Source organism: Chanodichthys erythropterus, chromosome 15 (genome assembly GCF_024489055.1).
Source record: "Chanodichthys erythropterus isolate Z2021 chromosome 15, ASM2448905v1, whole genome shotgun sequence".
NCBI classification, from domain to species: Eukaryota; Metazoa; Chordata; class Actinopteri; order Cypriniformes; family Xenocyprididae; genus Chanodichthys; species Chanodichthys erythropterus.
In genome coordinates this window covers 13,207,611-13,279,699 of record NC_090235.1, presented here as the reverse complement: position 1 = coordinate 13,279,699, position 72,089 = coordinate 13,207,611, and the positions used below count along the sequence as shown (strand labels likewise).

At 36.2% G+C, this 72,089-nt stretch overlaps 3 protein-coding genes and 2 long non-coding RNA genes across 12 annotated transcripts in view; all 5 read left to right on the top strand.

The window, feature by feature from the left end:
* The window catches only part of LOC137037236 (RNA-binding motif, single-stranded-interacting protein 3-like), a 42,989-nt gene extending 39,567 nt beyond the window's left edge, over positions 1 to 3,422 (top strand). For 3 of the 4 annotated variants that reach the window (XM_067411057.1, XM_067411060.1, XM_067411058.1), the window contains exons 14-15: positions 194 to 283; positions 423 to 1,010. In XM_067411057.1, coding sequence (XP_067267158.1) covers positions 194 to 283; positions 423 to 584 — 252 coding nt within the window. In that variant the 3' untranslated portion in view covers positions 585 to 1,010. Of the gene's footprint in view, positions 1 to 193; positions 284 to 422; positions 1,011 to 2,181 lie in introns of those variants that run through there. The other variant, XM_067411059.1, reaches the window with a different exon arrangement.
* A 3,235-nt stretch (positions 3,423 to 6,657) lies between these two features.
* On the top strand, positions 6,658 to 8,154 carry LOC137002111 (uncharacterized). Its single transcript, XR_010891777.1, has 3 exons — positions 6,658 to 7,679; positions 7,769 to 7,803; positions 8,019 to 8,154. It is a non-coding gene; the product is annotated as an uncharacterized lncRNA (long non-coding RNA).
* Positions 8,155 to 14,492: 6,338 nt separating this feature from the next.
* Positions 14,493 to 15,641, top strand: LOC137002112 (uncharacterized). The gene is made up of 3 exons (XR_010891778.1): positions 14,493 to 14,528; positions 14,808 to 14,922; positions 15,320 to 15,641. It is a non-coding gene; the product is annotated as an uncharacterized lncRNA (long non-coding RNA).
* A 7,849-nt stretch (positions 15,642 to 23,490) lies between these two features.
* On the top strand, positions 23,491 to 42,730 carry tgfbr2a (transforming growth factor beta receptor 2a). The gene is made up of 9 exons (XM_067411425.1): positions 23,491 to 23,668; positions 26,962 to 27,112; positions 29,127 to 29,344; positions 29,499 to 29,652; positions 32,874 to 33,061; positions 36,800 to 37,578; positions 39,265 to 39,406; positions 39,559 to 39,683; positions 41,699 to 42,730. Exons 1-9 carry the CDS (start codon positions 23,611 to 23,613, stop codon positions 41,867 to 41,869), a joined length of 1,986 nt encoding a protein of 661 aa, XP_067267526.1. The 5' UTR covers positions 23,491 to 23,610; the 3' UTR covers positions 41,870 to 42,730.
* Positions 42,731 to 49,058: 6,328 nt separating this feature from the next.
* LOC137001960 (nuclear body protein SP140-like protein) lies at positions 49,059 to 59,115 on the top strand. Of its 5 annotated transcripts, none has more exons than XM_067361338.1 (15): positions 49,059 to 49,189; positions 49,373 to 49,546; positions 51,247 to 51,421; positions 51,546 to 51,743; positions 51,828 to 51,947; positions 52,031 to 52,164; positions 53,835 to 53,891; positions 53,978 to 54,200; positions 54,311 to 54,450; positions 54,543 to 54,611; positions 55,364 to 55,491; positions 55,588 to 55,696; positions 55,820 to 55,894; positions 56,078 to 56,221; positions 58,736 to 59,115. In XM_067361338.1, the coding sequence occupies exons 2-15, from the start codon at positions 49,385 to 49,387 to the stop codon at positions 58,898 to 58,900; spliced, it is 1,899 nt and encodes a 632-aa protein (XP_067217439.1). In that variant the 5' UTR covers positions 49,059 to 49,189; positions 49,373 to 49,384; the 3' UTR covers positions 58,901 to 59,115. The 5 variants fall into 5 exon arrangements, with proteins under 5 accessions (XP_067217439.1, XP_067217441.1, XP_067217440.1 ...); XM_067361340.1 differs by having other exon boundaries at positions 58,182 to 58,876; XM_067361339.1 differs by having other exon boundaries at positions 58,174 to 58,876.
* The last annotated feature ends 12,974 nt before the right edge of the window (positions 59,116 to 72,089 follow it).

Here is a 72,089-nt window from a genome sequence, read left to right as displayed (position 1 = left end):
CCCTTTAACTCCACTCATTAGCACTGCTCTCTGATCCATCCTTTATACACACACACACACACACACACACACACACACACACACACACACACACACACACACAGGAAGGACAGCTTAATCTGAAGCTCTCGATCAGTCAGCGCCCTCTGCAGGACATCAGGAGAACTGCACGTGTTTTCTGTGTGTGTTTCAGTACATGACGGCTCCAGCTGCTGTGGCTCCTATGCAAGGAACATTCATCCATCAGTTAACACCGCTCCCTCCGTCAGCACTTCCTGTAGAGGTAAATCACATGCTTTTCATTAGCAGTGTGTGTTAAATATAGAACTAAAAGAGATCCAGACCCTTCTTCTCAATTTTCAGAAAAATAACCAATTGATTTTCCTGTGCATTTCCTGAATGATGTCACTTCCTGCCCTCAGGGTGTAGTATCAGAAGCTCCTCCGCAGACGGTGGTTCCCTCATCACAGGATGTCCACGTAGCACAGCAACAGATCACCGTGGAAACCAGTGACCATATTCAGCCCTGCTCCTACCAGTCCAAGTGCGCACTAGATTCTGTTCACTGCACACTACATAGTTAACATCAACCTACAGTCAACTTACTGAACATAGACAAAACCAGCTGTGAACTCCAAATGAACACTTACAACCTGATGACTTTTGATATTTTTTTAATGGACTAAACTAAAGTAGTTAGTTTCTAAACTGAAATTAACATTATATTTTATTATTTTTTATATTTGTAGAATTTTTCTAAATGATCAAAATTAAAATAAAATAGTCAACGTTAGTCTAATCATTAATGTAGATATACAAATATACTATAAAATTAATTGAAAATACTGACTTGAAATGTAAAAAACTGCCAGTATATGTAGAAATTAACATATTATATTTTTATTATATGATCAGCACTTAAATATAATTGTTAACATTAGTTAACGCATCCTTTAATGCATTAGGAATCATTAATCTAGATATAAAAATATACTATTAAAATGATTAAATATACAGACTTAATTAAATAAAAATTAATATTATATATTAATAAATTAATTTAATGTACCTTACAGCCTAATTACCTTAAAGGCCTTTTATATTTGTAATGTGCATTAATTTATTTTATTTTTACATTTTTAAGATTTAATTAATTTAATTTAAGATTTAATAACATGTTTATGATTTAATTTAAGTGTTTTATTTGATTTGTTTTTATTTTTTAATTATTTGTTTTAATTTGACATTTTTATGATTTCATTTTAGTGTATTTTGATTATTTTGATTAGATTTTTATGATTTAATTTTAGTGTATTTCGATTATTTTTATTAGATTTTTATGATTTCATTGTAAGTGTTCTATTTGATTTATTTTAAAAATTATTTTAAAAAATATTTTAAAATTATTATTTTTAATTATTTAAAAAATATTTTTTTTACGTTTTCAAGATTTAAATAATTTTAGTGTATTTAGTTAATTTCCATTCATTTTAATAATTAATTTGTATTATTTTATTACATTTTTATGATTTAATATTAAGTGTTTTATTTTGATTTGTTTTTATTTTAATTTTACATTTTCAAGATTTCATAAATTTTACTGTTGAAATACAGTGTGATGAATGTTTAATGAAATTAATGCATCATTTAATGCATTGGAAATCATTCTATGTATAAGATATACTATTAAATTAATTAATACATATGCAAACTTGAAATGTAAAAATGTGCTAGTACAGCTAGAAATTAATATTAAAATATTAACAATTTAAATAAATGCTGTAATGGTTTTTATAATGCACTGATGTATTGCAATATATTAATAAAAAGTGTAAACATAAACATATTTAGTTTATGAAACCGTATGATAGTTTTTATTATTTTTTTCCTCCTCCTTTTCTATTTTAAATTCTGATTTACTGTAAAGCACTTTGGATCAACTACAACTGTGTTGAATTTGTGCTGTATAAATAAAATTTGACTTGACCTGTTCATAATACATAATGCATTAAGGAGTTTAAATTAGTTCATTTATTCTCATTTGCCTGATGTTTTGTGCTTTGATGTTTACACTGGCTTTGCAGGCGAATGCATGGGAAATTCATATTACATTTTCATTTTGACATTCAGTTTTGAGCGCTGTAGATGCATTGATCATGTCTGTGCCTCTGTTGTTGTCAGATAGCGTCCTGAAGAGCTGAATGTTGGTCGTCTCTCTCTTCTGATGGAGGATCAGACGCTCTGCACTGAAAACATGGACTCATGATGGACTTCAGGTGACCTCAGCACCAAACACACAGACTGGACTCATTTCCTCCTGGACTAAAGCCGCTGAAGGACTTTAGGAGGTGATGAGGATTATTTCATGATTTTCTTTTATGTCTGTCGGACTGGAGTGTGGATAGATGCGGATACGATGTAGAATTATAAGAAGAAACACGGACCGTCTTCCTCAGATATTAAGCTATCACATCTTCATCTTCTGTTGATTTTCTTCTGTCAAATGTTGGAATTCACAAAAACATCTCTTGCCTTAATTTGAATCCATCTCAAGATGCTGTATTTGTGTGTGTAAATCATGGCAGAACTGAATCCTCGTATCACATTTTCTTCATTTGAAGGATAATGAGGTCATTATAATTTTCCTGACTGGATTGCATTTTTACTTACATTACCTTTCACAAAGAGCAAAACAAGTACAGCAGTTTGCTGCAGTTTATGAACATGCTTTTTTAATTTGTGATCATTTTACACTTTAGATTTGACATTTTTAATCAACGTTAATGTTTTAGCCTGCTTTGCTTGACGCATTTCATATAATAATTAGGATAAAAGGATTAAAAGCGTGAAGGAACGGACGCAGGTAGTGTGAATCCGTCTGAAGCAATAGCAGAAGTAGTCGCAGTAGTTTTGTGTCGTTGTGAAAGAACGGCGGTCGTTTCTAAACCAAAGATGAAGAAACTTCTCAAGCAGTTTGGCTCTTTCGCTCTGAATATGTCGATGATGATGATGATGATGATGATGATGATGATGTTTCTAGAGCTGCTATTGTTGTTTTTTATTATTATGGTTTTTATTTGAATATTTTTATTGTGGTAAACAAATGATTATTGTTTTATATAATTTATGTACAATCATGAGCGCATTTGAGCAGTAAATGAGACATGTGATCAGACGGTGTTCATGTTGCTTCTTCTTCTTCTTCTTCTTCATTAACCCTCGCTGAAACATCTCGACCCAGAGCTGGTGATGCAGCGTCTCTCTTTAGTCGACTCGAGCTCGTTCAGACTCGGTTCGTCTTCCCACAGGACCATCACTGAACACTGCCTTCCATTAAGAGCCGCTGTCAGTGAACAACATCCCTGCATGTGTTAGCAGGAGGACACCAACTGTAGTTAGACTGACGGGAACATGAGAAACATCTTAGGGATTCTCAAACTTCTGTCAGACGACCCCATTTAAACTAAATGACTTAAAGTCCCTTTAAATAATAGATTTGAATAATTTAACAACACATTATAATGTTTATGGTTCTCTGGTGACGTTTAACGGTCACACATAAGGTTTGTTTTGATTTGTTTGTTTTTAAATTATTGTATTTGATCATTTTATGATTTAATACATTTTTACTATTTTCTTTTGATTTAAAAAATATTTTAATTTAATTTTACATTTTTATGATTTTATTAATTATTACTAAGTGTTTGATTTGGATTGCTTTTATTTTTTAATTATACATTTTTATTATTTAATTTTTAGTAAGTGTTTTGTGTAAGTATTTTGATTTGTTTTTATTTTAAAATTAATTATTTTAATTTTACAGTTTTATGATTTTGTTTTTAGGGTTTTTGATTTGTTTTATTTTAAAATTGATTTATTTTAATTTTACATTTATATGACTTAATTTTTATTGTTTATTTTGATTTGTTTTTTAAAATTGATTTAATTTCACATTTATATGATTTAATTACGTTTTAGTGTTTATTTCAATTATTTTCATTTTAAAAATTCTATTTGTTTTATAATTTCATTTTAGTGTTTTATTTTGATTTGTTTTATTTTAAAATGATTGATTTATTTTAATTTGACTTAATTTTTAGTGTTTATTTCAATTATATTTATTTTAATTAGTTATTTTAATTTTAGTTTTATAATTTCGTTTTTATGTTTTATTTTGATTTATTTTAATTTCATATTTATATGATTTAATAAATTTTTAGTGTTTATTTCAATTATATTTATTTTACAGTTATTTATTTTAATTTTACATTATTTTATTTTATTAATTTTTAGTGTTTATTTTAATTATTTTTACTTTAAAATTATTTATTTTAATTTTATATTGTATGATTTAATTTTTATTGTTTGTTTCAATTTTCTATTTTAAAATTTATTTATTTTAATTTTACATTTATATGATTGAATTTTTATTGTTTATGTCAATTTCTTATTTTAAAATGGATTTTTTTAAATTTTACATTTATATGATTTTATTTTTTGTGTTTATTTTGATTTGTTTTTATTTTAAAATTATTCATTTTAATTTTACATTTATATGGTTGAATTTTTATTGTTTATGTCAATTTTTTATTTTAAATTTGATTTATTTAAATTTTACATTTATATGATTTAATTTTTAGTGTTTATTTTGATTTGTTTTTATTTTAAAATTGATTTATTTTAACTTTAAGTTTACGACTTAATTTTTAGTGTTTAGTTCGATTATTTTAAAATTAATTTTTAAATGTTTAAGTGTTTTGTTTTGATATGTTTTTATGATGTAATTTTAGGTAGGGTTTTATTTTGACTTTTTTTTTTCATAATTAAGTCATTATTAACTTCATCAACACTCTCAAAAAAGATGTGTTAATTAATAACACATTTTGTGTCATTTTGTGTACATAATTGACACAAATTGTGTAAATATAACACATTAGTGTGTAGAAAATAAGCAGGAATAACACATGGTTGAGTTAAAAGTAACACAAAATTTGTTGTCCTTAACTAGACACACAGGTGTGTTAAGATATAACACAAGTTGTGTTGTTTTTAACACATCTGTTTTAAGAGTGAACTCTCAGACCCCCCCATGACCTTCTGTGTCTTATCACACACTCAGAAGTATGCACTCTCCCCACATCGGTCAAGTCCACACTTGCAGACTGCAGTAGGAGAGGAATGTGATTTGTGCTGCAGCCACACGTGAAGTTTTGTTCTACAAGAAAACCATTGTCACAGCGTTTGATGCCTCAGGGCTGCGAACAGAGCAATATCTGCTGAAGTTTTCTCAGAGTTTTCTGGTTCTGCAGGATCTTCACATAAGGTGACCTCCACCAAACCCATGCTGATGAGAAACAGCTCCCGACTCACCTCGTGCCCTTCTCCAGGTTCCCGCCGGGTCGAGCAGGTGTTGAGCGCTCCAACACGCTGACTGATTCATTCGGAGCGACGTTTGCCCGCCTCAGCGCTCGTGTCCTTTACCAAACGCAAACGCACACTCGCCATCTGCGGCGTCGTACAGCTTTTCTGATGATGAGCGATTCACCTGCTGCTGAGAACCACAGCGATTTTATTCTCTCAGTGACACTGAACATTAAACAAAGTTAAACGAATGTCAGGACGTCATTCGAGTCTGAACTGACACCATCCGTTCTTCAGCTCATCTTCTGCATCTACAGTCATTTTCTTCACATTTTCTAAACAGCGGCTTAGTTTATGTGATTATTTTTTCATATGCCACCACCTTAGAATTTGAATCATTTAAAATAAAATATTACATTTTTTAGTAAATTTTCTATTTTCTTTATTTAGTTTATTTATTTTTATTTACTTCAAATAAAATATTTCATATTTTAGTCATTTTTATAAATATATACATTTATACCTTTTTATAATTTTAGTATTATAAAAATAATACTATAGTAAAATATATAGTATTAGTGTTTTATTTTATAGTTTTTATTTTAAAATATATTTTTTTTATTTAACATTTGTATGATTTAATTCATTTTAGTGTGTTATTTTAATTGTTTTTATTGTAAAATAATTTTAGTTTTACATTTTCATGGTTTTTGTTTAGTACATTTTATTTTAAAATTATTTTAATTTAAAATTTTTATTTAATTTTTAGTAAGTGTTTTATGTCAACTGTTTATTGTACTTTTTTCTTTTACATTTTTATGGTTTTAATTTATTCAGATTTTTTTTATTTTATTATTATTATAATTTTACATTTTTATTTAATTTTTAAGTGTTTTATTGTAACTTTCTTTATTGAATTTTTTTTTTTTTTTTACATTTTTATGGTTTAATTTTTAGTAAGATTTTTTTTATTTTATTATTATTTTAATTTCAAATTTTTATGTTTTATTTTTAGTAAGATATTTTAATTTTACATTTTTATGTTTTAATTTTAGTGTTTTATTTTTAGTAAGATTTTTTATTTTATTATTATTTTAAATTTACTTTTATGTTTTAATTTTAGTTTTATTTTGATTGTTTTTTATTTATTCTAATTTTACATTTTCATTATTTAATTATCATCTTTTAAAGCTAATAATTTACACTTATAATTAATTAAATTTTTAGTGTTTTATTATTATTATTTATTTATTTATTTTAATTTAACATTTTATTATTTAATTATTAGCTTTTAAAGCTAATAAAAATTTAAAGTTTTTAAAAACAGTCCAAAGTGTGACAGATTCATCTCTGTGGTTTGAGACGCAGATGTTTGCTGTGATTAATTGCAAAGTGAATGAGTGTGAAATCCGTCGCTTGCATAACCGTAGTCGAAGCGCAACGTCGATCAGACGCGGTTCTTCTGGAGTTCAACACATACACATCAATGCGGGGAGAAACACAAATACACACAAGTTTTAGGGGGGGTTTAAGCAGAAAATCTCGAGCAGGACCCAGATGATTCATTCTGCTCTGTTATTTTCAGGGCGAGAGAATAATTATGAGAGTGAAACAACTATGTTGAATGACAATGGTCAAATCGATTTATTGTAAAACTAGAAAACCTACAATTTGAGCTGTTCAAAAGCTTTTCATAGTCAAGACGTTACAGTTGTGTCAAAAAATAAACCTACACTGAGAAATACTGACTATAGTTAAACAGTGTGACAACTTGCCCCGGTCTCTTTCAGACCTGTATGAGGTGCGTGTGTGCATCTGATTAGATTAAATTACAAATTTAAAGATTTATTAAAGTTTATCAAACTTAATGATGTGGACACAAACTAAAATGATGTCATTATGTCTCATGGACCCAAAAAGCGGTCTGCTATTTGGTTTAGACGGTTCATGTCTGTGTTTCTGTACGTGTTTGGTTACAAGGCCAAATGTTTGGAAATGTCCCTCACAAATAGATTCAAACATGTTTTGGCTCTTTTGAAGGACTCAAATCAGCTGAATCATGTTTGTTTTCTCCTCAAACTTCACTTTCAACACTGGATCTGTTGGTTTATTTTTTCAAACCCAAGAAACGTCTTTTGTTTTGCTGGTCTTTATGAGGGATTGTCTGTGCGTCTTTGAGCAGTGTGTGTTGTGAAAGAGCTCTGCAAATAAAATAAACCTGTCTGGACGTAATGAACGTCAGACGCCCTCTTGTTTGACTTGTTTTCTGGATCACAGACGGTTCTGATCTCGACTGTTGTGTAACTCGTATGACAGATGTAAATACTTATCCAGGCCATTTGAATGTGTGTAAAATGATTTTAATGCATATGTACAGTGTGTGTGTTTAAATTCTGTCTCATTTCAGATCATTTGGATCTTCAGATACACAGAAATGAGACTGTAAGTACCAGACCAGAACTGTTGTTGTTTACTAAAACCATAGAAACTGTGTGAGTGTGTTTAAGGGAACTGATGAAAAACTGCTCAGTTTTCTGTAAAACATCTGTTTTTACATGATCTGATATCGAAACTGAATTATTGTGTGTGTGTGTCAATAGTTGCGCAACATTGTTCTCATAGTTGTACTGATTGTCATCATGTGTTGTCTCTCACAGAGCCTGATTCCTGAAAACAGCTGAGAGATTGAGAATCATGGATAAATCGTGAGCTTGTGCACAAGAAGATGTGTCTCTCAGAGGCTCTTTAATACGTTTCAAAGAAGAAGTCACAGAATGCAAAGAATAACCATCCATTTTAAATGATGAAAATTTCAAATATCCTAAAAAATAGGATTAATAATTGAAAAAAATCCTTGTTTTTCAGTTAAAATATCATTGAGACAGGATAGATTGACTGCACAGGATATTTAAGAGAGATTGCATCATAAATATAAGTGTGTTTTGTCAGATTGCACTTTCAGATTCACTTGTTTTTAATAAAATCTGCCAGTGCAGCAAGATTAAATAGACTCCTATTAAATATGCAATGTATGGAAACATGTTTCTTATGCAGACAGATTCATCATGTTTCAAGGATTTTTATGATTTTACCTAAAAATAACAGACCAATTAGGAAGACAGTAGTTAAGAGCTGCTGTGGAAAAGATTCGAATCAGCAAAATCTGCTTTAAATCTCCTGATACAAGCAGGTTTGTGTGACGGGTTGGTTATAGGTGACGGGCTTGTTAAGGTTGCATCTGTGAGATGGTCACACTAAAACACTCTTTATTTAAAGCTGCTGTCCGTAACTTTCAACATTTACAAAAACTACATTATGAGAATGTACAACATGAATCCATTTTCCGAACCGTGTTTTTGTCTTATCCTGAATCACACTTATAATTATATAATTATAGACACTTAAAGGGTTAGTTCACCCAAAAATGAAAACGATGTCATTAATGACTCACCCTCATGTCGTTTCCAAACCCGTAAGACCTCCGTTCATCTTCAGAACACAGTTTAAGATATTTTAGATTTAGTCCGAGAGCTTTCTGTCCCTCCATTGAAAATGTATGTACGGTATACTGTCCATGTCCAGAAAGGTAATAAAAACATCATCAAAGTAGTCCATGTGACATCAGTGGGTTAGTTAGAAGTTTTTGAAGCATCGAAAATACATTTTGGTCCAAAAATGACAAAAACTACAACTTTATTCAGCATTGTGTTCTCTTCCGGAATCCTTTCCATTGAATTGATTCCATTGAACTGATTCCATTTAATTGATTCCATTGAACTGATTCAATTTAATCCTTTCATCTGTCAGCGTTGGTAATGCACTTTTACGTTGCTGTGGTTGTTTTTTTGCAATTAGGACATCTGCAACATTTAATACATTTAACGAAAATACATTTTTGTCCAAAATAACAAAAAGTACGACTTTATTCAGCATTGTCTTCTCTTCCGGGATCCTTTCCATTGAACTGATTCCACTGAACTGATTCAATTTAATCCTTTCATCTGTCGGTGTTGGTAATGCACTTTTACATTGCTGTGGTTGTTTTTGGCGATTAGGACATCTGCAACATTTTGAAGCATCGAAAATACATTTTGGTCCAAAAATAACAAAAACTACGACTTTATTCAGCATTGTCTTCTCTTCCGGAATCCTTTCCATTGAACTGATTCCATTGAACTGATTCCATTGAACTGATTCCATTTAATTGATTCCATTGAACTGATTCAATTTAATTGATTCAATTGAACTGATTCCATTGAACTGATTCAATTTAATCCTTTCATCTGTCAGCATTGGTAATGCACTTTTACGTTGCGGTGGTTGTTTTTGGCGATTAGGACATCTGCAACATTTTGAAGCATCGAAAATACATTTTGGTCCAAAAATAACAAAAACTACGACTTTATTCAGCATTGTCTTCTCTTCTGGAATCCTTTCCGTTGAATTGATTCCATTGAACTGATTCCATTGAACTGATTCCATTGAATTGATTCCAATTAATCCTTTAATCTGTTGGTGTTGGTAATGCACTTTTACGTTGCGGTGGTTGTTTTTGGCGATTAGGACATCCGCAACATTTTGAAGCATCGAAAATAGATTTTGGTCCAAAAATAACAAAAACTACGACTTTATTCAGCATTGTCTTCTCTTCCAGAATCCTTTCCATTGAATTGATTCCATTGAACTGATTCCATTTAATTGATTCCATTGAAAGTGTATGTACAGTATACTGTCCATGTCCAGAAAGGTAATAAAAACATCATCAAAGTAGTCCATGTGACATCAGTGGGTTAGTTAGAAGTTTTTGAAGCATCGAAAATACATTTTGGTCCAAAAATAACAAAAACTACAACTTTATTCAGCATTGTCTTCTCTTCCAGAATCCTTTCCATTGAACTGATTCCATTGAACTGATTCCATTGAACTGATTCCATTGAATTGATTCCATTGAACTGATTCAATTTAATCCTTTCATCTGTCAGCGTTGGTAATGCACTTTTACGTTGCTGTGGTTGTTTTTGGCGATTAGGACATCTGCAACATTTAATACATTTTACGAAAATACATTTTGGTCCAAAAATAAAAACTACGACTTTATTCAGCATTGTCTTCTCTTCCGGGTCTGTTGTCAATCCGCATTCACGACTTCTTGTTCTTCTTTCCTGTTTTACGGCGGTTGGCATCCAGCTTATTGGTGCATTACTGCCCCCTTCTGCTCCGGAGTGTGGTTCACGACTCCGCAGTGACGCTGCTGACGTAAGACGCTGCTGACGTGTTATCCGGTGCGCCCGAGCTTCGTTACGGTCTGAGGAAGATGCACGCTGTATTCAAGCTATTTTGGTATTGCTATATTTTTTAAAATGGTGCAGAAGTGTGCATGTCGCGGATGTCCTAATCGCCATAAACAACCACAGCGACGTAAAAGTGCATTACCAACGCCAACAGATGAAAGGATTCAAAGGAATCAATCATCTGACATAACAGTCAACAGCTTTCACGCACAGCTTTCAAAATAAAAGTCTTGATTCAGAAAAAAAAAAAATCTTTGATTGCACAGTCTGCGACCCAACAGTTGAGAAACACTGATTTACACGACAACAGCGTTTTGGGGGCATGAAAATGCAAAGTTTAGAAAATGGGTTTCTAAGTGCATGCTTTTGAAAATGATACATCTGTTTCTTTACAAAGTAACATCGCCAACTACTGGCCTGGCAGCAAAATACAGCATTTTTAGTTGTTTTCATGGATCCATGTGAACAGGGATCATTCTGACAATGTTGTCATTGAAAAAAAATTCCATTTTCTGTTTTTTTTGTTGCGTAAATATGGAAGCCCGTTTCCGCCACAAAAAAAAATGCCGCTAAAAAAAAAAAAAGCCACTAAAAAAAAAAGATTAATTGCAACTTTTTATCTCAGAATTGCGAGTTATAAAGTCAGAATTCTGAGATATAAAGTCGCAATTGCGTGATAAAAAGTCCGAATTCTGACTTTTTTTCTCGCAATTAACTGATGGTCAGTATCTCTGTCTGTGACAGTACATCCAACGATAGCCGTGCTGCCGTGAAGTCTGAAGCTGTTGGTGTATAAAATGTGCCACTTCAGCTTTGCCTGGTTTATTGCGCCTCCGCCACAGCTGATTCTTCTTCTTATTATGATTATTATTATTATATTGTTATTATTTTGTCAAATTCATTAGTGTATCCAAACATTCTATATGCATATTCCTGCATAATGCATATGTCTTTAAGTGTCCCCTCCATTAAAATCAATATTTCTTTATTGGTAAATCGGCGCTAAAATAAACCTTTATGATGTCCTCTATTTAATATATAATAATAACAAAGCAGCAATCCTGATGTTCAGTCGCAATGAAAGGAAACGCAAGCAAAGTAAGAACTGTGAGAAATAATGTTTCACACAGTAGTGATAAAAAGTCAGAATTCTGATATATAAAGTCGCAATTGCGAGAAATAAAGTCAGAATTCTGACTTTATTACTCGCAATTCTGAGATAAAAAGTCGCAATTAATCTTTTTTTTTTTTTTTGGTGGAAACAGGCTTCCATATGTAAATGTATGAATCTGTTAAATTTAAAAAAATAAATAAAAAAGCCAGCTGTGGTTGCCATAACTTTACCATAAAAACTAACAAAGAACATTTTAAGTTTGAGCTTAAATTTATGGTAAATGAACATTGTATATTTCATTAACTGAAATAATGTTAATATACCAAATTACAAAAATCTGTTTTTACCTTTATAATATAGGTTACTGACAACTACCCTATAATAACACATGTGATAAAGAGAAGAACATGATGAATCTAATGGTACGTTTACATGACAATGATGTGCTCAAAACTGAAAAAATGTTTAATGACTACATTGTCAAAATGATCCCCATTCACATGGATCCGCGAAAAGAATGCTGTATTCTGCTGCCAGGCCAGTAGTTGGCGACAGCATTTTCTAAACTTTGCATTTTCATGCTCCCAAAACGCTGTTGTCATGTAAATCAGTGTTTCTCAACTGGTGGGTTGCAGACTGTTCAATCAATGAAACAATGTTTTTTTTTCTCAATCGAGACTTTTATTTTGAAAGACGTGTGTGAAAGCTGTTGACACTTCTGTTAGACTCAATTTAAGTAAAGTGTGCCTGAGAAAAACGTCCTGATTCAGGGGCCATTCACACAACACTGTTTTCAACTAAACATTTTGACGGTTCATTTTCACGACAATGGCGTTGAAAATGCAAACTTTTTCAAGGATTCCAAGTGGAAGTTTTTTAAAACAAAACAATCATCTCTGTGTAAAACTACAAAATAAGAATTTGTGAAAAACGGTGCCATCGTGCACGTTTAGTCTATAGACGTCTGTGTTTCTTTACAAAGTGACATCGCCATCTACTGGCCTGGCAGCAAAATATAGCGTTTTTAATCATTTTTGCAGGTCTGTGTGAACAGGGATTTTTTTTTATATCATTGCCATCTATACATGAAAAACACAAAGGACATTGTTGGCGTTTAAACATACCCTCATTATCTGCGGTCAGAAGAGATGTTGACAGGCAATATGTCAGTGTCATTATTCTAACATTATTTATGTAAATTGTTACAAAATGAAAAGTCTCTCTCCTCAGAAAAACAAACTTTCCTGTCAGCCGTTATTCTGTGCTCGTATCGTGCTGTATTACATTAGTTAATAAGTCATGAAATTATTGAAAAGTATCAATAAATTATGTAACTGGTACGCCATGTGTTAGCTGGGTCATAAACACAGGGTCAGCTGATATGTATGTTTTATGAATCATATTCTTAGACAAGTGAATTTACTGAATGCTACCAGGAAAGCCAGGCAACTAAGTAACTTAAGTCAAAATATGTGCACATTCCTTATTAATCTTACGCCTAATATGATGAAAACGACTTGGTTAATGTTTCGTCTCTTCACATCGACAGTTCCGAATTACATTAGGCCTGCACGATAACCTATGTTTTCAAATAAAAATGGTGAAATTAGACAAAAGTTTATAAGTTTGCATCCCTGATTATTTCTAATTAAAGGGATAGTTCACCCAAAAATGAAAATTTGATGTTTATCTGCTTACCCCCAGTGCATCCAAGATGTAGGTGACTTTTTTTCTTCAGTCGAACGCAAATGATGATTTTTAACTGCAACCGCTGCCGTCTGTCAGTCAAATAATAGCAGTTGATGGGAACTTCAACTATAACAGTAAATAAAACTTGCTTAGACAAATCAAAATTAAAACCTGCGGCTCGTGATGACACATAAATGTCCTAAGACACGAAACGATTGGTTTGTGCGAGAAACCGAACATTATTTATATAATTTTTACCTCTAATACACCACTAAGTCCAACTTCGTTCAGCTTCCTGTTAGTGAGGTCAAAAAACGCGTTATGATGACGGAAGTGATGTCTCGCCCATATACTTCAATGAGCGCGAGACATTACTGCCGTTGTCAGAGCGCGATCAGACCTCACTAGCCGGAAGTTGAACGAAGTTGGACATAGTGGTGTATTAGAGGTAAAAAATGATATAAATACTGTTCGGTTTCTCGCACAAACCGATCGTTTCGTGTCTTAGGACATCAATGTGCCGTCACGAGCCACAGGGTTTAATTTGGATTTGTCTATGGAAGTTTTTTTGACTCTTATTGTTCAAGTTCCCAATCACTGCTATTATTTGACTGACAGACGGCAGCGGTTGCAGTTAAAAATCATAATTTGCGTTCGACTGAAGAAAAAAAGTCACCTACATCTTGGATGCCCTGGGGGTAAGCAGATAAACATCAAATTTTAATTTTGGGTGAACTATCCCTTTATCATTTCCATCATAACAGCTGTCAAATATTAAATGTTTGTATCATATCTACTTGCATCATATCTCGCACTTTTATGATCTGAAGTGTCGTGCTGAAATCCGCTCTTCTGAGAACATAAAGCTCGCCTACTTTGATCTGATTGGTCATCTCTAACATTTTGACACAGATGAGCACTGTTTGAGGCTGGCAGCTCAGACGAGAAGCTCGTAATCATTGTGCAATATCTGTGCAGCACCAAAGTAGAGTTAATATTAGGCAATTATTTCACAACCTTTACTATGTACTCCTCAGAAAACTACTGAGCTCCAAACCTCGGAGACCTCAATGGTGGGTACAGCCCTCTATTTAACAGTATTTTGCTGTAAAGTTACATGAAATGTCCCAATATATCTATTACAGTTGTTCACTGTATAGAATAAGGGAACTTAAACCAATTAACAGTTTTTTTAGCATAGCATTTTACAGTCTTCTAACTTTAAAATGATGATAATGATTTACAGTGTAGAGTGAAACCTGTGTGTTATAGTTGAAGCTATATTTATTTAGATCTGAACATACAGTAGTGCATGTTATAACATGCTGTACAAACACACTCTCTGTTTCTAGACATTCCATAAATGCAGTTCTGGTTTCCATGGCAGTAGACGTCAAAATACAGAAAATTTAGACAGAGAGACATAAATCAGCACAGAGAGAGAGAGAGAGACGCCACAGTCAGACGGTAAATAAACATTTATGTGTCAGTATTTGATCAAATGTTTATATAATAGTGTCAGTGAGAGGACACTGAAGATCAGAAACATACACAATTACACTCAATCAAACATTTAGACCTAAATGTATATATTTGAATTGCATATTAAAATTTCCCTTCGCTTGGATACACAGTTTAAACATAAACAAACTTAATGTGATGCATATTTATCTGTCATACATAAATAAAACAGATTTCTGTAAAAGTACTAATTAATACTGCAATAAACCAATGCAAAATCATGTCCTGTTAGTACACAAAACTGTACATATTATATTATATATCAGAAATATACACCAGTCAGGCATAACATTATGACCACCTTCCTAATATTGTGTTGGTCCCCCTTTTTCTGCCAAAACAGCCCTGACCTGTCGAGGCATGGACTCCTCTAGACCCCTGAAGGTGTGCTGTGGGATCTGCACCAAGATGTTCGCAGCATCCTTTAAGTCCTGTAAGTTGTGAGGTGGATCCTCCATGGATCGGACTTGTTTGTTCAGCACATCCCACAGATGCTCCATTGGATTGAGATCTAGGGAATTTGGAGGTCAAGTCAACACCTCAAACTCGTTGTTGTCAAACCATTCCTGAATCATTTTGGCTTTGTGGCAGGAGCATTATCCTGCTGAAAGAGGCCACAGCCGCCAGGGAATACCGTTTCCATGAAAGGGTGTACATGGTCTCAACAATGCTTAGGTAGGTGGTACGTGTCAAAGTAACAACTAGCCATCCCAATTTGGCCCTTGTTAAACTGGCTCAAATCCTTACGCTTTCCCATTTTTCCTGCTTCTAACACATCAACTTTGAGGACAAAATGTTCACTTGCTGCCCAATATATCCACCCACTAACAGGTGCCGTGATGAAGAAAGGGATCAGTGTTATTCACTTCACCTGTCAGTGCTCATAATGTCTGATAATGCATTATTACCACATGCCTGATCGGTGTGTGTGTTTGTGTATATATATATTTGTAACTGTGTTTGATGATTTTGTTGAAAATCACATTGAGATGCACGTGGTCTTGATCAGAGGTGTGGATGAGAGCCGTTTGTAGAGCTGATGTGTGACAAATAGTCTGCAGTAGTTTTTAACACTATTTTGAGTGTCAGTGATTCAGTAGTGATGTGGATGGCAGACAGTCTCAGCGCTGGAGTCTCAAAATCAACCACAGCGCCACTTTATTTAGGAAGTAAAACCTCAGCGAGGAGGATTGTGCTGATCCAACAGAAGTTAGCGGCAGGTCCGCTTATTACTAATCATTCTGTCATCAGGATCCAGATTTTTTTGTGGAAATTTTCATAATCAAAGACATAAGGAATGCAAACAAAGTCAAGTTTGCATTTATGCATTTTGCAGATGATTTTATCCAAAGTGACTTGCGTTGCATTAAGCAATGCAGCAAGGCAACACTTGCCAATTTCTTTTAGTTACATTTTAGATAAATGTTTTTAATAGTTTGTTTTAGTTAACAATAGCAGCACAATCTTCTAGTGCATGTTTGTCCTGCTCAAATAACTTCTGAATCATATAACATGCTTGTGTTGTGATTAAATGTGTGTGCGATGAAAGGTGTTTTTGATGACGTGTGCGAACTGGAGTCAGTGTGAAGAGGAGAATTTACTGCTCATAATCTGAATATCACGCAGGTTTATGTGCCATGAAACATGTTTTCTGCATTATGATCTGTTTTCATCATCTCTCACTTTAATGTCTATATTTCTACTTGCTTTTGAGTTTCTTCGATGTTCATCATCAGTAACTGGATGGATATAATTAAGAAAGATATTATTTATTTCACCCCAAAATCAAAAGAAATAAGAAAATATGTTGTTCAAAGTTCACTGTTGTTTATATGGAAGCCCAATTTTGCCACATGCTTTGGTAAATCACACTAAGTCATATTTATGAGATTAAAAGTCAAAATTATGACATACTAAATTTAAATTATGACATTAAAAATGCAAAATTATCCCACTCTAACCCCTGAATCTACATTGGAGCCCATTGTAACCTAATTTCCTATTTGTCAAGATGTGATCAAAGATATCACCCCTGAGTTTTCTGTTTGCCCAGATATGACTAAGAAGGTTGTCCCTGAATTTCCTGCTTGCCCTAATGTAGCCAAGGAGGCCAATCTATATTCCCTCATCATGGCCACAGAGACTGATCAAGGTCCCATCATCACGGCCGCAGAGGTCGATCTGATCCCCTGTGCTTTAACTCCCTTGTTGTGGCCTTGGAGACCAATCTAATTCCTGTATCCCAATTTCCCTTGACGCAGCCACGGAGTCTGCCAGGATCTCCTGCTGTCCATGTTCTTACGTTGTGTTTATAGTGACCGTTACTAGCATCTTCATCATGGCTACGGAATCCGCCATGAGGTTAGTTCTGTTCCCCAAGTTACTTTGATGCGGTCAAGTATGCCGCCATGGTCCTCTGAGCTACCTGTACCACCATGGTCCTCTGAGCTACCTGCACCGCCATGGTCCTTTGAGCTACCTTCACCACCATGGTCCTTTGAGCTACCTTCACCACCATGGTCCTTTGAGCTACCTTCACCACCATGGTCCTTTGAGCTACCTTCACCACCATGGTCCTTTGAGCTACCTGCACCGCCATGGTCCTTTGAGCTACCTTCACCACCATAGTCCTTTGAGCTACCTGCACCTTCGTGGTCCTCTGAGCTACCTGCACCTTCGTGCTCCTCTGAGCTACCTGCACCGCCATGGTCCTTTGAGCTACCTTCACCACCATAGTCCTTTGAGCTACCCTCACCACCATGGTCCTCTGAGCTACCTGCACCACCATGGTCCTTTGAGCTACCTTCACCACCATGGTCCTTTGAGCTACCTGCACCGCCATGGTCCTTTGAGCTACCTTCACCACCATGGTCCTTTGAGCTACCCTCACCACCATGGTCCTCTGAGCTACCTGCACCACCATGGTCCTTTGAGCTACCTTCACCACCATAGTCCTTTGAGCTACCCTCACCACCATGGTCCTCTGAGCTACCTGCACCACCATGGTCCTTTGAGCTACCTTCACCACCATGGTCCTCTGAGCTACCTGCACCACCATGGTCCTTTGAGCTACCTTCACCACCATGGTCCTTTGAGCTACCTTCACCACCATAGTCCTTTGAGCTACCCTCACCACCATGGTCCTCTGAGCTACCTGCACCTTCGTGGTCCCCTGAGCTACCTGCGCCTTCATGGTCCTCTGAGCTACCTGCACCGCCATGGTCCTTTGAGCTACCTTCACCACCATGGTCCCCTGAGCTACCTGCACCTTCATGGTCCCCTGAGCTACCTGCACCGCCATGGTCCTTTGAGCTACCTTCACCACCATGGTCCTTTGAGCTACCTTCACCACCATAGTCCTTTGAGCTACCCTCACCACCATGGTCCTCTGAGCTACCTGCACCTTCATGGTCCTCTGAGCTACCTGCACCGCCATGGTCCTTTGAGCTACCTTCACCACCATGGTCCCCTGAGCTACCTGCACCTTCATGGTCCCCTGAGCTACCTGCACCGCCATGGTCCTTTGAGCTACCTTCACCACCATGGTCCTTTGAGCTACCTTCACCACCATAGTCCTTTGAGCTACCCTCACCACCATGGTCCTCTGAGCTACCTGCACCTTCGTGGTCCCCTGAGCTACCTGCACTGCCATGGTCCTTTGAGCTACCTTCACCACCATGGTCCCCTGAGCTACCTGCACCTTCATGGTCCCCTGAGCTACCTGCACCGCCATGGTCCTTTGAGCTACCTTCACCACTATGGTCCCCTGAGCTACCTGCACCTTCATGGTCCCCTGAATTACCTGCACCTTCATGGTCCCCTGAGCTACCTGCACCTTCATGGTCCTCTGAGCTACCTTCACCACCATGGTCCCCTGAGCTACCTGCACCTTCATGGTCCCCTGAATTACCTGCACCTTCATGGTCCCCTGAGCTACCTGCACCACTATGGTCCCCTGAGCTACCTGCACCTTCATGGTCCCCTGAATTACCTGCACCTTCATGGCTCCCTGAATTACCTGCACCTTCATGGTCCCCCTGAATTACCTCAACCTTCATGGTCCCCTGAATTACCTGCACCTTCATGGTCCCTAGATTCCTAGGTTTCCAGTGCCATCCTAGAGGTTCCCTGACCTGGCCATATATCCCTATTCACCAGCCTGTCACTTGACACAGCTCCATGACAACTGCCCTCCCTCCCTTCTGTTTTGCATGAGGCCGTGGCTTCCGGAAGGGGGGAGTACTGTCAGGATCACCAGTCGCCATGCCTGTCACCTCAGTGCACCACATCTCCCACAATCCTCCTTGGTTACCACCTGCACTCACTTCACAATTACCAAACCTGTCTACATAAGCCAGCATCACGCACACAGAGGTTGTCTGGTCTCGTCTCTATCTAGGACTGCTATATCATCTACTACTTCAACTAGGACTGAATGGACCGTTATGCTTACTTACCTGAGTCTACTTACCTGTGTGATCTCCCCATGCTCCATTCATCAGTGTTCCCTCCTTCCTGAATCCCTGTTTCCTCCAGATGGTTACTACCTGTAAAGATAAGAGATATTGTTAATATCCAGTTCAACAGTGATTTAGAAGTGTGTGGTGCTACTTACGTCATCATTCTTCATCTGCTTTGGTTGTTGTTGTACATAATCCTCTATTACTGTATTTCACCTGCTTGAGTCAGTCACTTTTACTCACCTGTGCCATCGAATCTGTGTTCCCTGACAGTATGTCATATTTTTAACTTTTTAATCTCATAATGACTTAGTATGCCATAATTATGATTTACCAAAGCATTTTTCCATAATGTGAAATCACAGAGACCAGTGTGCACATATGTTTTTGAATACTGGCACGTCAGTCTACAAAACAGATGCTGAAGAAAAGCAGAAAACATGTTGATGTTATTTTACATGCTGGTAAACATCTAGTCTACTAAAAACAGATTATCTTTCAGAGATCTGATGTGATGAAACTCTCAGACTGTTAAATTTGTCACTGGATCACATCAAGTCTATGACAGACTGTGACTGTGTCACTGTCATCTCGCTGTTTAAGGAACTTTGGTCAGTCTGCAGACAGTCTGTGTGATTTATAGATGTCTGGAGACTAAAGACACTGCGTTTATAATGGCTAATGAAGCCTCTTATCGTAAAAAACAGTGACAGATTTACTGCACATGCTTCATAGCCGAAAACACAAGCATCTGTTCAGTAACACCTCAATAAGACACGTTTGGAGGAATCATCAGGACGACACAGACACTGAAATGTGCATTGCATGCAACTGTTCAAGTCTATAATCTTTGCATTGAAATATTTATATTTAAGAAGGCTGTAGCTTCACCAAAAGAACTCAGTCCAGTTTGAGTTCATAAACAAACCCAGCTGGTTTTAATCATGTTCTAGACACTGTTATTTATTATGTGGATGTGAATGTTTAACCAGTGCAAATTATGTAAAACAGAGCAGAAAAATGTGTTTTTTTTCTTTCTTGCAATCGGCTTCACTTCCAGTTAAAGGTGGCAAAAGAGTCAGACAGTGTCTAGACTAGCTAGCCCGACCATTCTCCGGCTCCTGAACGGCTCTTTCCATGGAATAATGCGTTTCGCAAGCACTGCACTGATTTCCAGGAAGAGAATTCAATAATTTAGTCCTGATGGACAGCATAAACAACATCCAAACGCTGCCAAACTCTACGCTTATGGCACACGATTTCTGCAACAATCTTTCTTAGTCAGTTTTATCTTGTTCAAACATCTAAACATCATCAAAACTAATTGCATTCATTTGAAAAGCAGAATTGCATGAGATATGAAGTGCAATATGCTTAAAACATGCACTGCATAAAGTGATTTTTGTCTTCTTTTTGCCTTGTTTTCCAGCACAAATATAAACATTCTTAAATCAAGATACAGCTTGAGATGCAAAATGATAAGAATTCAACAAGAAAAATAAACTTGTACTCCCTTTGAAATAAGTTTATTTTTCTTACCCTCATTTTAAGCATTCAAACTCATTTACACTCACTTGATATTGATCAATTTCTCAGTATACAAGATCTTATATTGTTTTTGTTGCGCACTATTTTCTTCATACGCAGATGCTTTGGTCTAGATTGTGGTTGCTCTGATGTCATTTCTTGTTTTGTTTTTCTCACTCTTGACGATGATGCTTCAGTGTCTGTGGCAAAACCTACTGTGCTACCTAGATAGCATTTTTTTGTTTAATTAGTGAGATTATAGCCTTTGACTGCTACAAAACTTCTACATACTTAAGCTCAGAATTGATGTCTAGTTAGGCAGCTCACAGAATGTGTTTCATGTATTACTAGGTAGGCGGTCTGCAAGGTTTTGAGATGCTCAAAAATGCTGTGTAGGTGTAGAGCTCACTATGTGAGACACATGCTCAAAAATGCAGTCTAAATAGGCAGATTTTGAGAACAAATGTCTAAAAAATGCTGTCTATGAATGAAACCTACTAAGACTATGATGCATTTGATGCTCAGAAATGTTGTCATGTGAGAAATGAGATTTTTAGACCATGGCACCTAAAAATAGCAACTCATTATAGGTTTCTATGTTGCCCAAAAATGTTTTTCATGTAGGAAACTCACTAGGTTTTGACATTATGATACCTAAAAATGTTTTCTATGTAGGCAACTCGCTGGGCTTTTAGACTACGAGGTCTAAATATGTTATCTTGGTAGGCTAGATAGGTAGGCCTAGGTAGGACGCCCAGAAATGTTTCTATGTAGAACACTCACTAGGTTTTGAGAATATGAGGCCTAAAAATACTATGTAGGAGACTCACTAGGTTTTGAGACAATATACCTAAAAATGTTGTCTAGGTAGGCAACTCACTAGGTTTTGAGTCTATGGCACCTAAAAATGTTTTTTTCTATGTAGGTAACTCAATAGGCTTTGAGACTGACGCCCAGAAATGTTTTCTATGTAGGACACTCACTCGGTTTTATGAGGCCTAAAAATTTTATGCAGGCAACTCACTAGGTTTTGAGACTATGATGCCTAAAAATGCTGTCTACATAGGCTACTTACTAGGTTTTTTGGACTATGACCACCAGAATATTGTCTATGTAGGAATTCAACAGGTTTTGTGACTGACACCTAAAAATGTTATGTAGGCAACGTAGGAAATTGACTAGATTTTGAGACTATGATGCCTAAAAATGCTGTTTACATAGGCTACTCACTAGATTTTTAGACTATGACACCCAAAATGTTTTCTATGTAGGAAACTCACTAGGTTTTGAGACTATGAAACCTAAAAATGTTTTCTATGTAGGCAACTCAATAGGCTTTGAGACTGACGCCCAGAAATGTTTTCTGTGTAGGACACTCACTCGGTTTTATGAGGCCTAAAAATGTTATGTAGGCAACTCACTAGGTTTTGAGACTATGATGCTTAAAAATGTTGTGTAGGTAGGAAACTCACTAGGTTTTGAGAATATGATGCCTAAAAATACTGTCTATGTAGGAGACTCACTAGGTTTTGAGACTACGATGCCAAAAAATGTTGTCTAGGTAGGCAATTCACTAGGTTTTGAGACTATGATGCCTAAAAATGCTGTCTACATAGGCTACTCACTAGGTTTTTAGACTATGACACCCAGAATGTTGTCTATGTAGGAAACTCACTAGGTTTTGAGACAATGATGCTTAAAAATGTTGTCTAGGTAGGAAACTCACTAGGTTTTGAGAATATGATGCCTAAAAATACTGTCTATGTAGGAGACTCACTAGGTTTTTAGACTATGACACCCAGAATGTTGTCTATGTAGGAAACTCACTAGGTTTTTAGACTACACGGCCTAAAAATGTTATGTATAGGCAACTCATTAGGTTTTGAGACTGTTGCACCTAAAAATGTTTTCTATGTAGGCAAATCAATAGGCTTTGAGACTGACACCCAGAAATGTTTTCTATGTAGGAAACTCACTATGCTTTTATGAGGCCTAAAAATGTTATGTAGGCAACTGGTTTTGAGGTTTTGATGCTTAAAAACATTGTGTATGTAGGAAACTCACTAGGTTTTGAGAATGACGACTAAAATGCAGTCTATATAGGTATCTCTAGGTTTTTATACTATGATGCCTAAAATACTGTCTATATAGGTATCTCACTAGGTTTTGAGACTATGACTGCCAGAATATTGTCTATGTAGGAATTCAACAGGTTTTGTGACTGACACCTATGTAGGAAATTCACTAGATTTTGAGACTATGATGCCTAAAAATGTTGTCTAAATAGGCTACTCACTAGGTTTTTATGACACCCAGAATGTTGTCTATGTAAGCAACTCACAAGGTTTGGAGACTATGATGCCCATAAATGCTGTCTATGTAGGGTGCTTACCAGCTTTCAAGATGCCTGAAAGTGTTGTCTAGTTAGTGAGCGCTGTGTGTATTTACACACAGGCAGAAGTAAGCGGTTTTGAGAAAGTAAAGCAGGAAAAGACACGCTTCCTCCTCCCTCAGTGTTTGTTCTTGAACATTTCCTGTCTGATTTGTGACTCATGTGCATCTCCGCGCGTTTCCTCAGTTGAGGGAGGAGAATGAGACCGATATAAGAGCGGCGAACCGGAGTCAAATGCGATCGCGTTGAGGTGTGATGGAGCGGTTCGGTTCAGTCGGCTTTGGACCGGTTCTTCTCGTGTGTCTGATGTCTGGTGAGTGAGTTTCCGCGCTTCAGTCGCGTTACTACAGCGCGACGCGACGCTCTGACGCTCTTCACTGATGACAGTAGCGTCGGTGCGTCTGTCAAACTCGGTGTTTATATTTTGTAAATAGATTGATTATTAGTTTCTTTTTCAGTGTCTGAAACTGTCAGACAACACGAGCCTGTCACATATTTCCTTGTGTGTGCGTGTGCATGTGCGTGTGCGCGTGTCTGTCTGCATGTGCGTTTGTTTGAAACTAACTAACCAATTCTGTTCCTGTTTTATTAGTTCTTTGTTTTCTTTATGCGTTGACATTTATAATGATACTAAATTCACATATGTTAATTATATAAAAAAAAATCATGGTAATGTTTTGATAGTGAATTGTTGTAGCAGTAAAACTACATTAATATGAGTTTAAACAGCAACAGTTTAACTACTGTGATGGTATCATGGTAAAGGTATTTGATTTTAAAGTGTGTTATAGTTAACTAAAACCATAAAATACATTTTCATTACTTAAAATGCAATATTATTAATTTATATTTTTGAACTGAGAAAAAAAAAACAACTTGATATGCTAATATAACTAAAACAAAAAATTAATACAAAAATAAAGACATATATATAATATATATATATATAATAAAACACCCAGTATTACTAAAACTTTAGAATTAACATGAAAATGAATAATAGTATCACAGTGACACTAAAATAACACTGATATGTACCATGCTACTGAATGTTAACCATATTTAGTAACCATGATAATATGTCACAGAATTATATTAATCATACTACTAATTATATTACATTAATAGTATCCAGATATTAACATATATTGACATTTATGAAAGCAGAAGATGCCACAACAGCAACTACTACACTAAATATTATGTATTAAAAAATAAAATAAAAATATATGGAACAAAATATATCCATTTAATGCACCTTTAGCTGTTGTAGATTTTTATTTAGATTGAATGAAGTGTTTCATACTGTTTCTGATCTTCAGAGCATCTGTAATGACATAAATCTGTGGTCGTGTTTAAGAGATCCTGACAATCCTAACTCCACTTTCTAAAGCGCCGTGTCCATTTACCCTGAAGAATGTGCTTGCGTTTATTTTCCTGGCAGACAGTTACTGAAGCCACTTCCAGCTGAATGTTGAGACAGTTACATCATGAGATCCTGAGAGGCTCAATGTTTAGCTTTAAATCAAAGCATCTGTTTGGAGTCAAATGAATGTCACTTTTCACTCCGCTGGTGTTTGTTTGGGTGATTTTTAGTTGATGTCTGAAGTCAGTTCTCCTCAAATCACATTAACTCTCAACATCATCTTCTAACAAACACCATACTTTTATCTGATCCACTGTATCTGATGCAGCGTTATTCACACATTTTAAGAGTCCAATTGCATTATGTGATCATAATGAAGTGTGTGTGTGTGTGTGTGTGTGTGTGTGTGTGTGCTTTTGTTTATATTACATTGTGGGGACCAAATGTCCCCATGATGTAATATAAACCTGAGTTCACCTACATCGTGGGGACCAGCCAGCGGTCCCCACAATGTAAATGGGTTTATAAATCATATAGAATGAGTTTTTGTGAAAAAGTAAAAGTTTGCACAGTTTCCTGTGAGGGTTAGGTTTAGGGGTAGGGGCAGGGTAGGGGGATAGAATGTACAGTTTGTTCAGTGTAAAATGCATTGAAGTCTATGGAAAGTCCCCACAATTCACAAAAACAAACATGTGTGTGTGTGTGTGTGTGTGTGTGTGTGTGTGTGTGAGTTTGTTTATATTACATCGTGGGGACCAGCCACCGGTCCCCACAATATAAATTAATTAATAAAAATACTAAATGATGTTTTTTGTGAGTAAATAAAGGTGTGCACAGTTTCCTGTGATGGTTAGGTTTAGGGTTAGGGGTAGGTTAGGGGGATAGAAAGTACGGTTTGTATAGTATAAAATGCATTGCGGCCTATGGAAAGTCCCCACAGTTCACAAAAACAAACGTGTGTGTGTGTGTGTGTGTGTGTGTGTGTGTGTGTGTGTGTAGGTGTGTGTGTGTGTGTGTGTGTGTGTGTGTGTGTGTGTGTGTGTGTGTGTGTGTGTGTGTGTGTGTGTGTGAGAGAGAGAATGAGGATGTGTGTGTGAACCCTTACGGAACAAAAATATATGGGAATATTCTGCAAAATATAATGCAATATATTGCATAATACATTTCCATATATGGGAAACTTGTGCTTATATTTTTCAATATACTGCAATATATGCATTGACCATGTATGGCTATATGTTGATGCATATAAAATATTTATAAATGAAGACAAAAATAGCATTCATAAAGTTTTATCCTTTATTGTGTACTTATATTGCACATACATGTTCCCATATAAATGTAAATGTATTGTACACACACATATATACACACATTCACAGAATGACTTACATTCAGTGGTTACAACAGACTTCTAGTTCCCAGCATGCTTTGCTTCTGACTGTTAAAGGAGAGTAAATGTTGAAATTAAGAGTTATTTCATGTGTTTCACTTAATATTGATATAGGCGGAGATCTGTTAGTGTTTAAAGTTGTATTATTTTGGAATGAATCACCAGGTTTTCTGGTATGTGTGAGAGTTTTTGGGGTCATCATTGTGTTGAGCCTGTGGTGAGGTTTATGATTGGCTGAACAACATTAAGACTATAATAACTTTATTTAAACCGTAACGGCTGTGCACGCTATAGCAGTGATAGTCTCTTTGGTAGAAACTTTCTAACTTGAAAATATGAAACATTTAAAATGTAAATAATTATAAAATATAAGAAACGTGTTACACAATATATTTTACCATATATGTGTTTATACTGCATGAGTAAATATATATTATGCATGCATTACCATATCTGATCACACATAAATCTATATAGATTATGAAGTATATTACTGAATATAAAATGACGTACGTTATGATATATTAGTAAATATATTATCGCAATTCCTTATGTATTATTCAATATATTGTAATATATTTACGCAATATATTTTTCTGTATATTTTCAAATATACTGTTAAATAATGTAATATATTGATCATTCATATATGTATAGGGAAATATATTTTCTTTTCTTATAGTCTTACAGTGAGTCGTTTAGTGTGTTTCTAGACTGGTCATAACCTTTTTTATTCAGTTATTATAAAAAGGTAGATTGATCTCATTTGAATCCAAAAGTAAGACAAATTAGCTCTCACTAATTACTCACCCCTGATCTTATCTTATCTCTGTTTGTCTCTTTGCAGGAGCATCAGCTCTGCTCCATACAGCCAATCTGCACAGTCAGTGCAAGTCATGTGACCCTCACCCGGCTGACTGCAGGTCGTATCAGTGCATCTCAAACTGCAGTGTATCAAAAGTCTGTCCGAGTCCACAGGACGTCTGCGCCGCCGTCTGGTATGACTGACTGCACACGTGAACATGAATCACTGACGTGTTCAAACACGAACTTTCAGACGTGATCGGAGCTCTTACTTCACACAGGAGAGCGAAGCTTAGTGAAATAATCAAGCCAAACATCTCAATCTGAAAATCATTCTTAAAGAGATAGTGCACAAAAAATGAAAACCCTGTCATTATTTACTCTCCCTCATTGGCCTTTTAGAGTGAACGATCTCTTTAATTCTCTGTTTCTTTGCAAATTCACATCAGGATTTGCTTGCTTGCTTTTTTAAAGCACCAGAATTTGTAAAGAATTAGAAAAATTAAAAATGTAATTAAACTGAAAGTCTTTTTGATCATGTAGATACTTAATGGATGCAAGCTCACCTGTGCACTGCTGCATTATGGGTGTTGTAGTTTGGTCTGTAGTGATTACAGGAAAAGAGAAAACACATTGTGAGCTTGTTTCACTTTCTGTGCAGCAGACGATACGGGAACTGAGACCAAAATACTAGAGTAAATCAGCTGACTGAACATTATTAAAGCTGTGTTTAAAAAGCGTGTTTACTGGCAATCATTAGTATCACTGTAAAATGTAATTAGTTGGGTTTACTTAAAAAACTTAAGGAAACCGATTGCCTTAAATTTAGCAAGTAAGTTAACTCATCATTTTGAATTGATAAAACTAGCTACCACACAGTACAGAGTACTTAGAAATCTTGAGTATTCACTGTGAAACGTAATTAGTTATACTTATTACAATACTTATTTGTTTTTAATGACAAAGCACACTTTTGATCAAGCATAAACCTCAGGATTAAATCTGTGGGTATTCAATGATATCATCAGGAAAGATCCAACAGATCAATCCCAGTATTTCTCTTGGCTTTTTTCACCGTATCAGCTGTGTCTCACAAACACTGAGTTACGACAGCCAGAGAAACACTAATGTTAAAAGTCAAGGTCAAGAGCCCAACTAAAGCAAACACTTTCCACCATGATGGTGACATCAAACTTTATTATTTTCAACAGTATCTCCAGTTTAATAAATACAAATAAATGTATGGTCCATTGCTGCAACTGAGTAAAAATGCTTGAGAAATTGAAGGCAGTTTCTACATAATGTGAACAAGATTTTTAACATGACTGAACTAAGTACTCAATTTGTAAAACTGAATTACCAATACTCAAGATTTCTAATTACTCTGTACTGTGTGGTAGCTAAACCCAACAGTTTAATGAAGCTTTCTAAGTAAACTCAACTAATTACATTTTACAGTGACTGTACTCTGCCTGCTGTGTTTTAAATGACATGTGAAACCACTGTTTAATTATACACATTTCACTGACAGTAATTCAGTAATTCAAAAAATTACACTCATCATTGTTATTTTAGTAATGACATGCTATTATAGATTTTATTATTTAATGTTTAGTTTGTTTCAAAAATTAAAATTGTATTTAATACATTTTTATATTATTTTTTATTTAATATGCATTTTTGCATTTTTTAATATGCAATATGCGTTTTTATTTGAATTTTACTTTATTTACATTTTAATTGTTGTTTGTTTTATTAATTTAGTTTTTATAATTTTTATTAGTTTTAGTTTTTTTTTTTTTGTAAATGTTGTAAATTTAAAGCTCTTTATATTTTATTTCAAGTAAGGAAAATGTATTTTTATGGTTTTAGTTAATTATAATAACCCTGATTTATATATATAAATACTTGTTATTTTAGTATCTTTGAGAGACTTTTTTAATATTTAGATATTTTTGTATATTTTCAGTTTGCATTTTGCATTACATTTTAATTATTTTAGTTTTATTAATTTTGTCATGTTTTTGTCATTTTTATTAGATTTTGTTTTTGTAAATATGTCTATATATTTATTTTTTTATTTAAATTTTAGTTATTTTATCACATCAAGTTAAACTAAATGAAAATGAGAAATTTAAGTTTCAGAAAACATTTATTTAATTTCAGTAGAATATGCTGATGATGCATTAACCTCGTCTCTCTCCTTAGGTGGAGGCAAGCTGGCATCGTTACCGTGGAGACGAAGTGTCACGACCCGACGCAGCCGCTGCGTGGCGTGATGTTGGAGGACTACAGCAGCTCAGACTGTGTGTTGACCATCAGACACGTGTCCGGCCATAACCTCCGTCTGTGCGCCTGTACGGGACGTGACTGCAACGAGCGCATGCTGCTGAACAAACCCAGTGAGGACTCGGAGTTAGTTATAAGTGAGTGCAGACGTGATGTTCCTGTGGTTTCCTGTGCAAAAATATACTATAATATAGATAATTTCTCATGTCATCAGCACTGAATAGGTGTGTATTTGTGTACATATAGGCATTTAATCTCTCTCTCTCTCTCTCTCTCCATGTGTTTGTGCAGTGAATGCATCAGAAAATAAACCGTTCAAATTGCCTCAGCTCTGTAAGTTCTGTGACTTTGAATCTACGGAGTGTAACACCACCGGCGTCTGCGAATCCTCCTGCAACATCACGTCCACCTGCGAGAATCCAGAAGAGGTGTGCGTCAGTGCCTGGTGCGTCAACGCTCCTTCTTTTTGATGTCTCTGTGTTTTGTATCATGATGAATTTGAGCACTGAATCTCTAGGGGCCAGTTGTTCAAAAGTAATCTGATCGCATTTCAACTATCGCTCAGCTATTGCTCAAAACTTTTTATGAAGATTGGAATACCTTTGATCCCCAAAAAATCAGGATTATACTGATCCCAGCAGAAGGGTGGATTACAGGAACAAAAATTTAATTAAACTTGGTTAAAAACAACATTTGTATCATGTAATATACACACAATTATTTTTGTTACATAATTAGTGTAACTGTTAACTAATATGTATAAGTAGACATTAGGCTACATATTAAGACTTTTAGTAGCCTAGAGTAAAGTCCCCAAACAGCTGTAATTATCTAACAAAAATATTATATTTAATTTAAAGTGTTTTTTCACTGTTAGTAAACTACATTGGCACAATCATAAGAGATGAAACAGTCAAACACTATGTTCACACGGCAGGTAAATGTGGCCCAAGTCTGATTTTTCCCAATGACAGTACAAACCACATGGAATCTGATCCTTTCCATTCCGATTTGTGCCACTTCCATATGTGCTACTAAATCTGATACAGGTCAGATGTAGACTTATATACCGATATTCGTTAATGCGGTATGTCGCGATAATGAATATGCACTATGTTGTTATCGTGGGCACTTCAAAATACCGTAAATAATACTTTCCCCATCAACCGTATAAAATGCATATCACTGCTGTATTCTGCGTTCAGATGTAAACAAGCCCAACGTGCACGAGAAACACATGGCAGAATGAAAGTGCACGTTCACTCTCTGACAGCAGAGGGTGCTGAAGGAACAGCAGAAATACAGCGGTTACCCCGGAAACCCCGCAAACAAAGAAGCTGTCTTAGTAAAGTTTTTGTAATGCTTCAAACAGCCATTCATTTTTTTGTAATCTCAGTGTTGTTCATCACAGCACCAAATACTTAACAACTTAATAGGCTATTTATTTTCAAACTTAAACATTTTTATATTTTAATCTGGACTACAACATGCACTAATGATTAGAAATGTTCTGATTATTTATTATTGTTCAGTAAAACTTTAAGACATATGGCTTCATTAGTTAACATGTTAATTCATTATTAGCAAACTGACCATGAAAAATACTTAAAGCATTAATTATTCTTAGTTAATGTTAATTTCTTAGTTACTGTTTAATAACATTACTAAAATCAAAAGAACTTATTTAATGAGCCTGAAATGATCAGTCGTTTCTTAAAGGATTGGTTCACTTTTAATTAAACTTTTCCTAATAATTTACTCACCCCCATTTTGATGAAAACATTCCAGGATTATTCTCCTTATAGTAGACTTGAATGGGCACCAAACAGTTGAAGGTCAAAATTACACTTTCACTGCAGCTTCAAATTGTTCAACACGATCCCAGATGAGAAATAAGGGTCTTATCTAGTGAAACCATCGCTCATTTTCTGAAAAAAATTGAAAATTATATATGTTTTAATCATAAATGCTCATCTTGAACTAGCTCTCTTCTTCTCCTCTATTAGAATTCCAGCAGTGTAGACACTGCTTAGCGTAATACTGCCCTCCACAGGTCATAGTTTGAACTTATTGTTATATACTACTGAACTAACATATTATTATTTTTGAAAAGTTTTTTTGTTATTACAAAAAGAGTTCTTAAACTTGTTATACTGTGACAACACTTTTTTTGCAACTTATTTCAATATCATGATAATACCGCATACCGCGATAAAAGCTTCAGCAATTAATCGCAACATGAAAATTTGATACCGTCACATGCCTAGTCAGATGTTTGTAATGCGACAGTCATATCGGAATTCATGTGATTTTTTTTACGCCACTCGAAATCAACATTCGTCACGATTCTGTGCTCATTGGAGTCTATTCAAAGATTTTACATAACCAATGTTATCAAGACGGTTGTGAAAGGTGGCCAGTAGAGGGCAGTGATGAGTCAGAACTCGACAGCTCTATAATACAGGCAAAACATGAGGGCTCGTATCATAAAAGTTTCAAAACTCTGCTCTTTTGCCACATCATTGTCTTTATTTTTTAATATTTCCTGGGCATAATTTCGCTGGCTTCCACGGCAGATCACACTATACATAACCATGTAATCACTTACTTCCATATATCAGTTCATTGTGTGTTGCCAAGTCTGTGATTTTACTGCAGAATTGGGTTACTTTTTCACTGTTCCCGTGGATTGTTTTGCAACTCCATGGGTTGAAGCGATCGCACTAACATAATATTTAACCCCCGAAAAGCGGGTTTTACCGGGATGCCCCACAGAACGTGATTGGGCTAGTTTTGGACTTGTTTTGAGAAGCAATTGGCTGCATTTTGTGGTAAAAACCTGGCAACCCCATTTGTATCGTTCTTTTGCACATACAGGTCAGTTCAGAACCATGATCTGTTCACACTGGAAATCTGATATTGGCCACATTTAAAACAACAATGTGAACAGCTATACAAAAAAAATCTGATCTGAGCATTAAGGCTCGCAGTGTGAACATAGCCAAAAGTTGTAGCACTAACAATCCAGACTTGGTAGTCTGAAAAGTATCTATCTGGATCAGGGTGATCCAATACAATTTTGCTTTGAAAAAATGGATTACCTGATCCTGGATAGCAGAACATGGGATTTCCAAATCCAGATCATTCGAATCCAGATTAAACTTTTTGAACAACTATATGCAGGGTTCTCTCGCTCCATGAAAGAAGCTTCATTTGCTCTCTGTTTAATATCAGCTCTATTTCTATGAGCTCTCTGAGATCTGAATGACCGTATCTCGACCTCGACAGCGTTAATCAGGAAATGGCTGCACTGTGATACAGGAAATCCCGTCTGACTTCCAGACGATCCTGCAGGAAATAGTTCCAGTTCAGATGAACTCTGAGAGTGAAAAAACACAAGGCCAGAGCGATGGTGACGTGACGGAAAGAGTTAACTAGTGTTATTATTATGCTGAACAGATGGTTTTGAGTAAATATTGTGTAAAAATAAAAGATAACTCTCTCAGCAGTGATCATTGACTAACCCATATGTGGTGACAACTTGTTTCTATAATGCATAATGTTTTTATTTTATATTTATCAGTGACAAAGTTGAATGTCGAACAGTTTTGATGCTTCATGTTCTTGTGGAAACTGACGACTCCTAATGTCCATGTTGTGCTTCAGGAGGAGGAGTGAAGGGAAGGCGCTCATCGAGACGGTGTGTCACAATCCAGCGCTGAAGTTTCACGGTCAGTATCTGACGGACTACAACAACACCAGGTGTGAGATGAAGAAGGTGAAGGGGATGGAGGACTTCTACATCTGCTCCTGTAATGCTGAGGAGTGTAACAATTGGCTCTTCTTCACTGGAGGTGAGGCTCTTCATCCAATCCATGGAATCTTTTCATTCCACAAAAGGTTCTTTATAGTGGAAATTGGTGCACAATCATAAAAGTCATAAAACTGTAAATCAGGCTCTTTTTCTGTCCATCATAAATGAGTTTGTCTCAGAGCAGCAGATGAAACACAATAAACGCTGTCATGTGATCTAGTGTTCGGATGCTGGTGTTCTGATGACAGACTTCGTCTCAGGTGTTTCAGAACCACCAAACCAACATTTGAGATGCTGCGATGCGATTGGTCCGCTGGTTAGTCCAGATATCCAATCACAGCCTCTGCTGAGGCAAATGAGTTTTGGCAGGATTTATTCAGTAAATGTGTTTCCATTGTAGTTTATGTGCATGTCTGCATTATCGGATCAATATTTATCCTCTTCAGTTGAGCGCACTAGTTCTGTCAGATAAGTCAAAACACTTTCTTTTTGACAAAATTAAAGGACTAGTTCACTTTCAAACAAACTTTTCCTGATAATTTACTCACCCCCATGTCATCCAAGATGTTTTTATGTCTTCAGTCGAAAATAAATTCTGATGAAAACGTTCCAGGATTTTTCTCCATATAATGGACTTCAATGGGCACCAAACGGCTGAAGGTCAAAATTACAGTTTCAGTGCAGCTTCAAAGAGCTTTAAATGATACCAGACGAGGAATAAGAGTCTTATCTAGAGAAACCATTGATCATTTTTCATTGTATATGCTTTATAAACACAAATGAACGCCTTTTACATGCTTCTGCTTTCCGTATTCTTCAAAAAGTCTATGCTGTATGTCCCTATTCTACTTATGGGAAAAATGCATCTGGCGCAGCGTTCATTGCATAAGTAGAAAAGGGAAGGTGTAGGACATACAGCATAAGCTTTTTGAAGAATACGGAAAGCGGAAGCACGCTCAAGGTGATAATTAGTGTTTATAAAGCATATACAGTTGTATTTTTGTAGAAAATGACTGATGGTTTCTCTTGATAAGACTCTTATTCCTCGTCTGGTATCATTTAAAGCTCTTTGAAGCTGCACTGAAACTGTAATTTTGACCATCAACCATTTGGTGCCCATTGTCCATTATATGGAGAAAAATCCTGGAACGTTTTCATCAAAAACCTAAATTTTTTTTCGACTGAAGACATAAAAACATCTCGGATGACATGGGGGTGAGTAAATTATCAGGAAAATTTAATTACTCACCCTCATTATCCAGGGTCACAGTGATTTTGTGTTCCTGGATCAACATTCCAATCAACCAATCAGATTTGAGGGACAAGTTTACCATTTATGTCAAGTTTAGGCTTGCAACCAGAGTTAGGTGCTTCTACATCAGTGTTATTCACCTATCGTTCCCCTCGGATTTTATGGATAAGTTATGGGTACGGTAAGGTTTAGTTCCAAAATATGGAAAAAATATGTTGATCCAGGAACATGTCTTACTTGGCAAAAACACAGAGTAACGAGTTTATTCAACAATATCTAGTGATGGGCGATTTCAAAACACTGCTTCATGAAATAACCCTTTAAGATTCTTTCCTGAATTTTGAAAGTGTCCGTTGGGTAAATGTTTCTAGACTCTCATGTGGCTGCTGTGTCTCTGTGGAGCTGAAGGTTCAGACGTGTGGTTTCCTGTCTGTGTTTAGAGATCACAGTATGCAGAAGATGTTGTGTGTTATTGGTGTGTGTCTGCGCACGTGTGCGGTCGTGTTGTTCTGCTCATCGCGGCGTGTGCACGAGGAAAGCACCACTCCCACATTTTTCTTTTGTTTTCTTTTTTCCAGAAATGGCTGGAATCTAGTTTTAGACTTGTAAACAGGAAGTCGCATCATGTGATTCTGATAGGAAACTTTTGATGCCGGAAATATCTGTGATCAAATCGTCTAAATAGCAATGATAATGATGTTCTTCATATATATTTCTGTCTTGTTTTCCAGTACAAATATCTAAACGTTCTTAAATCAACATATATTTGAGATGCAAAATAAGATTTTCTGAAGGACGAGGACAAATATCTGCCATGTGCTCAGAAAAACCATCTTGTTTCTCTTTGAACTGGGTTTATTTTCTGATCCCACTGACAGATATTTGTTCTTGTTTTAATCAACATCTCAGAAAACAAGACTTCTTATGTCATTTTGCAAATCATGTTGATTTAAGAATGTCTAAAGTAATACACAGACTATGAAATAATATTATAAACACTTCACCAAAGACTATAACTATGTTTTATATGAATCATTGTAACTCTATAAGAACATCAGCGTCACACACAGCTGTAACGATAACGACACTTTTATCATTGAAATCACCTTTTTTTTTTTCAGCTGATGAACGATAAAAACACTGACAGCCAATCAGAATCCATCCTGCTTTGAGCTTGAGCATTTAAAGAGACAGACGACAAAACTGCAGCAGCTCTTATAATAAACAGAACGATTATCCCAGGAAGTTAAAATATATTAAATATTGAAAAATTACAACTTGTTTCCAAAGCAACATTTCAAATCTTCAAAGTACTAAAATAAGAAAAGACAAAAACACAACTAAAATTAAAATGAAAACAGAAGAATTAAAAATAAAACATGAACAACAATAATAATAGTATCTCAGTGATACTAAAATAACAGTTAGTGAGGAAGTCCGTTTGGAAACTGTGATTTCAGCAGTTTTTCACATTAATGACACATTAAATATAATGCATTCCCATGTCCATAATTACAGCTTAACCCTTGTGAAGCTCTTCGACTGTCAGGGTCATAATTTATTTTTTTTTTTTACTTACTTTATTGATGTTTTTACTGTACATTTGTACACTTTCTGGGGGATTTATGGCATGTTTTAAATTTATATATAATATTTTTAGCATTTTTGATTATACTTTTATTAGAAGGTTTGTGTGTGTGTGTGTTCCATCTCGAATGTGTCATGGTGTCACCACTTTATTTATTTTTTTGTTGATTGTGCATTTTGATTTTATGTGACATACACTAACACTAGTGACACTATAACTGACATCATTTTCAATTCAACCAGATTTTATTTATTTATTTATTTCAATGTATTAACTATGGGTGGGAGGTCTTTCTCTTGTATTGCTCCCAGGTTGTGGAATTCTCTGCCTTTTCCGGTCAGGAATGCTCCATCTTTTGATTGTTTTAAGAAATTACTCAAAACACATGTTTTTAGTGAAGCTTTTAAGTAATAATTTTACAGTACTTGTTGCCGTTGTTGTTTTAGCGTTATTATTGTGATTGTGTTTTCTTTTGTTGTTTTTATTGTTGTGTAAGAAAGGCGCAATACAAAAAATATATATTATTATTATTTGATTTAATTAATTAATTATTTTTTTGTAAAACTAGAAAGTGTTGACAAAGCCTCATTCCATTTGGATCAAGAGATTTTTTTTTATTTTTTATTATTATTTTAGTAAATGTCATTCGGGGTCAAAAACACCCTGAACAGCTTAGAAGGGTTAAATTAGTTTTTTATAATGATGGAAATATTTTACTCTAAAATAATAAACATTGTTTCTCTAGAATCAATATTACATAAAATTAGAATTTGTATTTTTATATATATTTAAAATATTGTACATTTTTATTATTATTATATAAAGAATAAAAACAATATGTAATATGTATTCATAATAATTAAAAAGTTATGTTCTTGTTTTATATTTAAAGATTTAAAATTTAAATGACTTTTCTCTACTTCTCTTTTTCTTTACAGAAGCAGACAGAGTTTCTTTAAGTGCCGAACGGAAGAATCTCCTGACTTTGCTGCTGCTCGTTCTGCTTCCTTTGCTGATCGCGGCCGTCCTGCTCGTCTCGCTCTTCTACTTCGTCTGCGTGTGTCGGCAGCAGAAATGCAAAGTGCCCGCGACCAAAGGCATGGACAGCGAGACCTGCGCCATCATCATGAGCGACGACAACCGATCCGACAGCAGCTCCGCCAACGCCAACAGCCTGAACCACAACACGGAGCTGCTGCCCGTCCAGCTGGACGCCGTCGTCGGGAAGGGCCGCTTCGCTGAGGTCTTCAGAGCCAAACTCAAGCAAGCCAGCGAATCCCCTCAGACGGTGGCGGTGAAGATATTTCCGTACGACGAATACGCCTCGTGGAAAACCGAGTGGGAGATTTTCTCAGACGCGGAGCTGCAGCATGAAAACGTCCTACAGTTCATAACCGCCGAGGACCGGAAAACGGCGCGGCAGTACTGGCTGATAACGGCCTATCACGAGCGAGGAAACCTGCAGGAGTTTCTGTCGCAGCACGTGATTGGCTGGGACGAACTATGCCAATTGGGTCGGTCGCTGGCGAGGGGCGTGGCTCACCTGCACTCCGACCGGACGCCGTGCGGACGAGCCAAAGTGGCCATCGTGCACCGAGACCTGAAGAGCGCAAACGTCCTGGTGAAATCTGACCTCACCTGCTGTCTGTGCGACTTCGGCCTCAGCCTGAGACTCGACAGCTCCACGTCTCCTGAAGAACTGGCCAACAGCGGACAGGTGAGAGGGTTTCCATATGGAGTTTTTGAGCTCTTTACTTTAGGGGGAACAGCAACAGTCTTAGCTGTAACTCAAACAGCAGGCCTTGGGAGGCAACACAAAAGGGTAATCTAAACTGAAGAGCTCTCCTTAAAGGGATAGTACAGCCAAAAATGAAAATAAATCTCTACCAAGATTTATAATGGGAGTGAATGGGTGCAGAGAATTTGAAGCCCCAAAAAGTGCATCCATCCATCATAAATATAATCCACACATCATAAATATAATCCACACGACTCCAGGGGGTAAATAAAGGCCTTCTGTAGTGAATCCATGGGTTTTTGTAAGAAAAATATCCATATTTAAAACTTTATTAATTGCTTCACTTCACAAGGCCTTTATTTACCCCCTGGAGTCGTGTGGATTATATTTATGATGGATGGATGCATTTTTGGGGGCTTCAAAATCTCGGCCCCCATTCACTCCCATTATAAATCTTGGTAGAGCCAGTATATTTTTAAATATATCTCCGATTGTGTTCGTCTGAAAGAAGATATTCATATATACCTAGGATGGCTTGAGGGTGAGTAAATCATGGGATAATTTTCATTTTTGGGTGAACTATCCCTTTAAATATCAGATCAGAGAGATACATCCAGAGAGTAAAATTCATGCAGGAAAATCTCAAACCTAAAAATCCTTGAGTATGACAATGGTAAAGCAAACATCAGGACTGAAAACGAGCAAAAGGCAGTGAGAGGTGAGAGTGTCACGTGTACAGCCATTTAACAACAGAGGAGTAATCTGGGGTTGAAATGTCGCCCTCTAGTGGTGAAATCAAGGACCTTCAGAAAAAGTATATACTTTTATATGTTTTATGCACATACATGCATTTATGTTGTGTATATATATAATGTGTGTGTGTGTGTGTGTGTGTGTGTGTGTATGTGTGTGTAAAAAATTGTGTTAGATTAATGTATACAAGAGTATACACTTAAAATAAGTGTGTGTGTGTGTGTGTATATATATATATATATATATATATATATATATATATATATAAAATCAAATATAAACTAAAACTATATTTTATATAGTTATAATAAGAATATAAATATATACTTAAAAATGTTAACATTTTGTATAAATAAGTAATGATTAAAATAATTTAAATTACACATATTTAAATATTTTATATACGTTAATGTTCTATATTAAATTACATTTTAAAATATTTTAAATACAATAACCATTATGTTTACAGTTAGTTTTCAGAGAGAATTAAATAATGTTAAGACTGTAAAAGAAACTGATTGTGTTTGAAGCACATGTTCAAAAATTATGATGATGTCAGAAAGATCAAAGCATTATATTTAAAGAGGAAATGACACGACACAACATTGAACTGAAACTGCAAGACGAAAAATCTTCTTTTTCTTTCATTTAGAAAATTGAATTGAAAGTGTGAAATGAAAGTGTTTCATTATAAACTACAATTGTGTTTTGTTTTTTAATTCTGTATAAACAAATTAAAATATAACAGTGAGACTGATATTCTGTTGGAAAAGAAACATTTCAAAATAAAAGTCTGTAGTGTGTTTTATATTCAGATGTTCAGTGGTTGATTATATGAGTGGAAGCTCACAGACACTCTGTTTTCTGCTGATGATCTGATGAAGGACGTGTTTTCTGGTGTGTGTTCCTCAGGTGGGAACGGCGCGATACATGGCTCCTGAAGTGCTGGAGTCCCGGATGGACCTGGAGAACATCGAGTCCTTCAAACAGGCAGATGTTTACTCCATGGCTCTGGTTCTGTGGGAGATCATGTCCAGATGCAGCGCCACCGGAGGTAAGAATGGCCATCAAAGACCCTGAACAGTGCTTATATTCAACATTCAACACAAACACACATGAATAAGGAAGATATGAAAGTTCTTCATAGATCTGACCTGATCCCAATCCAATTTTGAAGATTTATATCTGATGTCTGTGTCTCTGCAGATCTGCGGGAATATGAACCTCCGTTCGGGAAGCTGAAGGAGCATCCGTGTGTGGAGAGCATGAAGGATGATGTCATCAGAGATCGACTGAGACCGGAGATACCGGCCAGCTGGAGCAACCACATGGTAAAGCCGTTTTTTACACAGGTCACATAATGTGCACTGAATTTGATTTGCATTAATCAGTTGTTCCACAAGGTGGCGACACTGACCTAGGCTGTTGTTTCACAGTAGAAAACCTTACTAAAGAGTCAAAACCATAGCAAAATACTGGAACAATTGATATATGCCTAATATATCAATACATTTAATTACATACCAATAATATCCATAAAACAATAATGTCCATTTTATTATAAACAAGCTGAAAATACACCAGGACTCTTATTTTGAAATGTTTATGCATCACTGCTTCCAAATGCTCAAAAAGATGAGAGATAAAATATTCATCCTACAACCATCTACATCATATTACAATTTAAATATGATCTTAATTCATCAACTGTAGATCATTAAATATTTATTTAACCCTTATAGGGTCTTTTTAGACCCCAAACAACGTTTGCTAAAATAATAAAAAAAATGTTCTCTTTGTCCAAATGACATGAAACTTTGTACAGTTGTCAACACTTTCTAGATCTATAGAGAAAAAAAAAAAAATTGGAGTGATATCTTGTTTTTATGTTAGTGTAGAAAAAAAGTCACACTCAGGGTCTTTGGGGTTTCCACAGACCCCAGGCAACAAAAATTGTAATTGTAAATGTAATTTTTATGCAGTTTTTGGAGGATTTATTATATCTTTTAAATTTATATAAATAAATTAAAAAATAGTTTTTAAAATAGTTTTTTATACAAAAACAGCTTTTTATTTACATTTACATTTACATTTATGCATTTGGCAGACGCTTTTATCCAAAGCGACTTACATTGCATTATACTATACATTTGTATCTGAGTATGTGCAATCCCTGGGATCGAACCCATGACCTTGGCATTGTTAGTGCCATGCTCTAACCACTGAGCTACAGGAAAGCTTTTTATGTAAAATTCACTTTATAAAAGACCCACATTTCTAACTTTCATTCATGAGGATAACACGGATAATTTGACATGGTTTATAGTGTATGATTTTTGCCCGTCTTTTGGAAAATGCAGTTTTAAAAGTAAAAAATTATCACTTTTACCAGTAGATGGCTGCACTACTTGCTATTTGACTGACTGAAAGACATCTTTTCACAAGTATTTTTCAGTTGGATTCATATCTAAATATTATGAAATCACATTTATGACAATAAAAAAGACTTTCTGTCAAAGATTATCATTTTTTGTAATGAAAAAATGTTGAGGATGAATTTTGTGAGGTCTCATCATAATGTAACAATATTGAAAAACTGATCTTTTTCCTTACAAAATATACTAAACTTTGACAAAAAGTCATTTTTATTGTCATAATTGTGATTTCATAATATTCAGATATGAATCCAACTGAAAATCCTTGTGTAAAGGTGTCGTTCAGTCAGTTAAACAGCAAATAGTGGAGCTCTGGAGCCATCTACTGGTAAAAGTGATATTTTTTTATTACTTTTAAAACTGCATTTTCCAAAAGATGGGCAAAAATCTCACACTAAACCATGTCAAATTATCCATGTTATCCACATGAATGAAAGTTAGAAATGTGGGTATATTATAAAGTGAACTTTACATAAAAAGCTTTTTTTGCATAAAAACCTATTTTAAAAAATATTTATTTATTTATTTATATAAATTTAAAAGATATGATAAATCCTCCAAAAACTGCACAAATATGAAGTAAAAAAAATAATAAACAGAGTAAAATTACATTTTTTTTTTTTTTTAACAAAACAAAACAAAAAAAACAATTATTTTGTTAAAAAATTACATTTTGTTGCCTGTGGTCTGTGGAGACCCCAAAGACCCTGAGTGTACTTCCCAAACGAAGGGTTAATTCAATCACAGCCTTTTAAAGTTTAATAATCACATTATGCCATATTGTATTTCCCAAAATTAAGACTTTTCTTATGCCATGTAAATTGAACATGTGATCAAAGTGAACTAAAGTCTTTCTAAGCACCCTGTTGATGTCACTGAGGTTCTGACATCATCATCTCTCTCTCTCTCAGGGCGTTCATCTGCTGAGCTCCACCATCGAGGAGTGCTGGGATCACGACCCCGAGGCCCGTCTGACGGCGCAGTGTGTCGTGGAGCGCTTCGATGACATCAGCAGCGCCTTGATCCCGCCCCTCAGCTCCGACATCAAGAGCACAGAGGATTCTGGGAACGACCAGAAGTAGAGCCAGACCACGATCACCTGATAATGGCCATTTCAGACAGACATGTGACACATGCACTTTACAGGAAGAGCTGCACATGAACATTTACACTCGTCAGGACAGTACCGGTGATTTCATTTAGCTACAGCTGATACACTGCGAAACATGATATTCTTCCTCAGTATTTCTGTCTTGTTTTTCAAACATCTAAACTTTATTAATTCAAAATAATTTTACTAAAGAAGCAAAATACTGGCTTTTTTGCAGTTTATGCAATCTAAGTATCTAGAGCACATTTATGATGCAAGTTGCTTGTTATGTATCATAAGCTTCAGGGAAAATCGGCTTCACTGACGTGAAACGGTCAAACAGACGAAGAGGACGTGGATATGAAAAATATTCAGACGCGAACGATTCTGGGACATGTGAACTCTGCAAGAACATCCAAGAGACCCAGTGTGAACTTGCAGTATTATAAAGCCAAAAAAACCTTCATGTTCGGGATAAATCAGATCAAATCCAGCTGATTTAAGTGTTAATTATAGGAAAATAAGAGAACTGTGAGCCAAAGATGAAATATGAATTCTGCTGTATTTGAGACTCTCTCAGGTAAAGCTGTTTATTAATGTGAATATATCTGAAGACTTTTACACACTCGTGCCTTACAGATCAAAGACTGATGAGCGTCTCATTCAGATGAACGTTGATTATCAGTTCATATTTGTTAATGAAAATTTGATTCTTCAGCATATCAAATATCAACAACATCCAGTTTCTAAAAGCAACATTTATATAAGAAAAGCACTTTTTTTAATACATATGTAATCATTGTGTAAATTTGTCTGTCATCATGTTAACATGTCATAAAATCATTGATTATTTGTGAATATGATTGTGTGTTTTTATGAAGCACTGCAGCTGAATACAGTTATTTATGATGAAATTAAATTTAACTCAATTTATGTTCATCAATGAAAGTTAGTCTACAAAAAACATCAATCCTTCCTATTTTTCAGTCATCTCTCATACAGAGACACTTTTCACCATTAATTCCTGATGGACAAAATTAAATCAGTAATACAGTATGTGTCCTGTCCCACACATTAATATGACTCTTGATCTTTATTATGGATTAATTAAAGGTGTATATAAATCTGTCCTTCAGCCACCCGTGGGATGCTCTGTTCATTCCTGTTTTACACAGACCAAGAGACCTAATACTCTTTTATGATTTTTATAGATGAACTCACAGATGCCTCAGTCTCTATAGCACCTCTAAAAGTCTCTAATCTGAAGACCTTAGAAATTTAAAGGGGCTCTATGTATGAATGACACCCAGTGGTCGAAATAGGTACTGCAGTCCAAATTTAAAATATTGTTTGCCCCTCCCCCTCCTTCAAAGATGCGGATGGCCAGCTTGAGGACACGCAACAAGAGGGAGCGCAACTGACAGCTGAGGAGACTCACACACTGAGTTGATTTATCTGTTTTAATATGCTGTCGTTCATAGAGATTTTTAAATGGATGCAGAGGCTTTTTAGGTCAGGTAGAATCTGCGATTCTCTGACCCAGTTTGTTTGCTGGTTTCCATGGATACTATGGATTCTATTGGATAAACTGGCGGTTTTGCACAGACAGACGTTCCGACACGGAACACACATTTCAAAGTAGAATGTCTGGCTGTAGAATTGATTTTCTGAGAAACAACTAGGTGAACTTAGCATGTTTCCTAAATATCTGCAAACATATTGGGATATTTTTATGCTTTATTAAAGTAAAAACCTTACATAGAGCCCCTTTAACAGACGGCACTTAAAGGTCCCTTTTTTCGTGTTTTTTTGAAGCTTTGATTGTGTTTATAGTGTGCAATATAACATGTGTTCATGTTTCGCGTGTAAAAAAAACCCAGTATTTTTCACATAATTTACTTATCTGTATACCGCTGTTTCCACTGTCATAAAAACGGGCTGATGACTTCCTTGTTCTATGAAGTCCCTCCTTCAGAAATACGTAACGAGGTCTGATTGTGCCAGCGGTTCCTGTGTTGTGATTCGACAGCAGCTTAGCGCTCCCTGCCCGGAAAGGTCACGCCTCTTACCATAACGTGTGCTGCACATAGTTTTACATGTGGATTATTGTGGTGTTGTGCCGAATGAACACAAAAGACAATAATTCCCGAGAGACTGAACTCTTTAATCTCCACAAGCAGCGACAGAAAATGTACAACGTTAGCACTCACTCAGAAGAGTACCTCATACGGAAAACAGCCATATACATAAACATAGTCCCTCTTGTGACCATTATGTGCACTGCAGTCCAACATTAACTATTGCAGTAAGGATACCACAATTATAATTTTCGGGAACCGAGTTAAACATAAATTGTAACCACTGATCTCTAAGTACAGCGTCCCTGGGAAGGCCAAACAAAGGTGATTGGACTGCGGGATGAAAATAACAGCGTTTCGACGACATGGCGACAAACACACTCTAAAAACGCAACTCTTGCTCTTTTCCGTGTGAGCGCAACAAGACCACGCCCCCTTTTTTGTGTATTCCTGTGGGCGGAGGTTAGTCAAAAAACTGTTTTAGTGACGTCATTAAAGAAGGAAGTAGAGGGATGTAGTCCAAACTGGCCATTTGATGTAGGCAACTTCTGTTAAATAAAATATCTCGCTTGGCATTGAACTTTGAGCTTTAAAATTTTACAGATTTTATTTATACTCTAACATTACACACTAACTAAAGTTTGAAACATGGGATCACGAAGAACAGGACCTTTAAAAAAGTCAGAGAGATGGGTGCCAGTCCATTCAAGGCCTTAAAGGGATAGTTCACCCAAAAATGAAAATGTTGAACACAAAGGAAGATATTTTAAATAATGTGGGAAACTGAACAGTTTTGGGGCACTACTGACTTCCATTGTAGTTTTTTTCCTACTATGGAAGTCAATGGTGCCCCAAAGCGGCCTGGTTACAAACTTTCTTCAAAATATCTTCCTTTGTGTTCAACAGAACAAAGACATTTTTACAGGTTTGAAACAACTTGAGGGTGAGTAAATGATGACAGAATTTTAATTTTTGGGTGAACTAATCCTTTAAACACAAACACAGAAATGTATAACATTAAAATTTAAGAGTTTTTAAAAAAAGAGAAAAAATAGATAGGCTAATACTGTTGGCAACGAACTGAAATACTTTTATGACTGAGCGTATTAGCCACAATTAATTCAAAAGCGAAACTAAAGCAGTCCTGTGGGCATCCGCGTGACAGAATGGGAAGAATCTAAACCCAATCTCGATCTACTTTATGTGCGCATCTAAAATATAAACGTAAACATGTTTCACACGCTCTCGTCTACAAACATTTTCTTTACATGCATAGTAATGGTTGGGTTTATGTTTCACCCGTGTCTAAGCGATGCTCATCAAGGTAAGCATTCATTTGTTTTACTTCTGATCCGCAGTAGATTCAAAATGCATGTGATTCTCAGATTAATTGCAAAGTTTGACCATCATACAATGAAAGTTTATCATCTGAACATGTTTTAGGTCCTGACAGTTTAAACATTCAAGTGATTTTAAACCATTTGAGCACACAAAGACGTGAAAGAGAACTTAATTCTGAATGTGCAGCTGTTTACTGTGAGAGCACACAGATCTGTGCACACTGAATGCTGTTCTCTTCTGCATCTAATTGTGCCTGATCAGACACATGCATGTGAAAAAAAGTCAAAATGCATGTAAAAATCCTCTTAAACACAATTCATTGTGGCTTATTTGAGAGAAAAAAAAAACGAATGTGTAATAGGCTATTATTTTGGATCCGCATATTCGGTTTTAAAGTGGCAGAAGCCTTTCAGAAATCTTTCACAGTACCATTTTGGTCAGTTAACCCTTTCTTGAGTGCTTAAAGGTGCACTATGTAATATTTTCTGTCCGCTAGAGGCCTATTCAAAACAAAGGCGTAGCTTGATGATGCCAAGTTTGAGAGCGAAATCTTGGGACATGTGGTCTTCACCTCCAAGGCCGGTGCAAAAGAATAGGGATTGGCCTCGTGAAGAAATCATGTTCATGGATGCGATTATTAATGATACTGTAGTGTGAAGCAGAGCAGGAGTGAGTGTTGTGGAGCTGAACGAGGAGCTGGAGAGATTGATCAACACACGCCTCACAAAAGATTCTGTTTCAAATAAATGCTGTTCTTTTGAACTTTCTGCTTGTGTTTCTGTATAACTGTCTGACATTTCTTGCAAGAAATAAAATTTATGAAAGACAATTGGTTGAGTTCGTCTCTTATGCAGTGAGAGTCGAGTTTTATTTTTGCCATATCAAGAAAACAAAATTCAAGTCTTAGGTAATTAAGAAATCTTTTTAAGATCTGTATCTGTAGAGAACATGTAAGAGGGTGTATGGTCTGTAAAAGTTCACGAGGTTGTTTATAATTGATTATTTGGTGAAAAATAAAAACTAGTGATTTCTCAGAAATGAGAAATGTTTATATATCCTGTTAACTTTCACTGACCAACCGGTGGGCCCACAGCCATTACATTTTTAAAACAGTAATATCCTATAAAAACCTAAACTAATCTTGACAAACTATATATAACTTTCAAAATAAATTACAAAGGAGCAGTAATTTATCAATTTGCAACAAGAATATTTTCATACTTCCCAAACTACTTCTATATAGGATGCCTACTTCATAAATTGTATGAAAATAATGGAAATATATGGTTCAGATCACTCAAACCATATATGGAAATGGAGGCGCCCTTATATGGTCAGTAATGGAGCTTGAGTGTCATCTAGTGAAAAAGTGTGGTACTGCGCCCAAACAAAATCTTACTTCTCTACACATCTAATTGTGATCATTTACTCGTAAGAAGTGTCTTTTTTAATGAATGTGAATAAAATAATAGTTTTACACACAGGAGAAAGTTAGATTTACACACAAGTTCAATTTTATATTAATTTTATCATGCTTCTTCTTCTCCAGGTAAACCAAACATTCACATGTTTGCTAGGAAAGCTCCTGATGATGACAGTAATCTGGTTCTGACGTGTCTGGCCACTGGTTTCTACCCCAGAGATGTTCAGATGAACATTAGATTGAACAAATACATCCTTGAGGATCAAACATCTTCAGGAATCAGAGCAAATGATGATGAAACCTTTCAGATGAGAATCAGTGTGAAGATCGACAGAAACCATGAAGGATCTTATGATTGTCTGCTCATTCACAGCAGTCTGACTGAACCAGTGTCAGTAAAATGGGGTAAATATCATAAAGTCAGTCACATACAGTATTTATATCAGAAGAACATGATATTAATGGATTAATGTTTCTCACCACAAACAAATACATTTAAAGTGCTTCAACTCATTTCAACAGTTCATAATGTTGTTTAAAAAAACATTTATAAACTTTTTTTTTTTTTTTCATTCTACAGATGGAAAATGTTCCGACTGTGAAATGGATCATACATGGATTGTAATAGCAAGAGTAACAGCAGCTCTAGCTCTAGTTCTCGCTGTGATTATGATTGTGATTGTGTTTTTTGTGTATTTTAAGTTATAAATGAAGAAACTGAGAGCGAATCAGACACAAATGACTCTTTCAAACTGATCAAGAAGCAGAATTCCATATAAATCCCAATTTGACATTCCAGAATAAATCAGATGATCTTCCATTTTCACTTCTGAAACGCAGGGCTGAAATCTCTTAAAAACCAGTGAGACTGAGATACAAAAGAAACGCCAAAATGATGCTGGACGGACTTATAATCAAAACTATAATCAAAAACTGCATAATTCCAACCTAAACTGACAATTATGCTGTGATTCATGCACTATTGAAAGAACAGATGCAAGTTTATTTCCAGATTCTAGCCGAGCTGAAGCAATGATATAAAATGTAATAACCCTGCATAAGGGACAATAGAAGGTTAAACTGATGATTGATGGTTTGGATGATTTCACTCTTAAAACTGACTCTTTCCTCACTTTCCTTATTTGTGCAACTCGTGTAAATTTGTATATGCGCGTGTTTATGTGTTAGATATTAGTTTTATGTGTTAATCAATATAGAATAATCAATAAAGCCTCATTTGTATTTAAAGAGAAGTGTCTTGTGTTATGTGCTTATGAATTTACTGTCTTAAACTGCTGGTAAATCTTGGATTTGAGAACATATATAAATTCTTAACAAGTTCTCATTTTTATTCTGGGTTATTGCGCCCTCTGGTGGACAAAAAACCTAAACACGGACGCCTCAAAAACTAAACTGTTAGGAAGAAGTTAGAGGATTAATATGTGATAAAGTCATTATTTTTGCATGTACACGATGATGGAAGTGTAATCACTTACTCTATAATGTAACAGTATTAAGGCGATGATGACCCATTCAGAAGCCTCCGGCAGGACTCCTGATGTGTGCATTGCTTAGGGCCTCTTAGTTATTGCTTAGTTATTTAACTATATTAACCATATATCAACCATAATAACTGAGACTCCACCCATATGTAACATAATTTACATATATTTAAAGAGAAATTCAAAAAATGTCAAATTAAAGGCAACGTCTCCTTTCAAACCAGTTACAGTCTTCAACACATCACACTATTCTCAACCGTGTCATATTAATATTTTTGGAAAATATAGGGAAGATAATTCAAAATAAAAAAAATTCTTGCAAAACTGTGGCTTTAGTTTAACATCTAAACTAATAATACACAGACACACCATTTGTCTATTTTTAACTTCAGTCCCATAAAATGTGAAAACTATTTTAATAAAAGATCTTTAATGCCTGTGGAGATGTGGAGTATTTAGAAAATTAATTATTAAAAAAAAAATAATAATAATAAAAATAAATAAATAAATAAAAAATCCAAATATTAGGCTAAATCCCAGGAATTACCTTTATGATGAATTGGTTCAAGAAAGGATTTGACTGAAGGGTTTTTTTTTTTTAATTAACTTTCTTAAATAGTTTTTTTAATAACCTTTAGCAGAAATGGTATAATACTGTAAATTGCAATAGCTAGTATTTTCTTAAAACGTGCAACATTTAAATCCAAGAAGAAAACATTTATTTAGCATTCGCATATGTAGGCTGACGTGATTATAATAATAATAAAAAATAAACTTGTGGTTTTCTAAAGTCGCACAGGCTGACGTTCGCTTTCCCTACATCACTTCCGCAGGTACTTTGAGGTTTATAAGCCAGTTTCATTCAGTCCCACACAGACAGGTGATTTGAAAACAACTCATTCTGTTTTTCATCTGCTCGTGAAGCTTACAGAAATACACAAATCCTTCCAGAGCTCGAGCGTCGACAGGTAGGCAAGAGTCAAAAATTACAATGTTGCGTTAAATGGTAGCAAAAAAATATCTGCAGGCTTCAACATTTCTGATCTATTCAGTTGGAGAAGTGTGAGACATTTCTTCATAATTATGTATTTGATACATAACTGTAGCATAACTATTGTATTATATTATTCTGCTTTTATGTATCACTGTAGATCTGTGAATCAATGGGAGCCAGCGGCCAATTGGACCCGTTAGACTTTCTAACGAATGAAGATTTGCTGTATTTTCTCCACCGCAAGAAGACGGAAATTTCGTGCATAGATCAACCGCACGCGCTGTTCTCTCAGCTGCGCGACCACGACCTGATGACGGAGGAGCTGTTTGAGGTGAGAACACCCCCTCTCTCTCTCCTGATGCACGAGAGGAGTCTTATCTCCTTTATACTCATTCATGTCAACTCTAGACATCTTCATTTATATAGCGCGCTTTTCACATTACAGATGTTTCAAAGCTGTTTTTAAAGGGATAGTTCACCCAAAAATGAAAATTCAGTCATCATTTACTCACCCTCAAGTTGTTCCAAACCTGTTTACATTTCTTTGTTCTGCTGAACACACAGAAAGATATTTAGAAGAATGTTTGTTACCAAACATTGCTTTTTTTTTTTTGTATTTTTTGGAAAATCATGGATTGCACAAAAATAGCTATCTTCAACAATGATAATCATAAATGTTTCTTGATCATCAAATCAGCATATCAGAATGATTTCTGAAGGATCATGTGACACTGAAGACTGGAGAAATTCAGCTTTGATCACAGGATTAGAACTTTTTAATCACATAGAAAAAATGAAATATCTCACAACTTTACTGTTTTATTCAATTTTTTTTTTTTTTCAAATAAGTGCAAACTTAATGACCATGAGAGAAAAAAATCTTACCAACCCCAAACTTTGAACTGTAATATATACCAAAGTACCATGGTATTATTATCATCTCTTACATTCTCAATAGTACATCTACTGTACTATATTTTAAAAAGCAGATTTACCTAATTAATTTCATTATTGTGCAGAATTGTTATTGTAAGCACTGTGACGTCTGACTTCTATTTTCCTTAAAGGTGCCCTAGAACGCTTTTTCACAAGATGTAATATAAGTCTAAAGTGTCTCCTGAATGTGTCTGTGAAGTTTCAGCTCAAAATACCCCATGGATTTTTTTTAATTCATTTTTTTAACTGCCTATTTTAGAGCATCATTAACTATGCACCGATTCTGGGGCTGCTGGCCCTTTAAATCTCGTGCTCCCTGCCCATTGAGCTCGCAACTCTATATTACAGTGCATTTACAAAGTTCACACAGCTAATATAACCCTCAAATGGATCTTTACAAGATGTTCGTCATGTATACTGTAAGCATGCTTCGAATTATGTGAGTATAGTATTTATTTGGATGTTTACATTGATTCTGAATGAGTTTGATAGTGCTCCGTGGCTAAAGCTAACATTACACACTGTTGGAGAGATTTATAAAGAATGAAGTTGTGTTTATGAATTATACAGACTGCAAGTGTTTAATAATGAAAATAGCGACGGCTCTTGTCTCCGTGAATACAGTAAGAAATGATGGTAACTTTAACCACATTTAACAGTACATTAGCAACATGCTAATGAAACATTTAGAAAGACAATTTACAAATATCACTAAAAATATCATGATATCATGGATCATGTCAGTTATTATTGCTCCATCTGCCATTTTTTGCTGTTGTTCTTGCTTGCATCCCTAGTCTGATGATTCAGCTGTGCACAGATCCAGACCTTAATACTGGCTGCCCTTGTGTAATGCCTTGAACATGAGCTGGCATATGCAAATATTGGGGGCGTACATATTAATGAGATTTGCCTGTTCTACAGAGGTCTTTTGCACAAATCAAATTTACATAAGAAGGAGGAAACAATGGAGTTTGAGACTCACTGTATGTGTTTTCCATGTACTGAACTCTAATTATTTAACTATGCCAAGGTAAATTCAATTTTCAATTCTAGTGCACCTTTAATGTCTTGCTTTCTCTGATTTGTCTGTAGAAGGTGAAAACGATTCGCTCTCGTGAGCAGAAGCAGAAGCGCATCTATGAGGTTCTGGACCGGCTGGAGAAAGAGAAATCTCAGTGCATGCATCAGTTCTGGCGCTGTGTGTTTGAAGAACACATCCTGCAGCTGTACCCGACGCTCCGCAAGCTCAGAAACAGCCTGCTGGATGGTCAGTGGTTGCTTTATTATGCTATTATAGATCAAGAATGTGTTCATGTTTACAGCAGTGTTATTTTAGTATCATTGAGATACTTTTTTATTAATATTTCGATTTAGCATCTTTTTATTCTCAGGCAGCTTCAGATTCTATGGTAATTCTCTGGATGTCGAGACATGGATGGAGAATAGTGAAGGAAAGGGGGAGAAAGGAAAGGAGACAAGAAAGAGAAATAAAGATGATGGAAGTAGTGACAGTGAGGATAGTGATGAGCCGGGTCCTTCCTCTGCTTGCAAACGCACTCGGAAGAAACCAGCCAAGAGCCCCTCATTCAGTGAGTCCCTAAACTACTGCAAGTTCACTGGTGTATGGTGTCTTATGCTTGTATGATCTGTGTCTCCTTCTCCACCTTTCTCAGCATCTTCTGTGAAGAAGGGAGACAAGCAGAAGATTGGGAAGAGACCTGTTAATAAATCTCAGGTGTCTGTAAACTGTGGGGATAAAGTGGGCACTTTCTATTGGGACAAACAGTCAAAAGGTTCAGTTTTTGCTATAATTTATTACAGAATGTGTTTATCATACTGTTTACGGGTCTGAATGCATGCTCTTTCTCTCCTGTAGGGGAGAAGTGCATTTTATCCGAGGGACGCTGGTTCACCCCATCTGCTTTTGAGAAGTTCGGAGGGAAGGAAAGGTATAAAAACTGGAAATCCAGCATCCGCTCGGGAAACACAACGCTTAAGAAACTCATAGAGGTACATAATGCAGGCACTTGCAGATAGTAAAATAGTTACAGATCCGGATCTTTATACTCATCCTGGGAGGTTTTGCTGGAAAAACACATTGTCGGCTGCATTACTATTTTTAATGTTTTTGCACAAAGTCTCTTATGCTCATTAAGGCTGCATTTATTTCATAATAAATACAGAAAAAACAGTAATATTGTGAAATATTATTACAATTTAAAATGATGGTTTTCTATTTTAATGTACTTTAAAATATAATATATTTCTTTGATGCAAAGCTAAAATTTCAGCATCATTATCAGCATTTATTTAAAATAGAAATCTTTTGTAACAATATACACTACCATTCAAAAGTTTGGGGTCAGTAATTTTTTTTTCTTTTTTTTTTTTGAAAGAAATTAATACTTTTATTCAGCTCGGATGTGTTAAATTGATAAAAAGTGATAGTAAGGATTTATATTGTTAGAAAAGATTTATATTTTGAATAAATGCTGTTCTTTTTAACCTTTTATTCGTCAATGAATCATGAAAAAAGTATCACAGGGTTCAAAAAATATTAGGCAACACAACTGTTTTCAACATTGATAATAACTGAGTATCAGAATAATTTCTGAAGGATCATGTGACACTGAAGACTGGAGTAATGATGCTGAAAATTCAGCTTTGATCACTAAAATATATTATATTTTAAAGTACATTAAACTAGAAAAAACATAATTTTAAATTATAATAATATTTCACAATATTATAGTTTTTTCTGTATTTATTATGAAATAAATGCAGCATTAATGAGCATAAGAGATTCATTCAAAAACATTAAAAATAGAAATGTTTCCAAACTTTCGACTGGTAGTGTACTTGCATACTTAATTTAAAATTAAATTAAAATTAGCTAGAAATAAATATGTGTTTTATTGTTTAAACCATTAACATTGTCAATAGTGCATTCATTTACATTTATATTGATTAATTTATCATAGGCTCCATAATATGATAAAGCTGTCGAATGGGAAAAGCACCCATGGTAATTAAAAGAGGTGATGTATTTAAGCCAGTAAATAATAGCAAAATGATCATGGGACCCTGTTTGTCTACCTGTCGTTTAATACAATTCAGCATCTCTTTATACTTTTATTTCACGTTATATTACATTTTCATATATAGCATTTATATAATTTAAGTAATTATATCTAATATTTACATTTACATTTTTATGCATCCCACAATATACATTATTTATGAACATAACATGCACACATTAACTATTAGTAGTAGGATGCAGTCACAAATTATCATTGTTCAGCGAAGTGTTGCAGGCGAAAATCCACCCATTTCAATAGGAATCCAACAGGAATCCACGGGATTGGGAATGTCATGTGGGGTTGAAAGATTTCCCTATGCATTAAGTTCACATTGACATCGCTACACTATATGGACCATAAACCTTTTTTGTTAATGTGACTGCACTGTTAGTGTGAGGGTAAATGCACTTTTCCTGTTTGAAATAATATTAGGTTTTAAAACCGTATAGCAACTTCTAATACAAAGCAACATAAGTTCAGCACATATTTTCGTATCTAAGTTTAAAGTACATGAGATAAATATGTATCTTCATTAAATACAGCAGACCCCTCAGATAGTTGTGTGATCTGACATCACTTCCCTTCTCATTCTTTCAGGAGAAGGATCTTCAGACTCCACCGATGGAGAGGAGAAAGAGGAAATGTGTCCCAAAAGTACTTTCTTTCTCTCTGTCCAATGTCAGGTATTGTTTTTCCTGTTTTTTCTTAAAAATTCACTATGACTTTGTTCCTTCCTGCAGTGTATGAAAAAGCTGTTTGAGGATGATGATGATGAGGAGGAGGAGGAGGATGAGGTGGAGGATGATGAGGAGGAGGATGATGATGGTCATGATGATGATGAGGAGGACAAGGATGAGGCAGAGGATGGAATGATGACAGATCTGTCAGTTTTCCGGGCTCACTCTTTACCAGTCACCTGTGTTTCACTTACAGGGACTTTACACAAAAGCAGGTTTGCATCAGGTATGTTTCTGCACTGAAGTGTGCGCTGCAGCAGTCTGTGCAGAACTTAGTATGCAGTTTATCTGTATCAGAGGTTTGAGTGGGAAGTGTTTATGTTTACTCTGTTGCAGGGAGTCGTGGAAAGTGTATACGGACTGAGGAAAGCTGGTTCACTCCGGAGGAATTTGTAAAGCAGGACCCAACTCTCACTGATGGACACTGGAAGAAAGATATACTGTGCCATGGAAAAACTATCAACTTTTTGATCAAGGTGTCAAACTGAATAGAATGTAAAATGATACAAAAGAGAAAAATCATGATTATTTATTTATGCATTTGTTTATTTGTTATTGTCATTTTTAGGAAGAGATCCTACACATCCATTCTTTTCTGTGTGAATGTGCGGAGTGCAGTGATGACCCAGAAAATCTAGTAAGAAACATCTACAACTGACATGTCTGTAATTAATAATCAATCATCATAAAAATAATTGATGACATTAACTTGAATTCTTACTAGCATGTTAAATGTGTGTGTTAATCACACAAGGCATTATTTATTGAGGAAAGATTGAAATTAAAATTTCATAAACTAAAGATATTGTGAATCTGACGTACATCGAACATGACCAACTAAAAGGGAACTCTGGATTACAGTATGCCAATCTAAAACCTATTGAGAATAATGGTAATTAAAGAAACCCCCTGACACACTATTTCCCAAAGCATAGAGTACATATGGTCCCTCTCTACATAGTGTTAAAATAACACTGAAGCAGAGTTAAATTTAATGAGATAATTAAGCAATTAATGAAGTAATGATTGTGCAGTAGTGATGAACACCTGCTGTTAACAAGCAGAATCACTGAACAAAAAAGAAAAAACACAGGAACTACAACTGACTTCAGTCACAGCCTTATTAATTGCTTAATTATCTCATTAACTTTAACTCTGCTTCAGTGTTACTTTAACAGCTGATTTAACTCTGTGCAATAACAACTGTCATAAAGATAAAACAAACAATAAAAAAAAAACTAACATTAGCTTAGTTTTCAGTATCTAAAATGATTTTTTTTTTCTTTTCACTTTTGGGATAAAAAATGAGACATCAGCAAATTGCGCTTCAGCAAAATGCATTAAGCCTATTTTATGTGATAATTATGCTATATCATATCTTGTGACCAGATGGACCAGAAAAATGACGATATGTGTTACATATGTGACTTTGGGGGAGATCTCGTGTGTTGTGACGAGTGTCCACGAGCTTTTCATTCACGCTGTCACCTACCAGCTGTAGCTGGAGACTCACCTGGGTGAGAGACAGAAAAACAACAAATAAAATCAATAAATCAGCATGTATGTGTGTTTCAAGCATTCATCCTTCTGTATACGTGTGTGTTTGCTTGTAGGGAATGGATTTGTACCTTTTGCGTGTTAAGAACCAGTCAGCAATGGCGTGACTCCAGCAGCATGACTGAACAAGAAGCTCTCAATGCCCCAGTGTCGCAATACAGACTGGTAAACACACACAAACCCAGCAGCTTAATATAAAAGATCTATAGGCTGATCACTGGGCTTAGAAACAGAACAGTTATTTATGGGCCTAATGTTGTGTGTGTGTGTGTGTGTGTGTGTGTGTAGCACTGCCACTATCTCCTGTTATATGTGTACAAGGAGGACATCAAGGAGGTGTTTGTCAATGATCCACGGCAAACAGTAAGAGTATCTCCTTATTTTAACCTGCGCTCTTTTAGTCACTTCAAAATTTATTTTATTTTATTCTCATGGTTTTCATTTAATTATAATTTGATTATAAATAGAATAATAGGGGTTTACAATTAACATTAAAAAATAAATAAATAAAAAAGATTAACCAGAATTTTTTTTTTTTACTTCCAGGTGTCCAGATACTCTGAGTTCATATCTAAGCCGATGTGGCTAGACAGAATAAAGCTAAAGTTGGAAAGTGACCAGTATCAGACAGTTGGTGTGTTTGTTTCGGACTTTCAGCTCATTTTCAGCAATTGCAGCACATTCAATAGGGTAAGATTCACTGAAACACACAGGACATAATTAATAAAGCACCAAAAAATAAAATTAAACAGATCAAATTTATGTATTTTGCAATGTTGTTAGATAGTTTTTTAATCAATTATCTGCAGTCTTCTGCAAGGATCTAGAAATTAATGACTACATATGAAATACTTTACAAGTGACTGAACGCAGAGTTCTGGTAGATGAGCATTTGTGAAGTGTCCTCTATTATTATGAAAAATCATGTTTTGGAAATACATGATTCGTCAAATAGTCATTTGTAAATTCAGCATATTATTATGAAAAATGGCTTTTTGAAAAAGCACATTTAATTATGAAAAAATAGACATTTAAAGGTGCCCTAGAACGTTTTTTCACAAGATGTAATATAAGTCTAAGGTGTCTCCTGAATGTGTCTGTGAAGTTTCAGCTCAAAATACCCCATATATTTTTTTAAATTAATTTTTTTAACTGCCTATTTTGGGGCATCATTAACTATGCACCGATTCAGGCTGTGACCCCTTTAAATCTCTCGCTCCCTGCCCCCCGAGCTCTCGACTATAATACATTGCATAAACAAAGTTCACACAGCTAATATAACCCTCAAATGGATCTTTACAAGATGTTCGTCATGCATGCTTCGGATCACGTAAGTATAGTATTTATTTGGATGTTTACATTTGATTCTGAATGAGTTTGATAGTGCTCTTTGGCTAAAGCTAACATTACACACTGTTGGAGAGATTTATAAAGAATGAAGTTGTGTTTATGAATTATACAGACTGCAAGTGTTTAAAAATTAAAATAAAGACAGTCTTGTCTCCGTGAATACAGTAAGAAACGATGGTAACTTTAACCACATTTAACAGTACATTAGCAACATGCTAACGAAACATTTAGAAAGACAATTTACAAATATCACTAAAAATATCATGTTATCATGGATCATATCAGTTATTATTGCTCCATCTGCCGCTATTGTTCTTGCTTGCTTACCTAGTCTGATGATTCAGCTGTGCACAGATCCAGACGTTAATACTGGCTGCCCTTGTCTAATGCCTTGAACATGGGCTGGCATATGCAAATATTGGGGGCGTACATATTAATGATCCGACTGTTGTGTTACAGTCAGCGTTATGTTGAGATTCGCCTGGTTTTCTGAGGTCTTTTAAACAAATCAAATTTACATAAGAAGGAGGAAACAATGGAGTTTGAGACTCACTGTATGTCATTTCCATGTACTAAACTCTTGTTATTTAACTATGCCGAGGTAAATTAAATTTTTGATTCTAGGGCACCTTTAAATGGAATTTAATTAAATTGAATGTGTTTTATTGAATTTCATTTTGAGTAATTTGGCCCTCCATACGGCCTTACTTCACCGCTGTCTGACACCAGCATTGCAAGCATGGCTAAACGCCACCTAACTTTAGTGCACAGTGATTGGATATTTACTCATATCAGTGTGTAGACTTATGGGCACACACAAACAGAGCCCATTCTGAGAGAAAACAAATGCACAGAAATTATTTAAATGCAAAACTGAAAAAATGCAATTCACAAGCATGTATTACAGAATGGTTCAATATTATATTGAGAATTGTGGCATCCCTTGTCAATACATGCAATTAACCAGTTTCTTACTTGCGTCAATTGTCACGTAAAGCTTTGTGCTGAAAGTCACAGACATGAAGCTGAAAACCACAGGAAGTGTGAAGCATAGAAAGGGGAGCATTGACAGGAAGTTAGACGGCTCACAGCATGCAAAATCAAACAGGGTGGCAGAGAGCCAAAAATCAATACAAATGTCAAATATGGACAAATATCTTTAACCATTGACTTAGACATTTTGATGATTTTTGTTTGATTTACATGACGAGAGGACACTTTTTTTCTTTCTCTTTTTTTTTCTTTTTTGACTGACATTTGTTTTGTATTTTGTTCTCTTTTGCTCTCTTAAGGACAATAGGTTTGGGCAAATGGGTGCCAGGCTGAAGGAAAAGTTTGAGAAGGAGTTCCAGAAAATCTTCACTATCCAATAACAGCTTCCCACATATATGTATAATATTTGAAATGCCGAGCTGCAAGTTATCATCATGTTTTGTCCATCTTTACAGTGGTAAACACAACAGTGTTCCTTGTGCCGCTGTAAAACTCTTACAGAAACTGAAGTCACTTGCATCACAGCTCCCCCTACTGTGTGGATCAGACTCTTCATTGTTGCATTTTGAATTATGCTTTCATCATTTTCAGTGATTCCAGTTGCATCTTTAGTGATTTTGTTGTCCAAAGAGGTGGACTTAGAGGTTTTTTTTGCAAAAGACAGTCGAATTTGTTAAATACCAAATGAACTGACTAAAGTGACATTTTTGAAAATAAGGCATTTCAATAACTGACTAATAATGTTACTCAACCTAAATATAGGAGCCTGATTTAAAAAATGCTAATTTAAAAGAAAACATGTCAGACGGACTTATGCATTCCAGACAGATGAGAATTTGGATTTCTCCTTCCTCCTTCTAGGAAATAACGTCTGGAATGGCACTCAAAATGGGACATTCTACCTCTGAAGTCGGCGTACATCGATCAACCCTGACCTCAGTGAGACGCGTCATTGGACGTCACTACCAAGATGTCCTGATTCTAATGAGCATAAATGTGAAAACAAACTTTAACATTAGATATTAAGTTCATGTTGCATTTGTTTTTGCTTTTCTTCAGCTGTTTTCAAAGCGATTGTTATTTTTATACTGTTTTTGCCATAACTGACACACAAACATGATATGCTCTCCTTGTGTTGTGGTGAAATTGGGATTTTTCAGGTTTGAAAATGCCTTTTTTGGTTGCCTTTTTTTATTATTATTTATTTATTTAGAAAAGAGCAGTGCATACGTTTTTTTTTTTTTTTTACCACCAAATCAGCTGTTCTGTCAGTCAAATCAAGGATTATAGCATGATCGCTCTAGAATCTTTGGTTTGCTGTTAAAGGGTTAGTTCACCCAAAAATGAAAATTTCTGTCATTAATTACTCACCCTCATGTCGTTTCACACCCGTAAGACCTTCGTTCATCTTCAGAACACAAATTAAGATATTTTTGATAAAATCCGATGGCTCAGAGAGGCCTGCATTGACAGCAAGATCATTTCCTTTTTCAATGTCCAGAAAGTTACTAATGACATTTAAAACAGTTCATGTGACTACAGTGGTTTAACATTAATATTATAAAGAGGCATTAATACTTATTGTGAAAAACGTTTCTACAAAGTACTTAAAGTGCTCTATTTTTGCACACTAATTTTGTACTTAATATACTAAAAATTCTTCTTTAGTACTTCTGAAGATCATCTTAAGAACATCTAAGTGTGCTCAACTGTGCTATTTTGAGACAGTATGAAATATGAACTAAACAGTGGTTTTATATACTATCTCTGTATTTAAAAAATGTATTTAGTTACCACTTGTAGTACACTATGGGTTCAAATGTACTATAAGTAGCTCATATTTCATACTGTCTCAAAGTAGAACAGTTGAGTACACTTAGATGTTCTTAAGATTATCTTAATATACTAAAAATTCTTCTTTAGTGCTTCTTAAGTACAAAATTAGTGCACGAAAATAGAGCACTTTAAGTATATTATAGAAGTTGTACTTGTGGGCACTTATGTTGGGCCAAAATGGGTGTCTCCTGGGCTTTCTTACTGGGGCCCAGCCTTATTGAAGATAGCTGATGATAAAAAGCAGAATCACTGAAGGAAAGAGGAACAACAAGAAAACAGCAACTGCAGCTTCCAGCCACAACCTTAGAACAGGGGTGTCCAACCCTGGTCCTGGAGGGCTAGTGCCCTGCAGATTTTAGCTCCAACCCGAATCAAACTCATCTGAACCAGCTAATCATGGTGTTCAGGGCTGCTTGATAATTACAGACAGGTGTGTTTGCGCAGGGTTGGAACTGAAATCTGCAAGATGGTAGCCCTCCAGGAACAGGGTTGGACACCCCTGCCTTGGGTGATGAGACAGTTACCCATAATCCACTGTAAGGTTTTTGCTGCGTTCACCACCAATCACACTATTGTTTTCCTCCACATAAAACAGAACGTGAAGACAATTTAGAAACTTTGTTTTTAATTTTAATTTTTAAATGAAAACATATTATTGTGGATGTGGCATTAGATTAACATAATGCACATAAATTATTAGACACTGTCACACATGTATGTAGGCTAATTTGACAAAAGATTTGAAAAGTTGATAAATCATGAAAATATATATTTTTTTACAGCGCAGTGGCAGACAGCACTCAGTCTATGCACTGATTTAAACTGCTGATCAGAATGAATGACAGAGACAGAGAAACATCATGTAGTTATTTTGTTCTACTAAATAATGAGCCAGGAGCTGATTCATGTTCTGTTGGGTTTTTTTTTTTATAAATATAACACAAAAAAAGTAACGGTTTAGTAGGGTAGATCATATTTCCAATTCCAATTTAAGACAATTACTTTGTATTCTAAATGAATATTAATGGATATGAAAATATATTATTATTATTTTTAAATCATAATCTCTCCTCTCGGGTGAATTCTAGGCAAGGTGAATCTCACAAGAATGGTTAGGGTTAGTTGGTAAAGTGAAGTGAAAGTGAAAATAACTTAACACTTGGTTTACTCAAGCCCTTTCGTATTGAGATGGATGTATACCTAGAGGGCTCAGTCGCGTCTACAAATGGCAATATGTTTCACACAATCTTGATTAAAAACATTTTCTTTATAGATAAAGTAATATTTTGGCTTATTTTCTACTGTTGTCTAAGTGGTGCACATCAAGGTAAGTACAGAGTTCATTTGTTTATCCTATGCTGATCTGCATAAATCTTTTTAGTTTGCTTCCTGGTTATATTAGCAACTTTTATGTTATATAAACATTTTAAGGTAGATAGGCAGATAATTAAGTTAAGGCATGTACACTTTACCTGTGAAAAGTACCAAAGCAAATAAAAAACCTGTAACCCGTAACACAACTAATCATTCTTTCAAAACCTGATCTCATGCTTTCATTCTAGTTGTACATATTTTCATTCCACATAATCACTGTTTCAAAACACAAGATCATTGTAATATGTAATGAGAACATTTGGCTTAATCACCGAAACACAACAGTTTGTTCTTCTTTCAGTTTAGTAATTTTAACAATCAGTTCATTCAATGCAAACAAGATACATGTTTCAAATCACCCTTTGCTGAAATATTTACAGTTACACAGGATACAGATGCCACATTAGAAAACTTACATTACCTAAATTACATAATTGGCATAAAATCCATAATGTTTTTAATATCTATTCAGTGTGTTATCAAAAGGTGTGATGAAGTTATGAAATGGCCATGAGGTTTTGTCCGATTAGAGAGTTTGCTGCCAATACAGTAAAGGTTCTCGCTGTACAATATGACTCAATCTATACTGTAGTTAACCTTTAAGATGTTGTTACAGTAATCTATTTACAGTATCACAGCAAACATACTGTAATGTAAAATGCTGCATTTGATGCTGTCTCTCTCCTTCTGATGTATATCTGATCAATCTGATGTTATAAAGTCATTGACTGTTTCCATATTTTATGGGGACATTCCATAGATGTAATGTTTTTTGTTTTGTTTTTGTTTTTACTGTACAAACTGTATCCCCTACCCCTAACCTACCCATCACAAAAAACTTTCTGATATTTTAGATTTTCAAAAAAACATCATTCTGTATGATTTATAAGCCTTTTTCCTCATGGGGCCCCCCAAAAAAATGTCTCTACAACATCAGAATTTAATGGTTCTTGTGCAGGCATTTGGTCCCCATAACATAGAGAGTACCATGATCACACACACAAACACACAAACACTTTGAACATAGTGGTTAGAATCTAAGAGAAATCACTTATAATGTAAAATAAAAATTAAGTACTTATGATTATCTGTATCGGAAATTGCAAACAAAGTAGAAACTATATCTGTATCTATAGAAATCACCAAATGATCCATTGATTAACCATTAAGATCATTTGGATTAAATAACAGACGAATGTATTAAACCGAACAAAAAGAGATGCAAATCAAAAGTTTGATAGTAATAGCATTACGAAAGGCAGTTACTGTGAATGAAACATTTACAAAGGTGAAACACTTATTTTGTGTTGTGAAAAGGATACTTTGTGATTTTGTGTATTGTACTAACACAAAGTTTGAAAAAAGTGCACTTTTGATGATCTGTTGTGATAATAGTATTATGAGTTTTGAAAATGTACCAATTGCTTGTGAAAATTGCACCAAAGCAATTAAAACAAACTGTAATATGGAGTTGGCCCACCCTTTGCAGCTCTAACAGCTTCAACTCTTCTGGGAAGGCTTTCCACAAGGTTTAGGAGTGTGTTTATGGGAATTTCAGACCACTCTTCTAGAAGCGCATTTGTGAGGCCAGGCAGTGATGTTGGCGAGAAGACCTGGCTCACAGTCTCCTCTCTAATTCATCCCAATCGGGTTGAGGTCAGGACTCTGTGCAGGCCAGTCAAGTTCCTCCACACCAGACTCACTCATCCATGTCTTTATGGACCTTGCTTTGTGCACTGGTGCGCAGTCATGTTGGAGCAGGAAGGGTCATCCCCAAACTGTTCCCACAAAGTTGGGAGCATGAAATTGTCCAAAATGGATTGGTATGCTGAAGCATTAAGAGTTCCTTTCACTGGAACTAAGGGTCAAGCCCAACCCCTGAAAAACAACCCCACACCATAATCACCCTCCACCAAACTTTACACTTGACACAATGCAGTCAGGCAAGTACTGTTCTCCTGGCAATTGCCAAACCTAAACTCGTCCATCGGATTGCCAGACAGAGAAGTGTGATTGGTCACTCCAGAGAACACGTCTCCACTGCTCTAGAGTCCAGTGGCTCGTGCTTTACACCACTGCATCCAATGCATTGCATTGCACTTGGTGATGTAAGGTTTGGATGCAGCTGCTCGGCCATGGAAACCCATTCCATGAAGCTCTTTACGCACTGTTCTTGAGCTAATCTGAAGGCCACATGAAGTTTGGAGGTCTGTAGCTATTGATTCTGCAGAAAGTTGCGGACTTCTGCACATCTGTGATTTTACGTGACCTGACACATCATGGCTGAGTTGCTGTTGTTCCCAATTGCTTCCACTTTGTTAAGATACCACTAACAGTTGACCGTGGAATATTTAGTAGTGAGGAAATTTCACGAATGGACCTATTGCACAGGTGCCAACCTACCACAGTATCACGCTTGAATTCACTGAGCTCCTGAGAGCGACCCATTCTTTCACAAATGTTTGTAGAAGCAGTCTGCATGCCTAGTGCTTGATTTTATCCACCTGTGTCCATGGACGTGAATAAGAACACCTGAATTCAATGATTTGGAGGGGTGTCCCAATACTTTTGGCAATATAGTGAATTTCTCGTGACTGTGAGGCAAGTATACACTGAGTTTCGGTTGATGTTTGTTATGTGCTCAAGTTCACTTAGACCGAGACGGCTAAAGCGCATCCTGATTGTTTTCATTATTTTACAAAAGCACAATGTTGTGCTGTTATTTTTGTGAGTTTACAGAAATAAAGTGGACCTTTTACTGTTTGCATTACGACCAAAATGACGGAATATTTTAGGTTAAATGCAAGTGATTGCACCGGTGCCTCCATGTCGTGCAGTAAGGTCTGCCGAATCATCTGTTACCTTTTGACGTAGACGTCGAGTTGCCTCCAATAACTCTTTCCATGTACTGAGCTGAGTGGCATCAGGAAGGGTATGATCTGGTTCCATAATGGTTAGGCAGCAGATAGTAAGACTGTTCAGTTCAGGTAACTCTTCTGACCTTGGCTGTTTAGGTCTCTTTGGCCAGTGGTCAGAACTCAGTTTTAAAAATAATGTTCCCTGACTCCAGTGGCCAAGCACAGTAAAACCTGGGAGTTGGTACCTCTTTTGTGATCTGCCGGGTTTTGCTACATACCTGGTGGTATGTAGACAAATTTTTCATGGCAAGTAAACATTTATTTAGCAAATGCCATCAGAGTTGTGAACTCATTTACTCACAAGTCTCTTTCACAGCCTCATCAGGCCCCAGCACCGATGGTGTGAGGACCCTATTGGAATTGTTCAGTCAATTATTCTTCTTCTCCGAAATGAATCTCATTTTTGAGGGCTTAAACATGCTCGAAAACTCATGAAACTTTGCACACGTGTCAGGAGTGGTAAAAATTTCTGTCTGATATGGGTTTCAGAATTAGGTGTGGCAAAATGGCTCGATAGTGCCACCTACAAAATTTCAATTTAATGAGTTTGTTTGCCCATATAATCTGTTTAGGGTATTAGGTTAATTTGGCTTGCTGTACACTCGGAGGGGCTCGATGAAGCATCTTCAACTCGAGCTCTGATATACCCCCCACAGTGAATAAATATAGGATATGATTACATAGGGCAAGGTACCTGAGATGAAGGTGGAGTTTGGGGAGGTGGAGGGATGCTGGAACAGCTGAGCATGATGAGAGGTAAGAAGCTGCTTATATACTCTGGATTGGAAGATCAGATGGGCTCGCTCACATTTAGGAACTTCACTAAGCGCCCATCACGCTATGTTTCACGTAAAAGTATGAAATTAAGTACACACATGCAACAGTCCAATACCTACAAAAAGTCCTTGGGAGCAAAATCTGAAAACCAACAGGAAGTGAGATATTTTGAATTTTATTTGTAAAATAAAATTTTTTATTTTGCCATTTCCAGTCATTGTACTTTAACAAACTCCTCCTACAGCTTTAATTAGATCAACATCATATTAAGTCAGTCTAATCTAAAGGACTTTGCAATAATAAATTGCGAAGATCTAGAGTTTTCGCCGAAGGGCATGTCTGGGCGTGGCCTGACAAATTTCGATGTTTCGCCATTAAACAGGAAGTTGTTGTAACTCGGGCATACAATGTCCAATCTGCCCCAAATTTCACATGTTTTATTTGAGTCCTACCTGAAGACATCTACATGCCAATACTCAGTTACAGTCATAGCGCCACCTGAGGACAACAGGAAATGTCATGTTTTACAGTGTGATTAACTCATAGAGCTTTAATCAGGTCAACATCAACATCATATTTGGTCAGTCTTAAGGCCTTAGCAATGTTAAATTGTGAAGATCTTTAGTTTTTTGTTGAGTTTTTTCATGCTTTACACTCCCAGAAACACATTTCAATATGCTATGAAGTACCAAACATGTTAGAAACACGTTAAATCATGCAACACTTGGCTAAGTGCTAATATGTGCGATTAACACCCCAAAACAGGATTTTTTGTAATTCATGCATACAATGTCCAATCTGCCCCAAACTTCACATGTTTGAGAGGAGTCCTGGCCTAAACACATCTACATGACAAAGTTTAGTTATAGTAATAGCGCCACCCACTGGCAACAGAAAGTGACGTGTTTAACACTGTGATTGGTGATGCTCTAGAACAGGGATGGACAACTCCGGTCCTGGAGGGCCAGTGTCCTGCAGAGTTTATCTCCATCCCTGATAAAAACTCACTTGCCTATAACTTTCTACTAATCCTAAAGACCTTGATTAGCTGGTTCAGGTGTGTTTGATTAGGGTTGGAGCTAAACTCTGCTGGACACTGGCCCTCCAGGACCGGAGTTGTCCATCCCTGCTCTAGAAGCAACATACTATAATATGCAATTGAGTGATAAACATGCTAGAAACCTTCTAAATCATGCAAACTCAAGCATACAATGTCCGATCCTCAAGCTCTTTGTTTGATAAGTGCCCTGGCCTGAAGACATCTACACACCAAAATTTAGTTATAAGCTGCTTTTCCACTGTCAGCTGATGGGTTCTCATTGCATATCTGTTCCATTCCGTGCCGATCCGGGCCAGTTGGTATGGTTACGGTTACATTTTCCACTGTGGGGCAGATAACAGCCGGTCTTTAGAATGTAGGCCTAATACAAAAGCCTCAGTTGTTGCCTTGGTAACACAATGGTTTACTGATTATATGAGATGTAAATAACAACCGCGTTATGGAGGATGATCTAATATATCTTTTAATTTTATTATTAATTTGAGTTTACGTCACTTCACTTTCACTTTCAAATCTTGAGCGCTTAGCCAGCTACAGAGAAACTGGTAGCCAGGCAACAGACAAGTGACCAATCCTGAGTGGCGATGTCATTTCACGGATTCTAGCCGCACGATTCAGCATTGTTAGACAACTGTGCCGAGAATTCCGGGCCGAAAACGGTTTGTAACTGTACCAGGCTCCACTGGAAACACAACTGGAACCGTTCCTTACCATTCTAAGAACCGTTGTGCTAGACGTTGGAAAAGTAGATATAGTCAAATCGCCATCAGCTGGTAGCAGGAAATGTGGCAAATACAAATGTCCTCCTATATTTATACTTAAATGCATATCACCCACTGTGCTCTGTTTTCTTAAAGCCACCGGGTTGCGGTGGCATGGGTGCAAGGGCCCTTTCATCACTGCTTGCAGCTTTAATTGTGTTTATAGTCGCACCTTTACAAACTATTCTAACTCAAACTTTCAGGAAAAATATTTTCAAATAAACACTGGCAGAGTTGTCAGAAGCTTAATGGTGGTGATGTTGAAGTCATGTGACTGTAGTGTTTGTTTGTTTATTGTTGGTTGTGTTCATTTGTGGAAATTATGATGATGAACAAAATGTGTGAGAATTATAAACTTTATTTTATTTTCTGCAATAATCCAAAAGCCTATGGAAAAATCTTATTGGGTTGTGGTCGAGAAAACAGAATAAAGTTTTGGACTTCTTAGGCAATTAAGAAATTCAAGCCTTGCACATTTTAATAAGTATAAGGGAATCCGTATAAGGGAACACGTAAGAGGGTGTATGGTCCCCATACGTGGCATGCTGTTGTGTGTGTGCGTGTTTGTAATCATTGTTTGCCTTTATGTTCCTCAGAGAAACACTTCCTCCACTATAAGTTTACAGTCCTGACTAAAGCAGACACATTCCCAGAGTTCAGTGCTGAGGTTGTTGCTGATGACAGACAGATCAAACACTTCAGTGATGAAGAAAAAGTCTGGATTCTGACTGAAGATGACTGGACTGAACCTCCAGACCCACCTGATTCTAGAAACTGGTTCCTACATCAGATCAGGACTCTGACAAACTGCACAAACTCACAGTGTTCTGGTGAGATTCATGATTTCTCTTATTAATTATCATGTTATATTACAGTTTTTTTTTAATTCGCTTTGGTACTATTGTAACGATCGGCCCAAACGGTTGAGTTTACATGTATTAAAATGGGGACAGATTATACTGTGCGAGAGGTTTGGAGTGTTTAAAAGATGAGATAACAACAGAAATAAAGTGAATAAACAATACGTAATTACAATATTCACACGGAACTTAAAATAACACAATAAAACTAGAAAAACGTAGGCTGTTAAAAGTGTGGAGTCTGTTTGCACCATACCCTAAAACAGTCCATAAGAATCCTAGCGTGCTGTAAGTCCCAATGTGAAAGTGTCCACCAGGGTATATACAAAGTCCACAGAAGTATTAATCCAATGAAAAGTGATGTGGTTTGCTGGAAAGGTAAGTCCATAAAAAGAAACTTCACAGTCCAACTAGTATAGGTGAACATCAGTTTGTAATGAGAAGTTGATTGTTTGCCATACTGCCTCCTTTATAGAGAGTATGCATAGACGTCAACTTCCCGCCGGAACGCGCTCCCTCAGCTGGACTGAGTGGCAAAAGAACCTGCTGCATGACTGGATTTAATAGGGGAAACTGAGAAAATGCGAGTAAAACAAACAATTACAATAAAGGTTGGGCTCGAAAGTGTTCCTTACAACTTGTTAAAATAACCTAATCCATGGATATTGACATGTAGCCAGGAGTCGTGTTTCCTGACATTTATATGTGCCTGATTTCGACGCCGGGAAAATACATAAAGCAAATCTGCCTGTGAATATTGTATATAACTACTAGGTAGGTATAAGTCAGAGTAATCACTTATATCAATGTTATATATATATATCATCATATCGTCCAGACCTAAAACTTGTATAGTTTTTGTCAGTGTTTATTTAAAAACACCCAATTATGCAGAATATAAGATGGTAAATATTTAATTGATGAGTTCTCAACACAATATATAACAATATAACTGGTAGAGGACCTGCAGGCATTTTCAACAAATCGTGCCTAGAGTTCGGGCCGGGTGACGACCATGTGGTACTAAGACCCCGGCCTAGCTATGTGCCCAAGGTCCCTACCAATCCCTTCAGGGACCAGGTAGTGAGCCTGAAAGTGCTGCCTCCGGAGGAGGCAGACCCAGCCCTGGCTTTGCTCTGACCAGTCCGTGCTCTGCGGCTGTACATAGACAGAACTCAAAGCTTTGGGACCTCAGACCAGCTCTTTGTCTGTTATGGAGGCCAGCAGAAGGGAAAGGCTGTCTCTAAGCAGAGGATGGCCCACTGTATAGTAGACGCCCTGCCCGCTCAGGTTGCGTGCTCACTCTACGAGAGGTGTTGCATCCTCCTGGGTGTTGGCTCGTGATGCCTCGCTGACAGTTTTTTGTAGAGCTGTGGGCTGGGTGACACCTAACATGTTTGCTAGATTCTATAGCCTTTGTGTTGAGCTGGTTTCCTCCCGTGTTCTCACCTCAACCAGTCAGAGACACAGAGAGACCCCGGCTTAGTGACAGCTTGCTGCGCTACATGCGCTTATTGCTCCAGAGAGTCCCTACAAGGCAGACCCTGTTAAGTCCTCCACCATCCTCGGCAGTAGGACATGGCAGAGTGTCTGGCGCCAGGCCTATACTTCGTTGCATCCTTAAGAACAGGATTTAGGCTGGGTACCATATGTGCGACCCTTCGGGGATCCCATATGTGTTTTCCACGGTTGCTCCTAAACGAAGCCTGTGTCTTTCCCTTTGGGAGAACCCACCTCTTACCAGGTTGGAGTCACCCCAATACTTCCATATGTAGTATGGCCCTACAGGATTAGTCCATGTGTACTTCTCCACATAACTCCTTCGGAATAAAAAAATGTGGCTTCCGCAGCGTTCCCTTCCCAGACTGAATGGGAACGTCTCGGTTACAAAGGTAACCCTCATTCCCTGAAGGAGGTAATGGAGACGTACGTCCCGTTGCCACAGTCACTGTACTCACCTGCTTGGCTCCTCAGCGAAAACCTAAAGAATGCATTGCACCTGCTGCTCATTAAAGGATTAGTCCACTTTCAAATAAACTTTTCCTGATAATTTACTCACCCCCTTTTCATCCAAGATGTTCATGTCTTTCTTTCTTCAGTTGAAAAGAAATTAAGGTTTTTGATGAAAACATTCCAGGATTATTCTCCTTATAGTGGACTTCACTGGCCTCCAAACGGTTGAAGGTCAAAATTACAGTTTCGGTGCAGCTTCAAAGAGCTTTAAATGATACCAGACGAGGAATAAGGGTCTTATCTAGCGAAACGATTGGTCATTTTTGTAAAAAATGTAAATGTATATGCTTTATATAAACAAAAGTTGCTTTCTAAGTGCTTCCACCAAAACTGCATTTCCATATATTTCAAAAAGCTCACACTGTATGTCCTATGCCTTCCCTATTCTATTATGGAAAAAATGTAACTGGCGCTGCTCATTCATTCCATAAGTTCAATAGGGAAGGCGTAGGATATACCGTTTGGAGGCCATTGAAGTCCACTATAAGGAGAATAATCCTGGATTGTTTTCATCAAAAACCTTAATTTCTTTTCGACTGAAGAAAGAAAGACATGAACATCTTGGATGACAAAAGTTTATTTAAAGGTGGTTTATGTTTATTGGAAAAGTTTATTTAAAGGTGGACTAAACCTTTAAGTACCTGCGCTGTGTGGCACAGCAGCTGCTGCAAATGATTGCATGCCAATGTGCATTGGCTCGTTTTAGTTACACTCGTAGAAGATTGGCCTCTCTGGCGAGATTCCTATACATTGGTCTGTCCGAATTACATCTTCGTTAAAATGGGGTAAATATCATAAATTCAGTCACACACATGATAATGCTGGAATGGATTAATGTTTCTTGCCACAAATAAATACATTTAAAGTGCTCAACTCATTTTAACAGTTCATAATGTTGATTAAAAAACATTTATAATGATTTTGTTTTATTTTTTTCATTCTGCAGATGGAAAATGTTCTGACTGTGAAACGGATTTTACACTTTTTGTTATACCAGGAGTAGTAGAAGCTGCAGTTCTAGCTGTGATTGTGATTATGTTTGTAATTATGACTGGTAAATGCAACTGCAAAAGGTTGAAATGGTGAGTTATAAATATGCAATATTGTTGAAAATGTCCTTGTTTTTATTTTTTTTAATGTATGAACAAGGTACGGACAGTTTTGACCCTATATATACCTTGTGACAGTCAAAATGTGTGAACTTTTTGATAAGATTTGTATTTTTTATACTCTGCATCTAAACAAAAAAAATATGAGATTTAATATATTAACTTGTAATGTAACGACGCTGGACTCAGGCAGGGATCCATATGCAAAGCTTTATTAAAGTGAGCGTGGTCATACAGGCAGGGTCAGACAGGAGCAAACAGGAACAGCAAGGGACAGGCAGAATCGTAGTCAGAATACAGGCAATGGTCAGGCTAGGCAGATATCACTCACAGATCAGTATACAAAGCACAGGTCAGGGGTAGGCAGCAGAGGATCGTAGGCGGTAGACAACAGGTTCAGTAAACAGGCAGGCAGACAGGATAATAATGCTCAGAAATGTATCACAGGGAAAACAAGACTTCACAATCAGGTGGTGTGTGTGTGAGTCATTTATAGTCCAGGTAGTGTGCTAAGCTGTATGTGGCAACAGGTTATTGGTGTGGAGTGAACATGTGACTGGCAGGGAGGATTGTGGGAAATGTAGTCCGGGAACTGACAGGAACAGACGGTGATCATGACATGTAATTCTATGTAAATCGTAAGCATTTACAAAAGCAGGATTTTTGTATGTACTGAGGCTCAAGTTTTTATATAATCTATTTTATCTTCTCTAGCTCAGAGAGCAGGATAATATGATGACAGAAACTTATAATCGTCTTCTCCTCACACAGGTATCTACATCACTTTTATTGTCTTTGTGCAGAAAACGTCTCAGGTTACAGATGTAACCCTGGTTCCCTGAGTAGGGAACGAGACGCTGCGTGAAACGCATTGGGAACCTTCTGCGTAATGTCGTCACTGAAGCACTCATGTATCTAACCAATCGCGTAGCGAGACGTCAGAGGCGGGTGACGTCACGGACCAGGAAACTATAAAGCATACCCAGATGCAGAGAACGCTAGCTTCTGGAATAAGTCTGAAGCAAACACTTGCAAGTATGCAGGGGGTACGGCAGGAGACGCAGCGTCTCGTTCCCTACTCAGGGAACCAGGGTTACATCTGTAACCTGAGACGTTCCCTTTCGTGGGAACTGTCGACGCTGCGTGAATCGCATTGGGAACGCAATCCCAACTGTGCCGTAGCTTCAAATACTTGTCAAAGTTATCTTGACAGGACAGAGGACCCCGGAGTGGAGCCAACATCAATATTATCATAAAACCTGATAAATGTCCAGCTGCATCGCATATATCATTAATAGATACTCCCGATATAAAAGCTTTTGATGCCGCCATACCCCTAGTAGAATGGGCACGAACATTCAGTGGAGAAGGCTGTCCGGCCGCTTCATACGCAAGTGAGATGGCCTCGACCACCCACTTGCTCATCCTCTGCTTAGATGCTGGGCCCCCCTTCTTAGGGGACCCATAACAGACAAATAGCTGATCTGATTTACGCCACAGGGCAGCT

Coding starts and splice junctions, on each gene's coding strand:
- tgfbr2a (XM_067411425.1), top strand. CDS start 23,611: ATGGAGCGGTTCGGTTCAGTCGGCTTTGGACCGGTTCTTCTCGTGTGT. Junction 23,669..26,961: donor TCTCGTGTGTCTGATGTCTG/GTGAGTGAGTTT, acceptor GTCTCTTTGCAG/GAGCATCAGCTCTGCTCCAT. Junction 27,113..29,126: donor GACGTCTGCGCCGCCGTCTG/GTATGACTGACT, acceptor CTCTCTCCTTAG/GTGGAGGCAAGCTGGCATCG.
- LOC137001960 (XM_067361338.1), top strand. CDS start 49,385: ATGGGAGCCAGCGGCCAATTGGACCCGTTAGACTTTCTAACGAATGAA. Junction 51,744..51,827: donor AGCCAAGAGCCCCTCATTCA/GTGAGTCCCTAA, acceptor CACCTTTCTCAG/CATCTTCTGTGAAGAAGGGA. Junction 55,895..56,077: donor TCAATGATCCACGGCAAACA/GTAAGAGTATCT, acceptor TTTTACTTCCAG/GTGTCCAGATACTCTGAGTT.